The sequence below is a fragment of the Myotis nattereri genome (assembly GCF_964212035.1).
Source record: "Myotis nattereri genome assembly, chromosome: 2".
Taxonomy (NCBI): domain Eukaryota; kingdom Metazoa; phylum Chordata; class Mammalia; order Chiroptera; family Vespertilionidae; genus Myotis; species Myotis nattereri.
Window position 1 is genome coordinate 28,211,079 of NC_138076.1, and position 60,948 is coordinate 28,272,026.

Genomic DNA, 60,948 nt, shown 5'->3' on the forward strand with positions numbered 1-60,948 from the left:
CTTTGGATGCATGGGACAAAGCCCAAACAACTGAGCCACACCAGCCAGGGTGGAGCAGAAGTCTGATACAACACTGTAGACCAACTGGACCTAAAGTTACATATTCCACCCAAAAGCAGCAGGATGCACACTCCTCTCCAGCACACACAGAGCATACTCCAGGATGAATCACATGTTGGGCCACAAAACAACTCTTAACAAATTTTCCAAGCATATTTTCTTACCACAACTGTATAAAACTAGAAATCGATAACAGGAGAAAAGCTGGAAAATGCACAAGTATGTGAAAGTTAAACAACATATTCCTGAACAACCAATGGGTCAGAAAAGGAAGCAAAAAATATCGTTACAAAAAGAAAGTGGAAACACTACTAACCAATACTTCAAAAGCAGTTCTAAGATGAAAGTTTACAGCTATAAAGGCCCGCATGAAGAAAAACGAGAGGCATCATGGAGGCATAAATCCTTCCTCTATTCTCTCCTTTTAGTTTTAAAACAAGTAATGAGATATGAATAACCAACCAGAAGTGCTGGCCACACCTTACTGCAAGGGACCTGGGAGGGGTGTGGTGCACCTGTGCATCAGAACATAAACAAGCCCAGCGAGGGCTGAGGATCCACCCCGCTTGCTGTGATGGGGAAACCTGGGGAGTGCGGACCTGAGCAGATACGCAGGGCGAGCGAGAATGTGTGGAAGTCCAGCTTGCCTGCGGGGAGACCCCAGCCTGCCATCGGAGTGGGAGAGAGAAGTGTGGAAACAGGAGAGAGGAAAACTTGCCAGCGCTGCACCCACCCCAGGGAAACACTGCAGGGGCTAAGCTGTTCGGTGGCAGCGACATCTCCCCGGAGGAGGTGAAAGTGGTGAGAGACACCCCGCTTCCAGCTGCTCGGGTTACAAGTGGAGAAACCCATGCTTCTCCAGCAGCACCTGGATTTCTGAGGCGGGACCTGCATGACTAGCGGCAGAGAGGAAAGAAGGAAGGAGGCAGGTAAGAATGTCAAAGATTAAAGAATGTGGTTACTTAAAAAAAAAAAAAATGTGGTTACTGATATTTGCTTCAAAACTTCCTCTGGGAGTACCCATTTAGCCCGGGAACCCCTAAAACCCCAAGTGCTAAGCCCGCCCCCTGCCCCAGTCTGCCGCTGACTACTTGTGCGTGGGCGCCACTCTACTGCATAAGTGAGAGCGAGCTCCAGGAGAAGAGTGTGCTAGGAAAACAGTCCACGGGCAGTGGGCGAAGGAAAAACCGCACACTGGAGCTATAGTGCCACCTGTTGGAATATAACAGAAAGTTTTAATAGTCAGCCTGGTAAATGGTGAGAGCCAAAGACATAAAAAAGCTTAGTTAAGCCCTAACCATTTTTGGCTCAGGGGATAGAGCGTCAGCCAGCGGACTCAAGGGTCCCAGGTTTGATTCCGGTCAAGGGCATGTACCTTGGTTCAGGCACATACCCAGTAGGGAGAGTGTAGGAGGCATCAATGATCCCTTCCTCTCTGTAAAAAATCAATAAAATATTTTTTTTTTAAAAAAAAAAGCTTAGTTAAGGCGGTGTATGCTACTTAATGTGAAAGCAGAAGCACTTAGCTACAAACACTATTTTAAAAAATCAAGAAGATATGATTTTTTAAAAATGATAGTTCTTCGACAGCCAAGCTCAAAGGAAGAAATATTGCGATCTAAAAGACAAGGAATTCAAAATAGCTATATGAACAAACTTAATGAGCTATAAGAAAATTCAGAATGAAAAATTATGAACTCAATAAATTTAATAAAGTTGATGAACAGAAGTTATTTATCAAAGAGAATAAAATTATTTAAAAGAATGAAACAGATATTCTGGAGCTGAAGAATTCAATAAACGAGATGGAGAGTGCAATAGAGAGCATCTGTAGCAGGGAAGACCAGATGGAAGAAAGAATACGTGTTTTGGAGGATAGGAAAATATAAATAATATGCTTACAAGAAGAGAAGGAACTAAGATTTTAAAAGAGTGAAGAAAGCTTATGAGAGCTCTTGGATTTGAACAGAAAGACAAACATTAGAATCAATTGGGGTTCTGGAAGGGAAAGAGGGCGGGGAAAAAACTTCACTATGCATTACAAGGTGGGTATCACGTCCATTCACTGAAGTAACACTAAACACATCTTATAAGTAGCTAATTAAAACTTCTTTGCAAAAGTGTTTGTAAACACTTCACTGCATGCATTACAGAGTGAAATTACTTTCACTCACTGAACTAACATGTGCTGAATGAATCTTGCAAGTAGCTTTTAAAAACATCTTTTAAAAGAAGTGTTCTTAAACACTTCACTACATGCATTAAAGCATGGGTACCACTTCCGTTCACTGAAATACAGTTTTGAATGCATCTTGCAAGTTGCTTGTTAGAAAACACCTTAATTAAATGTTTTAAACACTTTAATACATGCATTATAGAGTGGGTATCACTCATGTACATGGACTTTACACTGTGCTGAGTTCATTTTCAAGTACCTTGGTAGGTACATTTTTATAAGTGTTCTTAAAACGTTACTACATGCACTACAGAAAGCTTGTCTCCATGCAGTGAAAGAACACTGCTGAGTGCATCTTGCAAGCAGTTTGTTAAAAAGCAACTTTATTAAATGTGTTTTTCAACACTTCACTACATGCATTAGAAAGCTCCATTCTCTGAAATAACTCTCTATTGAATATTCACCTCTATCAAGTAGCTTATTAGAAACATCTTTTTAAAATGTGTTGTTAAACACTTCACTACCAGTATTACAAAGTGGGTATCACTTCCATTCCCTGAAATAACACTGTGAATGCATCTTGCAAGTAACTTGTTAAACACCCTTATTAAACGTGAGCTTAAACACCTCATTAGATGCATTACTTGGTGTCTATTACTTGGATTCAATGAATTAGCACAGGGCTGACGGCCTCTGAAAGTAGCTTTTTAGAAAAACCTTTATTAAATATGTTCTTATAAACTTTGTGGCATGCATTAAAGAAGGGTATCATTTCTGTTCACTGAAATAACACTTGCTGATTACATCTTATAAGTTGCTTGTTAGAAACAACTTTATAGAAACACTTTATATCATACCTATTAGCCATCGAAATAAAAGCATGCTGAATGCATCTTTAAGTAATTTGTTAGACACATCTTTGTAACAAGTGTATTAAAAACTTGAGAACATGCACTACAGATTGGGTGCCACTTTCATTCTCTAAATAACACTAAATGCAATTGCAAGTCCATTGTTAGAAACATCTTTATAAATGTTTTCTTAAACATATCACTACACGCATTACAGAATAAGTGTAACTTTCAGTCGAAGAAGTAACACTGTGCTTAATGCATATCTTTCAATTAGCTTGTTATAACATCTTTATTAAATAAGTTTTTAAAACACTTCACTACATGTATTAGAGCGGGTATCACTTTCACATACTAAAATAATACTGTAGTGAATGCACCTTGTAAGTAGTTTGCTAGAAACACCATTATAAGATGTATTTTAAACACGTCACTGTATGCATAAAGGGTATCACTTCCATTCACTGAAAATTTCTCTACTGAATACATGCTGCAAGCACACGGTTAAAAATATTTTTATAAAGTGTCCTTCAACACTTCACGACATGCATTACAGAAAGTCTATGACATCAGTTCACTGAAATAACTGTGTTGAATGCATTGTGAAGTGGATTGTTAGAAACATGTTAGATGGTCTTTTAAAACTCACTAAATGCGGGGGGAGGACAAAATGGCAGCAGAATAGATGGGCAAGTCCCGAGCCTTGTCCTGGAGCAGATAGAATGAGCAGCTGAAATGAATAACATCCACCCCAAATTGGCGAAGGAGACTCAGCTGCCCAGGACACTGCGACCACGCCAGCAGCAGACATGTGAACAGCCCGCTACTGTCCTGTCCAAGGAGTGGCAGCCCTGTGAGCAGCGTGCCCCAGGCCACAGAATGGCAGCTCACGTGGCCTGCCCCTGTCCAAGGAGCAGCAGTTGTGTGAGTGGCCTGCCCGCCCCCAGCGTCTGAGGAGCAACAACCACACAAGCAGCCCACCCCCATCCAAAGAGCAGCAGCCGCACGAACAGCCCACCCACAACTGAGGGGCGGCAGCCCTGCACAATCCGCCCCTGGCCAAGGAGCAGCAGCTGCATGCAGCCCGCACCCTGCACCCATCCGAGGAGCAACCCACCCCTGTCCAAGGAGCAGCAGCCACCCGAGCAGCCCACCCTAGTCAGAGGAGCAGCAGCTGCACGAGCAGACTGCCCATGTTCGAGGAGCAGCAGCCTGCACCCACTCGACGAGCAGCAGCTGGGTGAGCGGCCTGCCCCTGACTGAGGAGCAGCAGCCGTGCAAGCAGCCCATTCCCCATATGAGAAGCAGCAGCCATGCAAACAGCCTGCCCCCATCCAAGGAGCAGCAGCCGCATGAGCAGCCCACCCATGACTGAGGAGTGGCAGCCCCGTGCAGCCCGCCCCAGTCTGAGGAGCAGCAGCCACACGAGCAGACCATCCACATCCAAGGAGCAGCAGCTCTGAGCAACCTGCCCCAGTCTGAGGAGCAGCAGCCACACACAGCCCACACCCATCCAACAAGCAGCAGCTGGGTGAGGGGCCCATCCCCAACCAAGGAGCAGCAGCTGCACATGCAGCTCACTCATGTCTGAGGAGGAGCAGCCACACAAGCAGCCTGTCCCCCATCCAACGAGCAGCAGCCACATGAGCAGCCTGCCCATGACTGAGGAGTGGCAGCCCTATGCAACCCACCCCAGTCTGAGGAGCAGCAGCCACACACCGCCCACACCCATCCAACGAGCAGCAGCTGGGTGAGTGGCCCACCCCCATCTGAGGAGTAGCAGCCACACAAGCAGCCTGTCCCCCGTCCAAGGAGCAGCAGCTGCACAAGCAGCCTGCCCCTGTATGAGGAGCAGCTACCCTGAGACCAACCTGCCCCTGTCCAAGGAGCAGCAGCCTCACGAGCAGCCTACCCCATCCAAGGAGCAGCAGCTATGTGAGCAGTCCTCCCCCATCTGAGGAGCAGCAACCACGTGAGCAGCCCAGCCCCATCTGAGGAGCAGCAGCCTCATGAGCAGCCCACCCCCATCCGAGGAGCAGCAGCTGTGCAAGCAGCCTCGCCCCATCAGCCAGAGGAGCCACCACTGCTGCAAACAGCACCCACCAGAGGAGCTGCTGCCAACTGAGGAGCAGCTGCTGCCATGACCACCCGAGGAGCAACCGCAGCCCAAGGAGCCATTGCCACCCAAGGAGCAGCCCCTGCATGACTCGACGTCTAGATGCCTTGGTGAGAACAAAAATGGGTAGACAAAGAAACCCCCAAAGGAAAGAAAATGAGAAATTGCCAGAAAGGCAGCCAAGTGAAACAGAGGCATGCAATATGTCAGAAAAAGAATTCAGAATAAGGGTCATACAGTTCATAAACCGGATGGCTGAAAAAAATCAACAACTTATATAAGAATCAAGAAGAAATGAAGAGTGATATAGCTGCAATAGAAAACACCATGGAAAGTTTCAACAGTAGACTAGGAGGAGCGGAGGACCAAATTAGCAAATTAGAAGACAGGGAAGCAAAACACATCCAAACTGAACTGAATTGGAGAAAAAAATTAAAAGACAGGAGGAGAGTCTAAGGGAGCTATGGGACAACATAAAACAAAGCAATATACGAATAATAGGGGTACCAGAACAACAGAAAGAGGAACAAGGGTTAGAAAACCTATTTGAAGAAATAATATCAGAAAACTTCCCTGAGGTGGGGAAGAAAAAAGTCACACAAACACAGAGAGTCCCAAACAAGATGAACCCGAAAAGACCCACACCAAGACACATCATAATTACGATGGCAAATGTTCAGGACAAAGAGAGAATCTTAAAGGTTGCAAGAGGGAGACAGAAAGTTACATACAAGGGATCTCCCATTAGATTATCAAATGATTTTTCAACAGAAAAACATCAGGCCAGAAAAGAATGGAAAGAAATTTACAAAGTGATGCAAAGCAAGGGACTGAATCCAAGAATACTCTATCCAGCAAGGCTATTATTCAAAATTGAAAGGGAAATAAAGAGCTTCACAGACAAAAGAAAGACTAAGGGAGTTTATCACTACCAAGCCAGCAATGCAAGAAATGCTAAAGGCACTGGTGTAAAAATAAGAAATAAAAAGGTAAGAAGGAGCACAGGCACAAAAAATAAAAATGGCTACAAACAAGTACCTATCAAAAATAACTTTAAACGGCCCTAGCCGGTTTGACTCAGTGGATGGAGCATCGGCCTGCAGACTGAAGGGTTCCAGGTTCAATTCCAGTCAGGGGCATGTACCTTGGTTGCAAGCACATCCCCAGTGGGGGGCTGTGCAGGAGGCAGCTGATCAATGTTTCTTTCTCATCGATGTTTCTAACTCTCTGTCCCTCTCCCTTCCTCTCTGTAAAAAATCAATAAAATATATTTTTTTAAAGTGAAAAGTTTAGAAAAATAACTTAAAACATAAATAGACTAAATACTCCAATCAAAAGACATCGAGTGGCTGAATGGATTTAAAAAACATGACCCATATATATTCTTTCTACAAGAGACCCACCTCAGAACTAGGGACTCACACAGACTGAAAGTGAAGGGATAAAAAAAATATCTTTCAGGCAAATGGAAATGAAAAAAAAGCTGGGGTGGTAATACTTATATTGGACAAAATAGACCTCAAAGTGAAGGCCATAACAAGAGATAAGGAAGGCCACTTCATAACATTAAAGGGATCGATACAACAAGAGGATATAACCCTGATAAACATATATGCACCCAATGCAGGAGCACCCAAATACATAAAAAAAAAAAACTCCTGAAGATATCAAGGGAGAGATTGACAACAATACAATCATAGTAGGGGACTTTAATACACCACTGACATCACTGGATAAATCTTCTAGACAAAAAATCAGCAAAGAAATAGCAATTCTAAATGACTCACTAGATCAGATGGACTTAATTGACATCTTCAGAACATTTCACCCCAAAGCCACGAAATTTACATTCTTCTCAAGTGCACATGGAACATTTTCAAAAATAGGCCCCATATTGAGTCACAAGCAAAGTCTCCCCAAATTCAAGAAGATTAAAATCACATCAAGCATCTTCTCAGACCACAATGGCATAATATTAGAAATAAACTACAATAAAAACAATCCAAAAAATTTAAACACTTGGAAGCTGAATAGCATGCTATTAAACAATGATTGGGTTACCAAAGAGATCAAAGAAGAAATTAAAAACATCCTGGAAACTAATGACAATAAAAACACAACAATCCAAAACCTATGGGATACAATGAAAGCAGTCCTGAGAGGGAAGTTTATAGCTCTAAAGGCCTACCTCAAAAAAAAAAAAAAAAAAAAAAAAAAACAAGAAAAAATGTTAGTAAATCATCTAACTCTACAACTCAAAGAATTAGAAAGAGAGCAACAAGAAAAGCCCAGAGTGAACAGAAGGAAGGAGATAATAAAGATCAGAGCAGAAATAAATGACATAGAGACAAAAAATAAAAAACAATACAAAAGATCAATGAAACCAAGCACTGGTTCTTTGAAAGGATAAACAAGATTGATGAACCTCTAGCCAGGCTCACCAAGAAGCAAAGAGAGAGGACTCAAATAAACAAAATCAGAAATGAAAGAGGAGAAATAACAATAGACCCCACAGAAATACAAAGGATTGTTAAAAAAATATTATGAACAACTCTATTACAACAAACTAGACAAGCTAGAGGAAATGGACACACTCCTAGAAAAATACAACCTTCCAAAACTGAATCAGGAAGAATCTAAAAATCTCAATAGGCCAATAACTATGGAAGAAATTGAAGCAGTCATCAAAAAGCTTCCAGCAAACAAAAGCCCGAGGCCAGACGGCTTCACAGGGGAGTTTTACCAAACATTCAAGGAAGAACTAAAAGCTATCCTTCTCAGACTATTCCAAAAAATTCAAGAGGAAGGAAAACTTCCAAGCTCATTCTATGAAGCCAGCATTACCCTAATACCAAAACCAGATAAAGACAACACAATGAAAGAGAATTACAGGACAATATCCCTCATAAACATAGATGCCAAAATCGTCACAAAATTCTAGCAAATCGGATCCAGAAGTGCACCCAAAAGATCACACACCATGACCAAGTAGGATTTATCCCGGGGATGCAAGGATGGTACAATATCCACAAATCAATAAACATGATACATCACATAAACAAATTGAGAGATAAAAATTACATAGTCATATCAATTGATGCAGAAAAGGCATCTGACAAAATCCAGCACCCTTTCTTGATAAAAACTCTCAGCAAAGTGGTAATAGAAGGATCATACCTCAACATAATAAAAGTCATATATGACAAACCCACAGCCAACATCATACTCAATGGGCAAAAACACCATTTCCCCTAAGAACAGGAACAAGACAAGGATGCCCATTCTCATCACTCCTGTTCGACATAGTACTGGAAGTATTAGCCATTGTGATCAGACAAGAAGAAGAAAAAATAAAAGGCATTCAAATAGGAAAAGAAGAAGTAAAACTGTCCTTATTCGCAGATGACATGATATTGTACATAAAAAAAACCCTAAAGACTACATCAAAAAACTACTAGACTTAATAAATGAATTCGGCAATGTAGCAGAATACAAAATTAATGCCAAGAAATCTATGGCATTTCTTTACACCGATAGTGAACTAAAAAAAAGAGAGACTAAAAAAGCAAGCCCATTTATCATCGCACCAAAAAAAATATCTAGGAATAAACTTAACTAAGTAGGTAAAAGACCGGAAACTATAGGACACTGAAAAAAGAGATAGAGGAAGTCATAAATAGATGGAAGAACATACCGTGTTCATGGATTGGTAGAATCAACATCATTAAAATGTCCATACCACCCAAAGCAATCTATAGATTCAATGCAATTCCCATTAAAATACCAATGGCATATTTCACAGACCTAGAACGAACTCTCCAAAAATTCATCTGGAATAAAAAAAAAAAAAAAAGACCCTGAATAGCTGCAGCAATCCTGAAAAAGAAGAACAAAGTAGGTGGGATCTCAATACCAGATATCAAGCTGTATTACAAAGCCACTGTTCTCAAAACAGCCTGGTACTGGCACAACAACAGACATACAGATCAATGGAATGGAATAAACAACCCAGAAATTGACCCAAACCACTATGCTAAATTAATATTTGACAAAGGAGGCAAAAACATACAATGGAGTCAAGACAGTCTCTTCAATAAATGGTGTTGAGAAAATTGGACAGATACATGCAAAAAAATGAAACTAGACCACCAATTCACACCATACACAAAAATAAACTCAAAATGGATAAAGGACTTAAACATAAGATGGGAAACCATAAAAATATTAGAGGAATTCACAGGCAGCAAAATCTCAGACATATGCCAAAGCAATTTCTTCACTGATACTGCTCTGGGCAATGGAAACTAAAGAGAAAATAAACAAATGGGACTACATCAAAATAAAAAGCTTTTGCACAGTAAAAGAAACCTTCAACAAAACAACAAGAAAGCCTACTGCATGGGAGAACATATTTGCCAATGTTATCACTGTTAAGGGTTTAATCTCCAACATTTACAGGGAACGCATACAACTTAACAAAAGGAAGATAAACAGTCCAATCAAAAAATGGGCAATGGACCCAAATAGATACTTTTCAAAAGAAGACATAAGGAAGGCCAAGAGACATATAAAAACATGCTCAAAGTCACTAGTCATCTGAGAGATACAAATCAAAACAACAATGTGGTACCATCTCACACCTGTCAGAATGACTATCATCAACAAATCAGCAAATGGCAAGTGCTGGCGAGGGTGCGGAGAAAAAGGAACCCTTATGCACTGCTTGTGGGGATGCAGACTGGTGCAGCCACTGTGGAGAACAGTATGGAGTTTCCTCAAAAAACTAAAATGGAACTCCCATTTGACCCAGTGATACCGCTTCTAGGAATATATCCCAAGAAATGAGAAATACCAATCAGAAAGGATATATGCACCCTTATGTTCATAGCAGCACAATTCACCATAGCTAAGATTTAGAAACAGCCTAAGTGCCCATCAGCAGATGAGTGGATTAAAAAACTGTGGTACATCTACACAATTGAATACTACACTGCGGTAAAAAAGAAGGAATTCTTACCATTTGTAACAGCATGGATGGAACTGGAGAGCATTATGCTAAGTGAAATAAGCCAGTCAGAGAAAGATAAATATCACATGATCCCACTCATTTATGGAATATAATGAACAACATAAACTGATGAACAAAAACAGATCCAGTGACAGAGAAGCATCGATCAAACCATCAAACCTCAGAGGGAAGGTAGGGGAGGGTAGGGATAAGGGGGGGATCAACTAAAGGACTTGTATGCATGCATATAAACCTAACCAATGGACTCAGACAACAGGGGGATGAGAGCATGAGTGTGTGTGTGGGGGGGAGCAATGGGGGGATTAATACCTTAATCAATAAAGAAAAAATAAATAAATAAATAAATGTGAGTGGCTATCACTTCCATTCACTGAAACAACACTGTTCTGAATACATCTTGCAAATAGATTTTTTAAAATATCTTTATAAAATATATGCTTAAAACATTATGACATGTATTGGAGTAATCATTTCCATTCATTAAAATAGCACTGTTGCAAGTAGCTTTTGAGAAACATTTAATTAAATGTGTTCTTAAACTGGTCCTCTGGAGCTTCCTCCTTTGCCGCTTTCTGTGATGTCACTCTTATGTCCTAAAACTATAGCTAGATCTTTTGCTATTACTGTGATAAATGTTTGAGGTTCACATAAAATTGCCTATAGTACTTAGCAAAACTAAACATTCGAAGGTCATAATAGTACTTAAGCTAGCAAACTCAACTAACTAGAAAGTGTATCTTATGACACTTTAAAAAGCCAAAAGAAGTTAACAGATTTTGGTACATTTGTTCTATTCCCTATATAAAAGCCATGTACCGATTTGTGATGTCTGTCAATCCCTCGATTTTCCTTAAATGCAGTTGCTATTCTCTGTTGAAACTCCCAGATTTCCTTGGACAAGAATAAATAGCTGTAAAGTTTATGAAGCACGTGTACGTAACTCTCAGCAATGTGTAGCCAAAGGGCCCAACGGCTCTTCGCGCGGGAAACAAGATTCAGCCCTGCTGGAGCCAAAGGTCCTCTGGTCCTGATTTTCCTGATGACCCCTGACCTGCCAAGGCAGCGGCCTTCGACCCCTCGTCCACCCCCAAAGCCTCCAAGACCGGGCGCAGGATAATGCGGGCACTTTCCACATGTCAACCACCCTGACCACAGAACAGTGGGCTGGTCGGAGGTGCAGGTCCACCGCCCACCCTGGGTGGCCAGGCCTCCGGACTCCTAGCCCTGGCCCCGCAAGCCCTCTGACCTCGCGTGTCTCCGGCAGTGAAAAGGGGGGGCGGAATGAGAAGTCGCGGGACCGGGGCGGGGGGGGGGGGGGGAGAAGGGGTGCGCAGGTGTGGGAGCAACGTGGACGAGGGGCTGAACCAAGGGGGACGGGCGAGCATCATGCGGGTGAGGGCAGGAGTGGGGGCGACGGGGGCCTAGGGCTCGCGAAGTTTAGGCCCGGGAAGGAGCCAGCGGCGTACCCACGGCGGGTGTGGGGTGTAGACGTTCAGCTCTGCCGGGGGTGGACGCGGGGAGAGCACCTGGCACCTCCGACCTCGTTATCTGACTGTGGGCATAGTGCAGGCAAAGCCCGAGAGAGGAAGCGGAGATCCTGAGCTGGGTAGGGCGGGGCGGGCAGAGCCGAGCTTGCAAACCTAGATAGAGGAGGGTCCTCAGCAAGGTGGGGCGTGGCGAGGGCGTGGCGTGGCGTGGCGTGGCAGGGCAGTGAAAACTCTGGAGAAATAGCCCGCCCTGAATTAGGCGGGGGCGGGGCGAAGAAAGAGGCGGAGCTGACAGTGGTGGGATCCCTTGTGGGGGTCAGGGGCGGAGCAAAGGAGGCGACCGCTTCAGCACCGCGGACAGCAGCCGGGCAGCGGTGCCCGAGCTTCCAGTTCTTTCTTGGTTTGGGGAGAAAGAAAATTCTTTTCAGCCTGTGGAGGTGGAGAGGGGTGTCCTGTTGGGGCTGGGACGCTGGACTCACCAGCTAGGGCAGCAGCTGTCCTCACTGCCGACGACGGGGCCCTGAGGAGGCATGAGGGGGTAGCTGCTCCCTGAGGGTCCCGTGAGGTCCAGGGAAGCCTGCAAGCTAGAGAGTCTGGAAAGCCTGCAGGTGGACCCGAGGTGTGACGCTGTGGACTGGAGGCGAAATGTGTCCACCGCAGGCAGAGTTCCTCTTGGCAGTAAAAACAGACGCAGACCTTTATTCCTGCAAGTTCTTTCTAAGTAGGCAGATCAATAAATGCCTCTAAAACAGATTTCAAATATGCCTCTATTAGCATCACCATAGTCTAAAAAGAAAACCAGGCCACCAAACAGCATATGACCACTTTATGGTTCTCTCTATTTGTACTACTTTTCCTTCTTGAATGGCAACTTAATCTGTTTTTTAAGTCATAAGTTAAAAAAAATGTTGCATTGCCCATTTTGTGCATTATTTATCAGTAAAATAAAAATATTTTAAGCCAAAACCGGTTTGGCTCAGTGGATAGAGCGTCGGCTTGCGGACTGAAGGGTCCCAGGTTCGATTCCGGTCAGGGGCATGTACCTGGGTTGCGGGCACATCTCCAGTGGGAGATGTGCAGGAGGCAGCTGATCGATGCTTCTCTCTCATCGATGTTTCTAGCTCTCTATCTCTCTCCCTTCCTCTCTGTAAAAAAATCAATAAAATATATTAAAAAGAATATTTTAAGGCCTTACCTTTTGGAATTTTTGCAGGTTTTTTTATAGCTTCCCAATGTCATCCAAGTTAAGAACGGAGAAAATCTGTAGGATTTTGTTGTCAGGCATGTGAACTAACAAATCAAATTTTCCCCGACACAGATTCAAAGAATAATTCAGTACTTCTGCGCCAAACGCTTTCTGCATCTGCCCTAAATATCAAAGAGAGTGAGAGAGGTTATGACAGGCCAATTCAATCCCACCCACTCTCAAAAAAAAGCCACTTGGTTTAAAAAGCACCTATGCTTCTTCATGAAGGATATACCTATTGTTATAATAAAGCAGTTTTTCTGCTGAAAAGATGGTCATCATTAAGAAATCCTAGCTTGCTTAAGTGAAATAGAATCTCACATTTATGAAATTCTTTACAATTTGCCTGACAGTAGCTCTTTGAAAAGACAGTTTTTTATCATCTGTGAACATTCATTCATTCATTCATCAAATTTTCACCAAATTTTGTGTGGCTAGTACTACTCTAGGCCTCAAGCATACAGTTTGAGCAAAGCAGACCCATCCCTGGCTTCACAGGGCTCAAGCCCTTCCTCTCATACAAAAGGAATGAGAACCCCTAAAAGGTCATGATCTTCTTCAAACCCTCCAAGTCACAAATGGCAGAACCAGATCCTCTCCATCAGGAATTCTTCACCTGAAATCCACGTTAGGGGCTGTGGTGACATTGTTGTTCTGATCCTCCATGGGTTCCCTAAATTAGTATCACCATATTGTCAATAGGTATATCATACATTTTCTCTGGAACAATCTATATTAACTTTTATCAGATTCTCAAAAGAATAATTTTAAAAGTTAAAATGTTTATACATTAACCTGTCAGTAATCCCACTCTGAAATAAGGTGTGGACAGAAAATGCAGGTATTTTTATTTTATCAATCACCTTCTCACCAAGTACACTGATCTGTTTAGAAGGAATAAAATTTGGGAATAAACATTTGGGGTCCCTTGCCCCTGACAACAGAAGGCCAAAGCTCAACCAATGAGGAGTGCCTGATGCCCCTGATGCAGAGGTGATGTGGTGGGTGATTGATTCAGGGCTATTTTCCACAGCAGCAAGCAGTGAGGGCGATAATGGCACCCAACAGAGTGACAACAGTGACTCCATGGGGGCCTTGTGTGTGCTTTCTGCATTGTGTCTCTCTCCTTTGGTTCTGAATCTCATCTCATTCTCCAATTGATTCCCTGAGCTACTTGAGATCCTTTCAATAACCTTCCTTTTCTGCTAAGTCAGCTAGGATTGGTTTCTGTTGCTTAAAACCAAGAACTCCAAAGGAAAACTGATAAACAGGGAGGGGGTTAGAGGCAACAATAACCAAAAGAAACTTGGGAAATAAGTTATACTGCCCTGAATAGAAATCCCATTAATAGCCAGGAATGAGAATCTGGCAGCCATAGTCTATGGGAAAATGGCTGGTTACCTATGGTCAACTGAAATAAACTGTTCATTATGAGTCAGGTTTGGGGAACTGCATTGCCACATGTCTGATAATCCACTAACCCTTTATAGCTGGGACTACACTTCCGACTTCTGCCTTCAAAACTCCAGGCCAGACATGTAAATAGGTTCCCTGTTCAGAACTTGGAAAAGGTGAAAGAGCTTTTTACTCTTTTTTTAAAAAATATATTTTATTGAATTTTTTACAGAGAGGAAGGGAGAGGGATAGAGAGTCAGAAACATCGATGAGAGAGAAGCATCAATCAGCTGCCTCCTGCATAACCCCTACTGGGGATGTGCCCGCAACCAAGGTACATGCCCTTGACCAGAATCGAACCCGGGACCCTTGAGTCCCCAGGCTGACACCCTATCCACTGAGCCAAACTGGTCAGGGCTCAAAATTCTTTTTAAAAAATATATATTTATTAATTTCAGAGAGGAAGGGAGAGGGAGAGAGAGATAGAATCATCAATGATGAGAGAGAATCATTGATTGGCTGTCTCCTGCATGTCCCACATTGGGGACCCAGCCTGCAACCTGGGCATGTGCCCTGACCAGGAATTGATCTGTGACCCTCTGGTTCATAGCCATGCCAGCCAGGCTAATGTCAAAATTCCTAAAACCCAAGACTTGGGACTTGCTATGCAGTTGCTAATATAATTTGTCTTATAGAAACAGAATTGAAATAGCCACAAAATATTTGGGTGAAGGTTGGTTCAATAATCCAGAAAGAATGGGACTCTAAAAAAAAGAGAATGGGACTCTATGCATCAGAATGAAGACATTTAGGAGGCTTCAGACTCAGAATCTCCAGACTTATAAATACTCAAATTCAACTGATCATCCCATGCCATTCCCTCCCCAAGGAAACTGATTTGCTCTTGCTCCCCGAATCCCACCACTGTTTATAGACCTGAGGTAGCCAATAGCACTGATACTGGGAGGAGGTGGCCTCCACAACAAAAGAACACAACACTTTACTAAGTCATGTCAGCAAAAATGAGGAGAACAAATGTAGGAGTCTATAAGAAGAAAGAAAATAATACTAGGTTGGGCTGAATGTATGGATAGTGTGTTGTTTTAAACATCAGAGAGCCCTGGCCTGTGTGGCTCAGTTGGTTGAGCATCATCCTGTACATCAAAAGATTGCAGGTTCAATAACTGGCGAGGGCACATGCTTATGTTACAGGTTCAATCTCCTCTGGTCCAGGCAAGTATGGTAGGCAACCTATTAATGTTTCTCTCTCACATCAATGTCTATTTCTTGCTGGAGGCAAAGACCAACAAGCAGTTAGCATAATAAATGTGAGAGGTCAGTCAGAAGGCTGATGGACTTTGGGCTTTAGCAAGGGATAAAAGCTATGCACCATTGTTCTGTCAACACAATGGTGGCTCAGGGCAATCCCCTAACCTGATATTCTTCTACTGCTTATCAAACCTTACCTTTGATATGCATGTTTGCTTTGCTAAAGGGCAAATGTGTATTCTAGTAAATAAAAAGCTATGGGTCCAGAGATTTGGAGAGCCACTCACCTAGAAAAGGGCCTCCGCCTGGTTCCCCAAATGACTTCCAAAGTTATATTTCTTACCTAGTATAGCCATTTGCACGTGGCCCCTTCTCCAGATTCTGAATCCTTGCTGCAAAAGGTTGCAGCAATTTCTCTCTTCCCCTCTCTCTAAAAATCAATAAGCATATCCTCCGGTGAGGATTAAAAATTAATAATAATAAAAAGTTGAACATCAGAAAGGTAAACAGTTGTTTACTCAACTGGTTAAGAGCAGCCTAAACTCAGTGATGGTCCAGTGAAGTTGAGATGCCAAAAATTCCCATCAGAATTCAGAGATTTCTGGGGATAGTGATGCTGGAATAAACTGAGTATGTGCTACCTACCCTCTTCCTCCTATTTATGGCCCCCAAGGGTCCAATTATACTTTATTCTCCAAACCATTGAAAATACTCCAGTGAGAAAACACCATTATCTCTGAAAACATATAAGTGGCTACAATTAGAGTAGGCTTTGCAGTAGACTGGAAAATGGCCCCCAAAAGACATCCACATCCTCATCTCTGGAACTTGTGAAAGTTATTTTAGATGGAAGGGGAAAAGGGACCTTTACAAATGTGATTAGGGATCTAGGGGTGAGAAAACTCTCCTGAAGTGTCCTGGTGAGCCCTAAATTCAGTCCTGTGTCCTTCCAAAAGAGAAACAGGGAAAGATGAGAGAGAGAGAGAGAGAGAGAGAGAGAGAGAGAGAGAGAGAGAGAGAGAGATTAAGAAAGAGAGAGAGACATGAAGATGGAGCACAAGAGTGGTTGGAAGATGTGGACTTAAAGATCAGGGAGATGCTGATACAAGCCAAGGATGCCAGCAGCCACCAGAAGCCAGAAGCTGTGGGAGGCGGGGAACAGATTCTCCCCCAGAGCCTCCAGAGGGAGTGTGGCCCACAGGCAGATTTCAGACTTCTGACCTCCAGAACTGTAAGAGAGTAAATTTCTGGTTTTTAAAAACTATTTTTATTGATTTTTGGAGAGGGAAACATTGATGTGAGAGCTGATCACTAGGGCCAACTGATTATGGAGTGCCCCAGCTGAAATGGATGAACTACCCACTAGATTCCTGCTTGGTTTGCATAGCAAAAACCTATTTCAGATCATGTGAATGTGGGTTTCACTTGAGCTACCATGAAGAAAGACATGACCCTTCAACCAATTTCTAGACAAGAATAAGTTCGCAGACCCAGAGATCCTCAGCTATTGAGAAAGATAGCTACACTTGAAACGTTGTAAGAACTTACAACTTTGTTCTGTGACTTTTCTTCCTGTAAGTATCTATGTCAGGTTAGCAAAAATCCACAAGTTTGACACTATGCTATATTGGCAAGGGTGTGCCTCTGTCAGAGAGATGCAGAGGCAAGTATGCTGGCCAGGACCTCAGGTCAGACATCTTGTGAACAACTGTGAAGTGGACTGTCTCAAATAGAGGACATGAGGGACAGCATGGGAGTCACCAGGAGGGGCCAATTTAGGGATGGCACTGCTGTGAACCTGGACTCTGAGATGACCTGTGCTTTGGGAACATCTGACATTTCTTTGGTGCTCCATCCCCTCCCTTTCTGTGCCCAATACTTGGATGCCGCCTCCATTGTCACCGCTACCTCTTTGAGCCTTTGTCTTCCATTGATCTAGCCAACCTCGGCTACAGAGAAACCCCTCCCTTGCCTCCTCACACGGGAGCTGATTCAAGGTGCAGCATCTTGTGCCCCATCCAGATCTCCTGACCCCGTCAGGCTCCCCAGCCTCACCGGCACCTGAGAGCGTGAGCAGGAGGCTCTGGACCACAGACTTCCCACTGCCCTGAGTACCTGGGCCTCCTGGGAAACTCATTCTTCATTCTAGACTCAGTTCAGTGTCCCAGCACCCCTCATACAACAGGTACTGTTCCCCTTTGTCTCTGAGTACCACAGAAGGCTGCTTCATTTGTTTCATATCCTAGAGCCTAAAGCCGTTCCTGACATAGTAGGTACTTAAATGCCTACTGAGTAAACAAATCAATGTACCCTTCATCGGTTCCACTCATGTGACACTCCCTGGATAGAACAAGAAGAGCAGCTGGCCATGTGGCCCGTGGAGGACCCCCAACAGCCACCAGACAGGAGGCTCCATGGGCTGCACTATGGATGTTGGAGATCAGCCAAGCTGGGGCAGTGCCTGGGCTCCCTCACGGGTCCCAGCCAGGCCTCTAGTGCCAGGAACAAAAGGCTCTTTAAAGAGGGAAGAAGGAACAGTCACAGGTGCCTATGACAACTTAAAACTGCCAGGCCCATCACAAAGCCCTCTCTGTTGCAGCCAGATACTTGCCGTGCAGCTGCTTGTTCAGCAGGAAATCTTTGTGGAGTTTTCTCACTTCTCTTGGGAGGATTGTTTCTTGTTCCAGACGGGGAGAAACCATCCATGACTTCCAGATAACCTACCCAAAGAAGCAAACACACGGACACACAGGCTGGCATAGGTGCTGTTCACCAGGGAGGCCATAGAGAACCAGCTCTCAAAACAAGTCCAGAAATGGGTGAGAGAAGAAAGGCATTCACATATTCACATAACACACACACACACACACACACACACACACACACACACACACGCACACACGAGCTGGGGGGCAGGTCTCAATGGTTGAGTGTTGACCTATGAACCAGGAGGTCATAGTTCAATTTCCAGTTGTGGTACATGCCCAGGTTGCAGGCTCAATCCCCAGTGTTGGGTGTGCGGGAGGCAGCCAATCAAAGATGCTCTCTCATCATTGATGTTTCTATCTCTCTCTCTCCCTCTCCCTTACCCTCTGAAATCAATAAAAATATATTAAAACAAAAAAAAAACCCAAAACTCAGTAGTTAATATAAATATTATTTCAGTGCAATACTTTAAAAAAATCTAAATTAGTGCCCCCCAAAATCCATGATGAACAAAATATAAAGATTTTAAATAAAGACAGGATCTGGCCAACTCCTTTGGCCAGTCCATGGGTGTTGACTCGAGGCTCCAGCCTGGGAAGCGCTTGTCCCAGGTGGATCAGCCATCTGCTCTGGCATCCTTTCATCAGGATTTGCCAATAAGTAAAGCTGCTGAGCCCTTCCCTAGGCCCACTGAATCACAGCCTGAAGTTATCAGATACCAAAGTAATGTCAGACTTTCTCATGGACCAGAGAAAGCACAAAACCAGGCTGAGGAATTGGGGACAACTTGTCCCTGTTTGAAACTGGTAAAGGTTTACACTTAGCCAACTGCTGTTTCCTTAACAAGTGGTCCTCAAAACTTTTGCTCCTGTATGTCCTAAAATAATTTTCACATTTCAATTTCACATTATTTCATCCTACTGAGGATAAAATTCCTTGCAATAAAAATATGCACATGAATTAAAGGTTTGGATTTCCCATCATAAGGTCATAGGTATTAAAAATATCTATTTCAATAGTGTATAATTAATCAAAGCAAATATTAAAATAGTTTATATATAAACTGCTAATAGTCTTTTTCTTTTTACCTGATATTAAGCTATATAATATAATGTGTAGCTAAAACTGCGAGTTATTGATGGAACAAAAGATGCAACAGTGGGAGTTCATTTCTTTAATAAATACAAATATATGAGTATATCAAACTCTAGCATTTTGGGAATGATTAAGATTTATTTTAAAACTTATAAACAAATCCTTTAATTTTGTTTTATATCACTATCATTTTACATGTTTGATAGTGATATAAATCAGTAAGATAGCCCAGCCGGTTGGGCTCAGTGGTTGAGCATCGACCTGTGAACCTGGAGGTCATGATTCCCGATAAGGGCACATGCCCAGGTTGTGGGCTCCATCCCCAGTTTGGAGTGTGCAGGAGACAGTTGATCAATGATTCTCTCTCATCATTGATGTTTCTTTCTCTCTCACCCTTCCTCTCTGAAATCAATAAAAATATAGTATTTATAAATAAATACATAAAACAGTAAGATATATGCACTGCTAATAAACTATTCTGTCTGGCAACTAGCATATAAGTATTTTTTAATTAGTGGAAGGTAGAAATAATAAAATATTTAATTGGATGAAGAATGATTATAATTGGGAAATATACTTTACAAAAATAGGATTTAACTATTTTAAAGATTATTGCACTTTATCAGGAAGAAATAACATTTTACCTATATGTTTTATAGAATGAATTTTGGAAATACAGTTATGCTCTGCTTAACTACGGGGATATATTCTGAGAAACGCATTATTAGGTGATTTCATTTTTGTGAGAACATCATAGCGTGCACTTGCAAAACACCAAATGGTGTAGCCTACTATACACTTGGACTAGATGGTATAGCCTATTGCTCTAAGACTACAGACCTCTTCTGCATGTTACTGCACTGAATACTATAGGCAATTGTAACACAATGGTAAGTATTTGTGTATCTAAACATAGCTGAATATAGAAAAGGTACAGTAAAAGTATGGTGCAGATGATTTTTTAAATGGTACACCTGTTATAGGGCACTTATAGAGTGCCCTATACTTATAGGGCATGACTAGAGCTTGTGGGATTGAAAAGTGCTCTGGGGGAGTCAGTGAGTGAGGGGTGAGTGAATTTAAAGGCCTAGGACATTACTGTACACTACTGTAGACTTTATAAACACTGTACACTTAGGCTACACTAAATTTAAAAAAATAACATGAGACTAAATCAAGCACAAGAGAAATTGTGCAATCAAGAGACACAGGAAACACAAGAGGTGGATGTAGGAGGCTGCTGCTGTGTAACATGACATACTGTTTCACAGCAAACTTATTTTTCCTATAAGTAGAAACAGTATATTCTAAAATAAAGATAAAAAGCATAGGATAATAAATACAGAAACCAGTAACATGGCTCCTTATTACCATTATCAAGCATTATGTACTGTACACAATTGTACTGCTATACTGTTATAGACCAGTAGTGCAGTGGGCTTGTTGACACCAGCATCATGACTAACACGTGAATTATGTGTTGTTCTATGTCATGACAGCTATGATGTAACAGGTGATGGAAATTTTTTAGCTCCATTTTAAACTTATGGGACCACCAGTGTATATGTGGTCCATTGTTGACTAAAATGTTGTGATGCGGTGCATGACTATAGTCCCATTAACCAGTTTTCTGTAACTTAGCAAAGTTATTTCAGGCTGCCTTTGCCAACTATATAGTAAACTGCTGTTCACCAAATTTTTCTTTGAAATAACGCATTTCCCCATTCTGCACTTGCAAGCTGATTAACTCTGAAAGGTATTCATTGTTTTTGGCTTTGTAGAAATCATACTTTGATCTCAAGTCCTCACCCCTATTTTTCATCTCTAGTCTTATTCCTATTATGCCCTCCAATTCAATTTATGAAGCAGGTACTATCATCTCAGGTGTGTTAGAGACAAACCATTTAATGTGCCAAAGGCCAACAGACCTGTAACTGAATGAGGTCTTACTCAAGTCTTGTTTCAAATCACTGGTTCTTTCTGCCATCTGTTCACTTACCCACAAGCCTTAAATGCCATCCTTACTCCAGCTTACTACTTAAAGCAATAATATATGGCAGTTTAGACTCCTTAAAAACAAAAATTTGTAATTCATCATTTGGATAGCTACATAGTCTCATGGTTCCTTCTGCTTGCTTTGAATTCTATCTCGTGTGAATTCCACTGCTCACTGTTTGGAGTGGAAGAGGATGGGTGAGGAGAGTGGAGGCTGTCATCTTTCCACTAAGCTGGGAGCCCAGAGCAGGCCAGTTCCCACCTCTGTGTTTCTCTTTCACCAAAGGAACACATCTTCACAAGTAACAGGAAGCTCCATAGTGAAATGTGGGCAGAATTTTCCACTGGTAATAAACATGATTTTTTGATCAAGCAACCGCCAATTAACTCCCAAAGACACCGCTTAGAGTCAGGCCTCTACTTTGCAAAGCAGAGTTGGATGAAGATGAGGACTGGCTATATTAGAGATGCGTCAAGATGGTAAAAATTCTATTCACCAGGCTCCTCTCAGAGAGAGAATTCCATGTGATAGGACTATTTGATAGGAATGCTTGGTGGGGGTAAGGTTCCCCCGGGGCAAGACCAGTGGTTGATGACTAAACAATCTCTGCCTTCTGAGAGTTGTTCTGAGACTAAAGCTGAATTGCTTAGGACAGCAGAGGGCATCTGTGTCCTCCTCCAACTGGCACTGAACCTCTTCTGAATGAATGTTGAGCAAATATTTAAAGACTATCAGCTTGAAGGGGAATAAACCTATTAACTGCATTTGGCACCCACATGACTCAGTCTGGCTTCATTTCAACCCTCTTCCCGCCCCAAGTGTAGAGAGATCATGATTTAAAACTGAACTCATTTGGCCTCTTTTCTGTTCATTTAAATATTGAGTTTTATAACTAAAAATGCGGTATAACAGGATGTTCCTGCTTCAGTTACAAATGTGACTCAATGTGGTTACAATGTGCACAAACACGTTTTACCACTTTTTTAAAATAACAGCTCCATGAATTAGATGTCATATTACCTTTTTAAAGACCAAAAAAACTTAAGTGAAGAGTTAAGGTGCCCCCTTACTTAAAAGCAGGTCTCCTTCCCACACGGGGAGTTTCTCTTACCACAGCAGAGGTGAGCTGTGGCCGAGACTGAGCACCTAACAATATGGTCTATAACAGGGGTGGGCAAACTTTTTGACTCGAGGGCCACAATGGGTTCTTAAACTGGACCGGAGGGCCAGAACAAAAGCATGGATGGAGTGTTTGTGTGAACTAATATAAATTCAAAGTAAACATCATTACATAAAAGGGTCCGTTTTTTGTTTTTTTTTTTAGTTTTATTCATTTCAAACGGGCCGGATCCGGCCCGCGGGCCGTAGTTTGCCCACGGCTGGTCTATAACCATGGTTCTCATCCTTGGCTGTGTTTGGAAGCATGTGAGACTCTAGAAAACACCTGGGTCTGTGCCTGGTACCTAAAAAGATTTCACTGATCTGGGGTGGGGCCCAAGAACCAGTTTTTAAACTCTCCAGGTGATTCCAAGGTAGCGCCAGGTTTGAAAACTACTGCTCAGTAACATTGAGACCATGGGGAAATTCTGGGTAGCAAAGAATGTGCCATCCTCTCCTCATTCAGCAAATATTTGAGAGACTCCTATATTCCAGGATTAAGGCATGCAGGTTTCTTCATTCAGAGAAAGGGAGGCACTCCATTAAAAGTGAGTAACACAGTGCTAGGTGTCTGAGTGCCTTGCCCAGACTAGACGGCAGCAAGTGTGGATGAGGAAGTGGTGCCTCAGCTGTTTTAACCAGGACCTGTGGTCTTCTTCCTGTGGTGACAGCAGGAAGGGTGCAAATGGAAAATTAGAAATGACTTTTTGCTCTCTGGAGCTCCAACCCCAGGGCAGAGTCCACCATGGATATTTCAAATTGGCTATTCATAACCCAGATGTTTGTTGGTATGAAATTCCCAAAGACCCTAACTCACTGCCAAGAAGAGATAAGCCATAAAACCCTGAACTTTCAATATGGACTTATTTTCCCTGCTAGAGGTCAAAGTTCTTGCAACAGCATCTAACATTTACTAAGCACATTCCATGTATCAAGTACTTTACTAAGTGCTCCGAGTGCTTTATGCTGTCGTAGGCTCTAGGTCCTACAAGTCTACCCCATTTTGCAGAGGAGGAGAACAGCACGCCCAAGTTCAACTTCACAACCCCCTCCCCCCGCCATCCCCACTAAGCAACCGAGGCAGGTATGTCTGACTCCACAAACCAAGCTCTTAACCACTGTGCGTGTTATTCCCAGCACAAGAGGAAGTGTGTGCTTATCAAGCATAAAGCTATAACGTCCAAGAAAGCATGTACTTACCTTTGTCAGTGCCTTACCTCAGTTTTGGTAATGACCAGGTGGGGGAAGTCCTTGCTTGGAGAGGGAGCCTGGCTTCCAATCTCATACAGATCGCTGGGCACGAGAGAAGTCATGGGCTCCTCCTGCAGTTCCAGTATCCAACAACCACAAATAGTATCCAAGACCTGTCCGGTTTCTATGCTCAATGCCCTGCTTTTTTTCACCTGCAAGAGCAGGTGACCTTCACTCTTAGGGCAGCCTGCCTGAAGCACAGAGCCCTCTTTCCCCTCTCCCCTTTTCACAGGAACAAACAAAACTGTTTGGAAGAGGTTTGGCTTTGCACTGTCACTATACATTGGCCATGCATCAAGGAATTCATCTGGCCAGTGTCAAGTTCCTGGCTGCCTTTCACTTGCATGTGTGTGAAAAGCCCATACACTCACGTACTCAACTAGTATTTATTGAGTGCCTACACTGTACCAGGCACTGGGGAGTCAGTAGAGCCTGTCACTTCCCACCTGCCTCACCCTGGCCAGCTGGTCAACCTTCAGTGGTCATTCATCAGAGCCAGTTCTGCCTGGCAGAAAAGAAAGAGCCCCACTCTCTCTAGAAAAGGCCCTGCTCCCTCCTATAAGGTGGGCTCATGAATGGCCCTCAGGCCATGGTTGGGCATCCAGTTTTCTTGATGAAGTAGAAAGCCTCCGCCTCATTCACTAAATGAGACATTGTGTTGTTTTCTATATGCCTTATCCTATATAATAAAGGGTAATATGCAAATTGACTCTAACAGTGGAACGACCAGTGCTATGATGCACACTGACCACCAAGAGGCAGATGCTCAATGCAGGAGCTGCCCCCTGGTGGTCAGTGCGCTTCCACAATGGGAGTGATGCTCAGCCAGAAGCCAGCTCATGGCTGGCCAGCGCAACGGTGGTGGTGGGAACCTCTCCTGCCTCTGCAGCAGCACTAAGGATGTCTGACTAAAGGCTTAGGCCTGCTCCCCAGGGAGCGGGCCTAAGCTGGCAAGTGGACATCCCCCGAGGGCTCCCAGGCTGCCAGAGGGATGTCTGCCAGCTTAGGCTCAATACCCCCAGGGAGCAGGCCCAAGCCATCCGTCAGACATCCCCTGAGGGGTCCTGGACTGCAAGAAGTCGCAGGCTGGGCTGAACCCCCCACCCCCAAGTGCACAAATTTTCATGCACCGGGCCCCTAGTACCATATAAAGCATATAGCATGTTTATCTTTTTGTTCACATTTCTTGTATTTTTTCTTTGGTGTTTAGTTGATTTTGTAGTGAAATGTTTAAATTCCTAAACCTCCTTTTGAGTACACTATATAGCAATTTTCTTTGTGGTTACCATAAAGATTAACATCCTAAAGTTATAATATTCAAATTTGCATTTATAGCAATTTAACTTCAATAACATACAAAATTTCTGCTTTTACAGCTGTTCCAACCCCTTTAGATTTTTTTTTTAAAATATATTTTATTGATTTTTTACAGAGAGGAAGGGAGAGAGATAGAGTGTTAGAAACATCGATGAGAGAGAAACATCGATCAGCTGCCTCCTGCACATCCCCCACTGGGGAAGTGCCCACAACCCAGGTACATGCCCTTGACCGGAATCGAACCCGGAACCTTTCAGTCCACAGGCCGACGCTCTATCCACTGAGCCAAACCGGTTTCGGCCCCTTTAGATTTTTGATGTCACAAAATTACATCTTTATACATTGTGTGCCCCAAAACACAAACTAAAAATTTTTTAAATGTATTAGTTTCCTAAATTATATAGAAAACAAGATTTGGAGTTACAGTAATGCTAGTTTTACACAATAATTTTCTTTAAATGTATTTATGAATCTATGCACATACTATGGTTGGTTTGAGACTGCAGCCTTCAGAAGGGTTTCTGGGTACTGAAGACCCTTTGTTTTTCCATTCATCATTTTAATCAAATCAGTATAACAAAAACGACAACTGTATATGAAAGATATCTTATCTGTCCAACTTGTTGGCATTATCCCTAGAAGGAAACTTCAGAACTAGAAACTTGTTCTTAAGGTGTTCAGTGTAAATTGACAACTACTCAGTGGTTTCCCTGCCTAACTATGCTCACCAAAGTGATAAATCTGAAGCCTTGAAGACCTTCCCAGTATTATCTAACACTGTCTTCCCAATTGGCATGTTAATTTGGATGCCATTAAACAAAAAACACTCCTGTTCAAAAATGTCCAGAAATGGCTCAACTAAAGCTAGTATTTCAATCTGGCTATACATCAGAATCCTAACAGCGTGAAATGTTTCACATTGTTTAAATGAAGCAGCCAGGATAAACACTGAAATTTGAACAACCTTTAATAAATTATGTGCACTGATGAGATTCTCCACAAGGAACACCTCGTATAGTGATTCCCTAACTTACCTGACCACGGAACTTTGAGAAAACAGAGCTGAGAAAATGCTGCTCCAGATATGAAAAAATTAGTATGCTGAGAACAAGTGGAAACAGGAAAGAGTAACAGAAATTGGACATCATACAATGAAAAAGAAAACACACACATGAAGATGTTGGCAACATAAAGCCTTTGTTTTTAATTCAGTTGATACACATTTGAACAAAATATTTTAGAATAGAATAATCCATGAACAGGCTCAAGGTATTTACAGTAACAACTTTAAAAACAAAAATGGATACATTCTAAAACAGAAATGTCTTTATAAAATTTTCTGTGGTGACTCCGGAAGACTTTCAATTCCTACTCATTACCCTGATGTGAAGCTCCAACAGGTGGCACATAAGGCCCAGGAGTAGGAGGTACATCTCTAACACATTTGGCAATTAAGGATTATCTATTGGTGTGAGCTCACAGGGAAGTGAAGGGCCAGATCTCGGGATAAGATACAGAATGGAAGACTCCAACGCAAACAACTAAGGACAAGACCTAAAATCATACTCACCTTTCTCAGTTTCCTGTAGGAGAAGGCTGCAAATAGTTTTTTATACTTACTCAATTTTCTCCCTTTTAGCAGAAAATCAGCAACCCTGAGACTCCAATTTTCCAAGACATAAAAGTTAATAAACATCTAGAAACTCTCTGTTCAAGATTTATAAAAATGATCAAATAGAAACTTCAAAATAACTTTTATGATCGAAAATACTTTTAAGGAAAAAGAACAAAATCCCTCAAAAATGTCTTGCCTAATTCTTAAACATTCCAACTAGTAATTTCCATGGTATGAAATGAGTTTCACAAAAAAGATACACTTTTTAACTAGATTATTTTAAATTGAGTACAACTGGCTCTTGCTTGTTAAATGAATGCCTATATCTTCATATTATTCAAATATACTTAAAAGAGATTAGATATGTTATCCATCTAGAATATACAGTCTGAATTGATAGCAACATAAACAGAGACCATGAAAAAGATAACAAATGTCTATTCTGTGAACACTATTGAGACAAACACTATACACCATACATAGCAACATCTACTGACCCAACTAGGCTATTCAACTACACTTTCAACAAACAACTTTGTAGAGCATGTAGCCACTGTTTTCAAAAGTCAAATCTGCTGCTCTTCCAGTGGTGGTTCAAGAGCTTCCATTAGCTTTTTGTTTGCCTCTTCATTGTGCCGACTTTGACAATGAGTTAAATGTTTCTTAAAGCCTCTTGGGAAATTTGATTCAAAATTACATCGTGGACATTTAAGTAAACTTTGCCCATGGGCTGCTACATGATTTTTAAGGAGAGATTCCAAAAGAAAAGCCTTTCCACAAATTGTGCATTTGTAAGGGCTATGGACATTATGCTTATTAACCAAATGATGCAAAACAGCACCTTTTTTCATAGCACGACAACAACAAATTTTGCAATAATACTTTCCTTTTCCACGCTTCATATATTTGGCAATCTCTTCTTCAGAGATAAAAGCCTCCTTTTCTTCAGTAAACTGTAGTACATTTTTGGACTGCTCTGGACTAGTCATGTCCATTTTGTTCTCTTTACTAAAATCAAGAGATTCCACATCAACTTGCTCTTGATCACTGCTTGATTCTTGGCCCTTACTTTCTATTGCTTCCAAATCTGTTTTTATATATTCACTACTACTCAGCTCAGCATCAGAGTTCTCTTGGTTGTCTTTCTTGAGCTTCTTTGAGGAGGGAAATAAAGTGTCTTCTAAGAGTTTCTTAGGTGTAGCTAGTTCTTCCTGAACCAAAATATCACACTTTTGATCATCTATGGCATCTGTCTGCAGTTCATCTCCCAATTCAACTGCCTTTTGAGATTCTGGGAACATAGCAGATTTGGAAAGTTCAGGGAAAAGGGTATGTTTCCGGGGCTCTGGAAAAAGAGCGCGTTTTCGTGGTTCAGGAGAAGCAGGAGGGGCTGTTTTGGTAGGCTCAGAAAACAGGGCGAGTTTTCTAGGCTCAGTATCAATAGAAAGAACGGGCTTCCAAATATCGGAGGCTGCTTTAGGGGACTCAGATGGCCCAGAAGGTTTCCGGGTCTCAGGGAAGACAGGTTTCTGAGGTTCAATAAAAAAGGAAGACTTCCAGAGATCAGGGGAACCACTACGGGAACTTTTCTGGAACTCAGGAAAATCAAGTGAAGCAGGAGGAGTCTTCCGCTGATCAGGAGAAAGCTTCCAAAACTCTGGCGATCCTGAGGGTTTTCTGAGCTCTGGAGATCCTGCTGGACTTCGAATATCAGGGGACAATGGTGGGCCTGGTTTGCGAAGCTCAGGAGACAAGGGGGGTCCTGCTTTACGGAGCTCAGGAGACACTGGGGGAACCGTCTTCCAAAGTTCAGGTGACAAGGTGGGAGCTGTCTTTCTCAGTTCTGGTGGGCCAGACTTCCACGACTCAGGAGATGCGGGGGGTGATTTCCAGGAACCAGGTGAGACTGACGAAGACTTCCAGGAAGCAGGGGACATAGAAGGAGTTGGTTTCCAAGGTCCAGGTGATATAGAAGGAATTGGTTTCCAAGGTCCAGGAGACACAGACGGAGCAGGTTTAGCTGGCTTCCAGGGTCCTGATGCTGAAGGACTGGATTTCCAAGACCTGGGGGACCCAGGAGGCCCTGGCTTCCAAGAACCCGGTGACACAGCTGGGGCTGGTCTCCTAGGCTCTGGAGAGACAGCAGGGAATGGCTTCCAAGGTTCAGGAGACTCTGACGGAGATGGCTTCCTAGGCTCAGGGGAGACTGTCCGGGCTGGCTTCCGAGACTCTGGAGATGCAGTTGGGGACGGCCCCCAAGGTTCAGGAGAAGCAGCAAGAACTGGTGACTCTGGAGAGGAGGCTGAAGGCAGCCCCAATGTTTCTGGGAAATGGGAGTGTTTCTGAGGTTTGGGATTAATAAGAGCAGCCTTTACTGGCTCAGGAGATACAGGAGCAAGTTTCTGTGGTTCTGGAGAAGGAACTGGGACTGGTTTCTGAGATTCAGAAACAATAGGGATTGATTTTGAAAGTTCAGGAGAAGAAACAGGGGTAGTTTTTGGTGGCTCAGGAGAAGGAAGAGAAGGTGTCTGTGGCTCAGGAGAAACATGGCCAGGCTTCTGATGCTCCAAGGAAGTAAGAGGAGTAGGTCTGGGTGATTCTGGAGACAAAACTGGGTCAAGTTTCTCTGTTTCTATGGAAAGGGCAGGTACAGATTTCTGGAGTTCTGAATTAGGGGGCATTTTCTGGTGTTCAGGAGGAGGAGGGCTTTTCACAGAATCTGTTTCTTTGTTTAACTGATTTTTTGGTTTCTCATTCCATTTCTCTGGGGCTGCATGTTTGGATGTGATGTGATAGTATACATTAGAGTACATCTTGCTGGTGAAGAAGCATTTATGGCAATGAAATAGCTTTGCACTTTTCTGGTAAAATATCATTTTACCTAACCCACCAGCATCCATTTCATCACAAAATTCTGGATGGATGGTGCCCATGTGGATTTGTACATTTTCATAATCCGTGCCTCTGAAATTACAGTGGTCACACTCCAAACGTACTGATGGTTTACGAAGTTCCTGAAATACTTCCATTTTTCTTTCTGTTACAACACACACAGTTATACTCTTTAAAAACTTTCAATAGTGCTGAAATAAAGTAGAAATAAATTATTTTCAGGGAACATAATCTTGAATGAACTGCTATTCTAGCCCATTCTAAAATTGCATAATTTTAAGCATAGGATGGCGCACATATGCATTTATTCAATAATATATCTATAAAAGATGTTTAAAAAAAATGCAACTAATTTTTAACTGAGTTGCAGGAACTCTGCTAGGTTTACATACATCATCCTATTTAATCTTCTTAATAATCTGACTCAAGTATTATTTTGTTCATTTAGAGATGAAAAACCTGAGGTTCAGATTAGTGACTTAACCAGGTTAAGAAGCTATTAGTGACCCAAGCCTTTCCCCAGAATTATGTACTTCATGTGCTATATACCCTGACTCTAAAACCCCAAATATCAACAAGCTATCTGTGTACAAAGCTAAGTAAATATCAAAATACCAGTTAGGCTATTTAAGGCTGAGCAAGAAACTTTAAATCTATTTCAAAAATCACTTGTTAAATTAAGTGTAACTATGAAAACTCCATAAATTTTTTAAAAATTTATGTATGTATTGATTTTTTTGAGAGAGAAAGACTTGATCCACTTATTTATGCATTCATTGGTTGATTTTTGTATGTGCCCAGACCAGAGATCGAACCCACAACCTGTTGTATCAAGATGATACTCTAATCAACTGAGCTACCCAACCAGGGCTCATAAATCTTAAAAAAAAAAAAACAAAAAAAAAAAAACAAAACAGCATATTTTATATTTTATCTATCTTAATATAAAGTATTTGATTCATTTATTTAATAAATACATTATTTTGTGTCCCATGCTTTTCTAAGCACTCAGGGGTAAAGGGGTGTTTTGCAATATGGTGCTTTCATTGGTAGGGATGTGAGAGTGTAGAGGGCAACATGAAGAAAGCTGTCAAGGAGACATTAAAGCAGAGATTTTGAATAACATGCCATCCTAGGCTTAAAATTATTACTTGAGCAGAGATGCTGCCCTTACCAAGCAAAGGGCAATTTAGATTGAGGACAGCCTGGAGGCAGGAACTTGCTTGCCAGAAAATAGAACTTTTTAAAATTTTAAGTGAGACTTTTTAGGTGATAAAAGTAACAAAAGCTCAGTTGAAACATACTCATTCATACAGTATATAATACTCACACAGTATCACTCCCCAGGTAGCCCCGTATTTACATGTGATTGAAGAAATGTTATATGTATGCTATACACAAATGCATAAACACATTCTATACAAATGGGATATTAAACATATTGTTCTGCAATCTGCTTTCATTTAAGGAAAAGAAGGTGTCCCTCTGGCTCAAGAGAAATTACAGGGCCAGGTTTCTGAAGCTCCAAAGCAAGAAGAGTAGGTTTTGTGATTCTAGAAACAAAATTGGGCCAAGTTTCTGGCAGGTAGAGGTTTCAGGAGCTCTGCTGAATTAGAGGGCATTTTCTAGGACATTTTTACATACAGAGATAAGCACTGAATTTCTTTGTACATATCTTTGAATGTAAGGGTACTTCTGAAGGGAGAATTCCTAGAAATGGATTACCATGTTCAAAGGCTAGTTACATTAAAATTGACATATTATACCAAACTCTCAAAAAGTCACAGCACTATTGCATACCAATTAATAGTGTACATATGTGGGACAATTCCCCAAATTCCTCATCAACACTGAGTGTATCATTACATTTCTAATCTTTACTATTTCTTAGGTGAAAACCAGTATCTCACTACTGTTTTAACGTGCTTTTCTTTAATGAGAAATGGACATTTTTCCTTGCTGATTAGCCATGTATATTTCTTTTCTAGGATATGCTTTATCCATTTTTCTTAATTACTTATAAATTGTCCTTGTATATAAAAGAAATCAAACTTTTAACTATAGGAACTTTTCTTAACTTCTCAAGCAGTAATTCATATACAGTTTGGAGAAAGTACTTTTATTTTTTCATTTCAAAGCGGCACTTACTTAGCTTCATCTCTCCTCTTTGCATAAAGTATAGTCCCATTAACAAAACAATTTTCTTCCTTTCCCGTATGCTGCCCATCAACTTTTACCAATAGTAACTCATATAATCTATTAATCATCAAAAAGTCCAGTAATTGTATAATACAGAGCTTTGATTATAAACCTTAAGGGAAAAGCACTTTTTCTTCTATTCCCATAGAAATGCCTGAGCACACTGTTTTATAGTCAGGAAAATTTTTTTAAATGCTTCTGGCAAACTTCTCAAATAAAAAACAAAATAAAACAAAACCACATCTCATAAATGGACGTCTCTAACACAGTACAACAGTAGAGAGTTGGCCTCCTTTTGGGCACATACTCCTTCCCGACTGTTACCCCAGTCGCGTGGTCCCTTTCAGAAGGCAAAGCTCTACCACCTCTTCTCCTTATTTCTGCTTTCCATTGACTCAGTTTCTCCCTTTTTTGCCTTTTTGGAAAGTTTATACTAACCCTACATTTTACAGCTACTCCTGCAATTTAGTTCCTGTTTTTAATACCATTTAGCCTAATTCCAGCTGCTCTTGCCTCAAACATCCTCCAGCCACCTCAGTTTCTTGGACTACTTTTGTCCTCAACTGCTGCCTGCCAAATCTGTCCATTCACCAGCTCTCCACCCTTCACGTATGGCCACTCAGTAAATACATCATCCATTCTCATTCCCTTTCAGTCTGTATTAAATCCTGATGGCTCCTCAGACTTCCAAATCATTCATTTCCTATCTTTCCCAAATGGCCCTCCCTCTTTCTCTTGCTACCAAAACTCTTCTGGCCAATCTCAAAGTTTCTATTACTCACACCTGCCTATTATTTAAGCCTCATTATCAAACTTGTAAAAAAAGAAGGGAGGAAGGGGGGGGGGGAGGTAATCAACCAATGACCTTGTATGCATATATGCATAACCCATGGACACAGACAACAGTGTGCTGAAGGCCTGGGGGTGGTCGAAGGGGGAAAGTGGGGCAGGGAGGGGAGGGGCATGAGGGGACCAATGGGGGTAAAAGGCGGACATATATAATACTTTGAACAATGATGAACAAAAACAGATCCAGAGACTTAGAAGCATGGAACAGACCAGACTGTCAAACCTCAGAGGGAAGGCAGGGGAGGGTGGGGGTGGGACTAAGTGATCAACCAAAAGACTTGTATCCATGCATATGAGCATGACCAATGGACACAGACAATAGGGGGATGGGAGCAGGTGGGGAGAGGTCAATGGGGTAAAAGGAGACATATGTAAAACTTTCACTATAAAGAATTTAAAAAAATTTAAAATTAAAAAAAGTGTATGTAAAACACATCTTTTAAATGTTACAGAATTTACCTCTCAAACTCCAAAGTTAGCACATGTTCATACATCATTTTATATATATGACTGTGTACGCTTTTATAGAGGTTTTCCTTAAGAACTCTAAGAACCTTTCAAAAATATTCTCATCATAAAATATTCTCCTAAACATTAAAAACCAAGAAATGTTAAAAGCAAAAAAAACAAAAAAAGGAAAAGAAATATTGGTAGAATAACACTTTATAAATCCAAGACAAGTACTTTTACAGCGAGAAAGAAATAAAGACCAACATGCTTCTCCCTAGTAGACTTACCAGCTGTCTTACTAGAAGTCTTTAAAAAAGTCTTCAAAGGACAGCAATTTACATGGCTTTTTTACTAAATGGCAGAAAACAGCTGGAGTACATGAAGAAGGACAAAGATGAGAAGTTGAACCTAAAAATAAAAACATAAAGGGCAGTCAAAATCCCATCTCTATAATATCTTGTGCCCCCTATAATAGAATTCTGCCTATTTCTCTCACCATTGTGCCCCCCACCCCCAACAGTGAAGAATCCAATCCAATCAGCCTGGTACTTATTTTAATGAAATGACACCAAATACTATCCACATCATCATCCCTGTCTAATTCCACTTTAATAATCCACCATGTATATAACCAAACCCTTCTCCATCCTTCCCTCTATTCCCTAAAACTTGTCAACTACTTTAATTCTGACACCTTATCTCCCTGCCACTAGTCTTACTTCCTTCCAATCCATTCATCATACTGCTACCAGTCATCTTCCAAACATAAAAACATAATGTGAACTAACTCAGGAGAGAACCAAGATGGCGGCATAGGTTAACGCTGGAGTTTGCTGCTTTGAACAACTACGTCAAAAGTGAAACCAAAAAAACGGAAGGGACATCCCCCAGAACCACAGGAACGCTGGCTGAGTGGAAGTCCTACAACTAGGAGGAAAGAGAAACGCATACGGACACTCAGAGGAGGCGCAGTGCTGAAGTCAAATTCTGAGGTGCAGAGTGCGCGCGCGGAGCGGGCTGGCGGCGGAGGGCGCGGTTGGCGTTTTCAATCGGGAGGGAGTCGCAGACTCTGAGCTCCAGATACAGGCGAGTCTTTAGGGACCCAGACGCAAACGGGAGAAGGGGGACTGTCTGGCTTCGGTCAGACAGAGTGCAGCTTTCTCTCCGAGGTTTGCAGCCATTGCTGGGACTCAGAGAGGCAGAGCCCCTGGGGACAGGACTGAGAGCCGCCATAACTGCTCTCTCCGGCCCACCCTGTTGATCCTGTGCGACCCGCCCCGCCCAAGCCCTGCACACAGGCATTTGCCGGATAGCCTCAGGCAAAGGCTAGATTAGCACCTCCCTAGAGGACAGAAGTTCTCTCACTGCAGACACAGCTGATTCTCATAGCCACTTGGCCTGGAGGTCAAACCCTCCCTGGAATTAGCTACAACAATCAAGATTTAACTATAAGACTGCGAACAAAGATCACTAGGGGGTGCACCAAGGAAGCATAACAAATTGCGGAGACAAAGAAACAGGACAAAATTATCAATGGAAGATATAGAGTTCAGAACCACACTTTTAAGGTTTCTTAAGAACTCTCTAGAAGCCGCCGATAAATGTAGTGAGATCCTCAAGAAAACTAATGAGACCCTCGATGTTATGATAAAGAACCAACTAGAAATTAAGCATACACGGACTGAAATAACGAATATTATACAGACTCCCGACAGCAGACCAGAGGAGCGCAAGAATCAAGTCAATGATTTGAAATGCGAGGAAGCAAAAAACACCCAACCGGAAAAGCAAAATGAAAAAAGAATCCAAAAATGCGAGGATAGTGTAAGGAGCCTCTGGGACAGCTTCAAGCGTACCAACATCAGAATTATAGGGGTGCCAGAAGATGAGAGAGAGCAAGATATTGAAAACCTATTTGAAGAAATAATGACAGAAAACTTCCCCCACCTGGTGAAAGAAATGGACTTACAGGTCCAAGAAGCTCGGAGAACCCCAAACAAAAGGAATCCAAAGAGGACCACACCAAGACACATCATCATTAAAATGCCAAGAGCAAAAGATAAAGAGAGAATCTTAAAAACAGCAAGAGAAAGAAACTCAGTTACCTACAAGGGAATACCCATACGACTGTCAGCTGATTTCTCAACAGAAACTTTGCAGGCCAGAAGGGAGTGGCAAGAAATATTCAAAGTGATGAATACCAAGAACCTACAACCAAGATTACTTTATCCAGCAAAGCTATCATTCAGAATTGAAGGTCAGATAAAGAGCTTCACAGATAAGGAAAAGCTAAAGGAGTTCATCACCACCAAACCAGGATTATATGAAATGCTGAAAGGTATCCTTTAAGAAGAGGAAGAGGAAGAAAAAGGTAAAGATACAAATTAAGAACAACAAATATGCATCTATCAACAAGTGAATCTAAGAATCAAGTGAATAAATAATCTGATGAACAGAATGAACTGTTGATTATAATAGAATCAGGGACATAGAAAGGGAATGGACTGACTATTCTTGGGGGGGAAAGGGGTGTGGGAGATGCGGGAAGAGACTGGACAACAATCATGCACCTATGGATGAGGACAGTGGGTGGGGAGTGAGGGCGGAGGGTGGGGCGGGAACTGGGAGGAGGAGAGTTATGGGGTGGGAAAAAAAGAGGAACAAATGTAATAATCTGAACAATAAAGATTTAATTAAAAAAAAAAAACTAACTAAAAAAAAAAAAAAACCTAATGTGACTTGCCTGCTCACAATTTCTCAAGGTAATTCTAACACCTATGGCACAAAATTTGAACAGTGTATATAAAGCTTTTCACAATCTAGCTCCTGACTACACTGCCTTCTTCTCACCTGTAATTCCCTGACAATTCAAGCTTCTGGGCCTCTATACAGGTATTTCCTCTCCTTCACATCCACATATTGCCACCCAGTAATCAGGCAAGTTCCTCCATCCTTTAGGAGGGATTGTTTCTTAAATACTGGAAATATCTCCACCCTCTTCAATCTTCCTTGGCCCCCCTGCTGTATACACATCTCTACAGAATGGTCATCTCATACCAGGCTGTGGGCTCTTGGAGAGCAGGGACTAACCATTCCCCTCTTGTAACCCTTGCATTTCCCTGGCATATGATATATGCTCAGAAAGTATCTGTTCGATCTCACACACTCTGTCATAAAGACTGGAGCCCTGATCTTACATTCACAGAATTTTAAAACTAGAAAAGACGCAAGCTATGATCTAGTCTTAGAGCCATTGGATTTTAGAACAAGAGGAGACCTCAAGGACCATCTACTCTAACACTTCAATTTATACTTGAAGAAACTCAAACTTAGACATTAATTTGCTCAAGGTAAGGCAAATAATGAGCATGTGGTGATCAGAATAAACTTCTGCTATCTATCCAAGTTCTATTTTATCTTGACCAACTTAATACAGTGGAATTTCATAAGACCTTGAAAAGCCAATACAATGAGTCAAAATCAACAAAACAAAACTTATCAAACATTTAGAACCCAAATATCAATTGCAGAACATAGCACTATAGAGAACTGCATTCCATATTCTGCATTTGGCAAAATATCCCAGTGGATCACTGTCTCCAGCTCTGGGCAGGAAGGGCACTTAAGAGAGTCCCTAACACTAGGAAACTTGTAAATGAAAGCAAGCAGGATGGTGGGCATGAAAACCTGTCATTTGTGAGTACAGGCACTTAACTTCAAAAGTGGGAGAATTATGGATAATATGTAAGCTGCCCTAGAAGCAACAAGTGGAGCCAGTAGGAAAACCGATGTCAGTTCAACATATCAAAATTTATGAACTACTCAATCACAGACAAATAAGTTGCTTTGTGGGGGAGGTGCCCTCCATAACAGGAAGCCAATGATCAGGACAGGACTGGAAGGATCCTCAAAGCACTTGAGTCCAACATCTTCACTTTATAAGTGAGAAAACTGATGCTCAGTGAGAGAAGTGACTTGTGAAAGATCACACAAATTAGGCCCAAAGAAGCAACAGAAGACCCTGGCTTCCTGATTCTGGATCTATTTGTAATGCAATGCTGCCTTTCCCACAGGGGTGTTTCAGAATGAGTCCAGAATTCAGCTGCTGGGTAGAGACTAGGCACTGAAATTCCTATTATTTCTCCTATTAGTAACATCCTGTATTAGTGTGGTACATGTTCCAAATGACAAATACCAATATTAACTAAAGTCCACAGTTCACATTAAGGGGTCACTTTACACGTTTTACAGTTCTACTAGAGGCCCAGTGCATGAAATTTGTGCACGGGTGGGGACGGGGGGGGGGGCGGGGGGTGTCCCCCAGCCTGGCCTGTGTCCTCTCGCAGTCTGGGACCCCTCACTCCTTACCGCCTGCCACTGCTGCTGCGCTCACCAGCTGTGAGCCTGGCTTCTGGCCGGTGAAGTGGCACTCCCCTGTGGCAACACATTGATCACTAGGGGGCAGCTCCTGCATTGAGCGTCTGCCCCCTGGTGGCCAGTGAGTGTCATAGTGACTGATCATTCCACCACTTGGACAATTTGCATATTAGCCTTTTATTATATAGGATGGAATTCCTAAATATCAACTATCCACCATTACAGATTTCACAGAATACTTTCACTGCCATAACAATTCCCTGTGCTCTGAAACACCACTGATTTTTTAAAAATATATATTTTATTGATTTTTTACAGAGAGGAAGGGAGAGGGGACAGAGAGTTAGAAACATCGATGAGAGAGAAACATCGACCAGCTGCCTCCTGCACACCCCCTACTGGGGATGCGCTCGCAACCAAGGTACATGCCCTTGACCAGAATCAAACCTGGGACCCTTCAGTCCGCAGGTTATCCTTCTATCCACTGAGCCAAACTGGTTAGGGCCACTGATATTTTTTTCTTACTGTCTCTGTAGTTTTGCCTTTTCCTATACACTCTTTAAAACAGTGGTAAAAGATAACACAATTTTCCATTCTAACCATTTTTAAAAGCACAACTTAGTGGCACTAAGTACATTCACAATATTGGAAAACCATCACCATCATCCATTTCCAGAATTGTTTTATCACCACATACAGAAACTCTGCACCCACTGAACAGTAACTTCCTTCCTCCCCTCACCCCTACCAGCCCCTGGTAATCTCTACCCCATTTTCTGCCTCTATGAGTGGAATCGTACATGTGTCCTCTTGTGCCTGGTTTATTTCACTTAGCACATCTACACTACAGCATGTCACCGAATTTTAGTCCTTTTCAAGGGTGAAAAACATTGTGTCTCCCACTCATGCCTTGACAGACATTTGGGTTGTTTCCTCCTTTTGGCTACTTTAAGTTAGGCTGCTCTGCACGCCTGTGCGCAACGTCCATTTGAGTCCCTGCTTTCAATTCTTTGGAGTTTACACCTGGGCGTGAAATCGCTGGATCATATAATAACTCTCTGTCTAAATTTCCGAGGAACCACTACTCGGCGGTGGGCCACGGCTCCTGGCTGCACCACGTTACATGCCCACCAGCAACTGCCCAGTGCTCCCATTTCTCCACACCCTCGCCATCAATAGTGATTTTCCCCCGAATAGTCATGCGAATGGGTGTGAGATGGTCTTCATTCTGGTTTTCATTTTCATCACTGATGGCGAAGGCGCATCCTTTGATGTGCTCACCGGCCATTTGTGTATCTTTTTTTGGAGAAATACCTACAGTCCTGACCCCAGTTTTGAACTGGATTGCTTTCTGTTGTTGAGTTTAGGTTCTTTACATGTTCTGGACACGAATCCCTTACCTGATTCATGACTACATTTCTCCCATTCTGAGGACTGCCCAGCTGTCTTTCAAACAATGACAAAAGCCCACGCCGTCTAGGGGCGGAGAACCCTGCATCCGGGGCCGAAACGAGAAGAACGCACGCCCCGAGAGCCAGAGCCGAATTCCCTGCAGGGTTTAAATAAAACATTACCTACTTCCCCCGCCCCCCTCCCCTCCAGTCCCGCGGCGTCCTCTCCGCCCGCGGCCTCTGGGGAGCGGGTCCTTCCGCCAGCCGGGCGGGAGCTAACGGGGTGCAGGCCCCTCCTCGGTGGGCGCCCAAGGCTTCCCGGAGACGCGGGCGGGGAGTGCGGGCCCGGACGACGCCCCTGCCTGCTCACCCCGATCCTCACCGCGGGACCGCGGATGTCGGCGGGGGGCCGGGCTCACCGTACCGGGCAGCGCCGCGAGGCCCTGCAGAGCGGCGGCCTTCCGAATGGCGGCGGAGCGCAGGCGCGGGCTCCGGGCGCGCGAGCATGCGCGTGGCGTCAGGACCCGAGGGCCGGGGCTGACGGGAAGAGAGTTTGGCCACGCGCGCCCTTCCGTATCGGCCAATCTGATCGCCGATCGGGGGGCACCTCCTCCCCGCCTCCCCCCTACCCCCATCCCCACCCCCCGCCAAGTGCGCCGGCGCGTGGAGCGGCCCGCCCGGCCCCCGGAAGTGACGTGTCCCCGCTCAGCTCCTGGACGTTCTCGCGCGCCGGCGGGGTCCGGGGCCTCCTCGCCATCCTCGCCCCCCTGACCGAGCGGGAGCCTGCCCGCCGCTGCTCCTGCCAGGCCCCGGCGTGGGACCCCGGCCTGGTCGCGCCCAACCGAGAAGGTCCTGCGCGAGGAGGAGGCTTGCGTTTCAGATTCGCTGGCGGAAAGCGGGGGTAGATTGGAACCCTTTGGGGCAGTGGTTCTCAGCCTTGGCTGCACGTTAGAATCACCTGGGAATCTTTTTAAAATCCTGATTTCTGGGCCGCATCCTCCGGAAATTCTGTTTCTTTGTTGTGGGGTGGGGCCGCAACATTAGTAACAAAGAAACAATTTCCGGAGGATGCGGCCCAAAAATCAGGATTTTAAAAAGATTCCCAGGTGATTCTAACGTGCAGCCAAGGTTGAGAACCACTGCTTTAGGGTACAAACTGGTCCTCACCTGGCGTTTCCGCCCAGCAGGTCTCAGCAGGTTCACCAACGTAAGCGAACGGCATCCCATCCCGCCAGGTGCACTTGTGTGAGCAAAGCCATCCCGCCAGGTGCACTTGTGTGAGCAAAGCCATCCCGCCAGGTTCACCTGAGCTCCCTCCAGAGATGTGCTGGCAGCTTGGTTTGACCATTGGAGTGAGCTGGCGGGAGAAGGTGGGGACAGGGCCCACCAGCTGCCCCCAGCTCCAGGGAGGATTGCATCAGTACTTGGATGTGTGCTAATGAGAAGCCGGGCAGCAGTTTGTACTCCCAGCTCTTCCAGGAAAATTCTGGGAGAGGGACATGTTTGTCTGCTCCCCTGTGCTGTGCCCTGGGTGACAGCAACCGCAAGTACCCATGCACTCATTGAGAACTGCTGCTTTGTTTCCTACAGTCCTGTGGGTCTCATGGATGCAAGCCCCACTGACTTGCAGAGCTAGGTGTTTTGGGGGCCCATCCCTCAGGTGAGGGCCTTAAAAGTAGATGCAAGATATGGGGACCCTAGGTTCTCCTCAAGGACAAGCTGGTAATTGGGGGTTTCCTTCTGGTTGTATGGTGTCTTGCCAGGATTGGGGTTTATGGTGAGAGGGTGTCTCAGACTTACCTACTTGGTTCTCCCGTGGTGTAACAACTTTTTAATTTTATTTTTATTTTTACTGATTTCAGAGAGGAAGGGAGAGAGATAGAAACATCAATAATGAGAATCATTGATCTGCTGCCTCCTGTACGCCTCCTGCTGGGGATTGAGCCCTGACCAGGAATGGAACCATGACCTCCTGGTTCATAGGTTGGCGCTCAAACACAGAGCCACACTGGCTGGGCTTGGTATAACTACTTTTATATTAAGACTAAGGTATTATTCTCCTTTTCACTCTGATCCTCTCCTCAGTGTACAGTGGCGTTTTCCAGAGGCTACATAATATGCGGTGATGTTATTACTAGGGTAGTAAATGGAACATGTGTTTATGTATTCTTGTGCTTTAATATTTCTGTTTTAATTCTGAATACGGTAAACATCAGTAGATGTAATCTAGTTGATAAACAAAAGTTATGGGGCTGCCAATAATTTTGAAAAATGTAAATAGTTCCTAAGACCCAAATGTATGAGAACTATTGTTTTAAAACAAATTTTGAAAATGAGCTCTAAAGATCTCCATGTCTTTGATCACGAAAATACAAACAAGCCAGTAAGCCAATAGAACCAAGATGGGGGCCTTAGCAATAAGATTTACTATGTCCTGATCTCTCAGGTCTGGAAATCTCCAGATCAAAGCCAAAATGAGCAGCAAGGACCGCAGCTGCTCACTGTTCAGGAGATCCAGTCTAATGCATCCTCTAAGCAGGGGTCAGCAAACGATGGTCCACGGGTTAAATATGGCCTGCTACCTGTTTTTATAAATAAAGTTTTATTGGATTCATTTATGTATTGGCTGCTTTCTCACCACAACAGCAGTTTAGTAGGTGTAAAAGAGACCATATAGCCTGCAAATTGTAAAATGTTACTATCTAGCCTTTTCAGCCAGGGTTGGCTCCTCTGATCACTTGGACCTGGCTGAATCCACAGCAAGCCCTTCTCTCACCTCCCCACTAAGTTCTTGGAGCTCACAGGTAAAGAACAAGAACATAGCAATGCCATAAAACTGTGTCCAACAACTGGATGTTTTTAATGACGAGTCGTTCTTAGTTTTTTGACAAACATTTCCTATTTAATAAGGAATATAACAACAAAATATTCATATAATTAAAGTACATTTTAAAAAGCAAAATTATATTGTGTAAAATTCTATGTAGGAAAAGTACAATAACTGGACTTCAAATCTATAGCTACTAAAATTTTTATTTAGGTTCAAAACACAGCGCCAAAAATACCCAGACGTTTTAAAACTTCACTAAAAGGAAAAAATATTATAGAATGCATACTTGCAGAAGCTACATAAAGTCACTTTAAAATTACCTCAGGCTGCAAAAAGAAAAAACCTAAATGCTGTACCTAAATTATCCATGTCCCAAAATAACGCCATTTATGTTAGCAATTCTTAAACTATAATGGTTATAAACCACAAACACATCCATCAACAGAATGTCAAACTATTTTGATCAAGTCAGTGGCCAGATTGTTAAAAGGGCCACAATGAAAGCTGTGGGGCTTCACAGTGTTAGGTTCCTATCCACGGGGCTACAGTACAACAGACTTCCTGGAATCTTAGGACAGAAGGCGCATACGTGGCTGAATTACCAGGATTATAATGGAATGAGAGCTGCTCACTTCCCAGAAACAAGGGCTCATAAGAAGCACAATGAGATATAAATCCCAACAGATTATTTGCTTACAAATGTATAAAATACAAAGTGTAAGTTATTCCTACAACATGTTTAAAGTGCTTCAGAATTCATGCTGTTTTGGTCATACTCTTCTACTTTCCCAAAGAGATTGTTTTCTCTGTTGTGGCTAAATGATACACAGAAGTTCTTACTAGAAATGGTAAAATCAAAGAAAACTCTGTTCAATTTTTTAAAAGATTGTTTCTATGCCACCAGTTTCTAGATTCTTCGTAAGGAGTAGATTCACCTTGCAGGTTATATTCCAGACCCTTGTATACATTTCTAATCCATGCAATTTGGAATACGAGCTCACCCTTGTCACAACCGTGGCATGCCTGCTGACTCATTCTGCCTCTTTGCTCTTCTTGGAGCCAGCCCCTGCTGAATCTTCTGCCTCAGCCCTCCTCCCATCTCGGCCCTCCTCCGAGAATCTTCCACCACATTCGCGTGCTCTCATGCGAGCTCCTGGCTGGTACAGTGGCAAGGCCGGCCGGTCCTGCTAGGATAAAAGGGTGGGTTACTCTTCCAAGGGCTGGCAATGCAGGAGGGAACAACATCACTATTTCTAGGGACTGAAGATATTAAATATCTAAAGATTATCAGTCTTACAGCTAAAAATCAGCCTTTTTTCACAGCACTCTCTCAGAAACCAAGCATTTCAAGGCAATAAAATGCCGGGAGCCGGTCCATGCTTGCTGTTTCAAGGGACCTGGCATATATGGCATACTGTTCTTAAAATGTTTGCTCACCTTCTTGGCACTATGTGTTTTAACCAAGGTCTCCTCTCTGAGAAAGGTTGCTTCCCCAGGTAGGGATTTTCCCCTGAAGTTAGGGAGGGAATAAAACCCCTCAACTAAGTGCCAGGCAGGTAATTAATCACTTTAACTACGAACAATCATGCTTAAGCTACATAATCTTTACTCCCTGGAATGGAGATAAGAAACGCCCTAACCTTTGTAATAGAGATTGATAGGATTGAATCAACTGGTATAAATACAGATGTAACAAGACAGCAGCAGACAGAACTAAGAAGATAGAACCAAGAAAACAGAACCTACACACAGAATTTAGAAGACAGAACCTACACAGAACCTACAGACAGAAGAACTTCGCTGGAGAGAACATGGCAAAAGATCCTGGACTGAACCTGACTACAGAAATTGGCAAGAGAACCTGACTAGAACCTGGTGACTGAACCTGGCTGGAGAACCTGGACAGAACCTGGCTGGAGAACCTAGCGAGGGAACCTGGCTGCAGAACCTGGCTGGAGAACCTGGAGAACCTAGCAAGAGAACATGGACACAGAACCTGGCTGGAGATCCTAACCAGAACTTCGCTGGAGATCCTGACCAGAACTTGGCTAGAGATCCTGGCTAGGCTGCTGATCAACTGAACGCTGTCTCCATGTCATTCCTTCTTTGCTGACTCTGTCCACACCTTTGGGGACCCCTGGACCCGCTGGGGTTGGACCCCAGCAATAAAAAGCCATGAAAATACAGTTACTATGTTACTGCTCAAACCTACAACACTCTGTGGAAACAGTACACCATGGCCCTCTCCTGCCAGTCTGAGAGATGACAAGTCAACACACACATCTCAGTCCCACATAGTCGCCAAGCAGCGGACCTAAGTCTGAAACAAAATGAGTCACGGCCCCTCGGAGGGCTCTTAGAGTGCTTAACGAAACAGTTATTAACATTCATGTGGATTATTTCTGACCTGTCCCCTTAACAGAAAATAACCATCATCTTATTAAACTCTTAGAGGTGGTGGAATAAAAACAGAGACTGAATAAAGTACACAAAATGCACTTAAATAGCTTCCAGGCACGAGGACAGTGAAATGAGGGAAGGACAGTGTGATTATGAAGGCTGGGACCTACACTTCCAGTGGGAACTACTGCTCCTCAGGAAAGCCAGCGCTCCAAGAGAGGGAGACAGCGACCCCATCCCAGCTCGGTGCTCCTTCCCTGCCTGCGCATATGACAGAGCACCAGCAGCCCTCGCCTTTCTAGGCCACCTGGAGTGCAAGGACAGTGCGACTCGCTCGGGTGGGCATGTCCCACTGGTTTTACCTTTACCCACTCCAAGGCTGTGTGTGGAGGCCACACAGTCACCACCTGGATTTATCATAATATTCTTAATATAAGCCTGGCCAATGAGAAGAGTGGGAAAGGGTTCAATAGGACCCCTGTGTAGGCCAAGATGCAGGCTTGACAACCCACCATCTCCCGTGCCAACAAGGTGGCTCTGTTCTTCACCAAGGTAACGTGTACAGAGTTTGAAACTGACCCTAAAAGCACATCATAACCTGCCAGGTCTGGTACGAAAGGAGCTATTACCCACAAAGCACTTTATCACTACTACCACACTGCAAACTTAATTGACAGGAGTCATCGCAAGTTCCCACACCTACAGCTGTACAAATACCCAAATCGCTCCGTTGGAAAACGAGTGCTCACAGGCACAGCCCCCATCAGTGAGACTCATGGCTGTCCTTGGTGTACCCAAGGTCAAGACAGCTACAGGAACCCTTTGGGATACAAACTTGACCAGTCAAGGGTGAAGCTAGAAGGTGCTGGCTTTTCTGAAGATCTCCCGTGGCTTTACTGGAAATACTTAGAAAATCAACATCGCTGAAACTTGGATGGATCTGACGGGGATCATGCTGAGTGAAAAAGCCAATCTCTGTTTCCGTTTATGTAGTGCTCCTGAAATCACAAAGTCACAGACAGAGAACAGAGTGGCTGCCAAGGGTCAAGAACGGCAGGAGGTGGGTGTGACCCGCAGCCTCAGACCCAGCTGCTCACCTGGAGGGCAGGCTTTGGGGGACTGACAGCATCATGGGGCCTGGCCCGGGAAGGGAGATGAACGCATTTATAGCGCTTCTCCCTGACAATGAGATCTGAATACAAATTAACCTCAAATTTCTGAAAGAAAACCTGTTTGTTGGGCTAAGTGGGCATTCTCAATCTGATTGTGCGGGTCTAACTTCTGGGTGTTAATGAGCCATCTGATTGTCCATTAATCATCAGATGCTGTTAATAATGGAAAAGAAAGCTTCATGAAATGTTACTATTTTCCTTACTGTCTTAGTGGTAAATCTGATAATATACCATTATTTCTTCTCAAGCAAATAGTATGAAAGTGCTAGTTTTATAATAAAAGCTTATTTTTTTCCTGGTGAAAAGATGGCTGGTTCTATTTTTTTGTCTGCCACTCAGCACTTGGTGCCCACTAAGTGGACAAGAATAACTGCTCTAGCAAATACAGGCTCAGGGCGGTGCACCCTCTAAGATAATGCAGGATCCAAAGTAGAGATCCCGCACCTCAGGCACCTGTGTAGATTTTCCTTTTTTTAGGTGAAATTAAAGAATTTCTGTTTGGAAGAGCAGTCATAAGCCTGCAGATGTACAGCTCATACTTTTAGCGCAGACAGACGAATGAGGGATTATCCCAAATGAAGAAAAGAACCTTGTTTCGCACTCTCTCCTTTCTGGGGGCCGGGCTGTCCTCACTCTTCTGTTCTCTCCCCGGTCTCTCTGCTGCTTCCACCGGGACTCCACGGTCCTGGCTCCCCGTCTTCCCTCTGTCTGGGGTGAATCCTTTCCCCGGTTTCATCTCTTCTTCATTTCTTCTTGAAAACTTGTCAAACTCGTAGTGAGCTCTAAGCTTTCTGCTATCATCCGAGTGGTATCTTTGTGTTTCAAGTTCTTTTTCTCGAAATTTTCTCTCCATATCCTTTTGCTCTTTATCACTGTCATTTTGTGACCTGTGATTTAATACAAATGATCAGTAACCTTTCATAAACTGCTTGTTGATGACCTATCTTCCCTTCCAGACTCCAAGTTCCAGAAAAGGCAAGGAACATGTAAGTCTGCCCATCACTTAATGCCAAATTTGCATGCACAGGCATTAAATAAAAACTATGAATCAATTGTATTAACTATTTCCTGTTATACTTGAGTAACACATATGTATTAAGTGATATGCTAAGGCACCAATTACACATATTTTTAAAATTCTCAGTAAACCTCCAAAATAAATATATTTCCCCCTCATTGCAGATAAAGTAAATGAGACTACACGTGGTCAGGTGACTCCCAGTATCCCAAATGCACATCCATCATGAGGCAGAGCTGACAGTGACAGCTTAGTTGCTGCTTCAACCATAGTTAAAACTACCTGAAATTTAATAACATTTGTGTATATGTCAAACTATTAAATGAACAGTAAGTAAACAAGTGGCTGGTTAGCTCATTTGGATCTTAAAGTCTTTCCCTCCACCAACCGCTGGCAAATGTCCTTACATACCACCTGTGGACCCCTCACGTACAGAAGCGGCAGGACTGGTGGGGACAAAAAGATCTATAAGCAAAGCGTGAACTGGTGCCAGAAACATGACAAAAGGCAGTGCTGTGTCCTAAGCCAGCGGTCGCCAACCTTTTGGACCTCACGGACCACCAGTGATCTGCAGACCACCGGTTGACAGCTTCTTAAGAAACTGCGTTATGTCTGTAACATAAACCATAATTCTAAGAGATCAGACTTGATCTCATGTATAAATTAATTTTATATACAAACCAATAAACTAGAACCCACCAAAAAGAGGGAGAGAAAACTTTACATAACTCTATATGCAAGGAAGGCAGTCATAAATCATTCAGATTACTGTGCTCCTGGGCAAATAGTAGCTTAATCTCATGACTTTGCCCACTGCACCTGAATCCACTTCCAGCCACTCTTGTGAGCGGAACAGCCCTTGCCTCCAGGAGGCTCTGCAGGTGTCCAAATGCAAGGCATGGGCAGGAACCCTGGGTCAGGGGGACAAGAAGCCCAGGCATGTGGCCCTACTGACTGGGACATGACCAAACCTAGGGTCAGGGGCAGGACGAAGGGCCTACCTCTGGACAAGTGAATGGCTGGTCTTTCTCTGGACCCTGCACAGACTGCTATGTCTGTCTGAGGCTCTGCAGGTGTCCAAATGCAAGGCATGGGCAGGAACCCTGGGTCAGGGGGACAAGAAGCCCAGGCATGTGGCCCTACTGACTGGGACATGACCAAACCTAGGGTCAGGGGCAGGACGAAGGGCCTACCTCTGGACAAGTGAATGGCTGGTCTTTCTCTGGACCCTGCACAGACTGCTATGTCTGTCTTGTTCCCAGAGAAGCCCAGGTCCTTTTATGAGCTCATATCATGAGCAGGTAAAGACCTATGGGTCACAACACCAGGATCTACAGCTGTGTGTCAAAGTCCATGGGGCCAGAGGGCCGACAACTCCCACAAAGGAACTACAGCACTTAGAATTCTACCTTTTTAGGACAGGAAGACTTTCAGCACCTGAAAGACCAAGTTCTCAAATTCATAATTCCATAGAGAACTGAAGGTCTGGAAGACCAAATGGGCACGGTATCTCAGAAGACACAGGAAAATTACAAACTGATAAAAATCACAAGGAAAGGAGACGGGAAGAAGATCCAGAAGTGCAACAAGAGAAACCCAAAGGAAATACAGAAGATATTTCTCTGCTTCAAAGATAGACTTGAGGCTACAGACTAAACGAGTTTACCAAGTTCCTAGCATGACCAAAACGAAACAAAAATGTGGACAAGCATTCAAGAATTCCAAGAATACTATGAAATATGAGCACTCGTGCTGACAAAGGATATATGACCATGATGGATGACCATCCTGTGATGCTGAACGTGGCCAAAGAAACAGAAGCGCGGGGCTCACTTTTCCCTGCGCTCCTCCAGCAGGCTCTCCCAGGGCTTGGCCTTCCCCACGGCACAGCCAGGACCGGCTTCCCACTGTCCCTCTCCACTTTCAATGTCCTCTCCAGGTTCTTTTGGTTTCTCAGTGGCTGCTTCCTCTCCCTTTTCTGGTTTCTTAAGAAGCTGAGAAATTATAATGTTAGTAAAATGTCACTTTACGAGTATATTAATAAATAATTTAAACTATTTACCAATATTGAGCCCAAATGTCTGAATACAAACAAAGATAAAGGTCCAATGAACAGGTTTGGGGTTAAACACCTAGGGCAACGTTCAGTCAATAAAGCATTTTGTGGTTGTTAAAAAATGATGTAGGATAGTTAATGTGCGTCTCAATGCTGGTATTAACGAATAAAGGAATGTCACAAAAGAATGATCTGATTTCTATTTCTACGTTGATACACATGAGTAGGAAAATGTCCAGAAAGCTTGCAACACTGTGTTCATAGTGATTATTTTTAGGTGACAGAACTGAAATGAATTTCTTTCCTTTCACCTACAGGTTCTAGTTTTTAAAAAATAAACGAGTATTGCCCTTGCTGGTGTGGCTCAGTTGGTTGAACATTGTCCTGTGCACTGAGAGGTCACCGGTTAGACTCCCAATCAGGGCAAATGTCTGGGTTGCACGCTCAACCCCCAGTAGGGGGCATGCGGGAGGCAGCTGATCAATGGTTGTCTCTCTCAGATGTTTCTCTCCCTATTCCCTGTTCTCCCTCTCTAAAATCAATACAAAATCTTTTGTAATAAGAAAAAAAAAATTTAAAAAAGGCTGCTTTATCTTAATGGCTTTTAGAACAGTTTTAGAGTTTTCAAAACTTATTTATTCCCTTTCTTCAAACAGACCTAGAAGGTTGCTATGATGTGTTTAATTCAGTATGCCTTTTATGTGCGCCTCCCATCCAGTTAGTTCCCCAGCTCTTTGAAATAAAAGTCAGTTTGTAGAACATAAATGAAAGATCTACTTCTGCAAATTTTGTTCTATTTTTAGGCTATTAATACTAATTCTGTTGGCATTTCTTCACAGACTTTGTTTTTCAGAGTTTTGTTTTTTTAATTTAAATTCTCCAAATCATTCATAAGTCAGAGCTGCCCAAATTGAGCAAAGATGCTTGTTAAAGGCTTACTGGGTCAGATATGAACTATTAGGTTAGAACACCAGACACTCCTCAGAACAGGAGCTGTGGGCTACTCACGTCATTGGGTCCAACCTGCCACCAGGATTTTGTTCTACAGATTTGGACTGTATAACTTTCTCTTGCTGTGTTTAAGTCTTCCATTTTTTCTTTATGAAGGATCCTATATTTACTTTACTGACTTAAATTTGTTTTCGTATCTTTGGTTTATTCTGGATTTTAATCCCATTCTCCAAAGGAGTAAGTACATGCTGTACTCCCAATACTTGTAGTCTTACTTAAAACTATACATAGTTGAGCCCTAGCCGGTTTGGCTCACTGGATAGAGCGTTGGCCTGGGGACCGAAGGGTCCCGGGTTTGATTCTGGTCAAGGGCATGTACCTTGGTTGCAGGCACGTCCCCAGTGGGGGTGTGCAGGAGGCAGCTGATCGATGCTTCTCTCTCATCGATGTTTCTAACTCTCTATCCCTCTCCCTTCCTCTCTGTAAAAAATCAATAAAATATATTTAAAAAAATAACTATAAAACTATACATAGTTGAAATTACAGGCTACAAGTTTCAGTGATTCTTCCGGAAAACTCTCAGATGTTGACAAAAGTGTTTCTGAGAATGTGAAGCATTAGGCACTGAGGGAGCAACAACTCTTTGTTCAGAAAGTAAAATGAAAAAGTTAGTGTTCGCATACCTGTGACCATTAAATTTGCATTAAATATATACCTACTTTGTCCCTGGTCATGACAGAGCTGAACTTCTACACTGACAAAGACCTTTCCTGTAATATTAAGGTTTCATTTTATTTGTTACTTGAGATTAGGTGGGATCACGTGGCTTGCTTTTTGGCCAGTGAAATGTGGGCACCGGGATGTGTCCATTCCACATGGAAGATTTAAGTACTAGTGTGCAATCTGCCAAATACACATTTTCTTCCCTTGTCATAAAGACTGTAGGAGCAAATGCCAAGATGTATCCTCCATCAGCCTGGGTCACTGGATGGCTACAATGAGTAATACACAATGGACAAGTGACATGAACAAGAAGAGAACTTGAGTTTTATGAAACCAATGAAATTTTTGAAACTATTTGTTACTGCAGCATAACCTAAGCAGTCCTGACTGATACAAATGCTGATGTGTTTTTGTAGAAATATTATTAAGAAATCATTCCCTCCATCGCTAGGACACCCCATATGGGAGAAACTGTTTTAGAAGCAAAGGCCTAGAAAAAGCTTTGCTTCCCTTGAAGAACTGGCATGTTTTCTCCTCACGGATAATGAAAACAATGTTTCTGATCAACTTTGATCAGAAACTAATCTATGGCACAATGATGGGAGACTGTGATCTCTTCCCCATCCTTTCCCTGTCTACTCTCTATCTTCCTGCAAGCACTGACCTTTGATTATTTTTCTATAACACAAATTTAATGAAGTCCTATAAGGCACCTTATCCCCTTCATGAAGTGAGTTAAGAAGCACGTTAGGTTGAAACCTAAGCACATCTGAGCAGAACACTATCAAGGAAGGGCTGACTCTAATTTGGGGCAACATATTTTACATAGCAAAAAGTTCCCTCTGTACACGAAACCACCCTCCTAAATGAATGCCTCAGGCAAAGGAAAAATTGGGCAAGAGATGCAGAAACCATTTCCGTGAGAAACCCAGTTCTACGAGTCAGCCTTCATAAGGCAGGGCTAGTATACATTGAGCCAATGGTTTTCAAATGTGTATTTTTTAGTCAGGAAATATTTTCATTAAAATAAAACGTAAGCAGGAGCCCAATCTATGGTACTTAAATGCAGGGCTCCTCTGAGTGAAGTGCTCTGTTCACACTCAGGAGGCTGGTCCTCCTCCACCCTCCCACCCACTCAGTCCTTCCAAACACAGCATGCCCAAGGAACCCCAAGGGCTCAGGGAACACAGTTTGAGAACTACTATTAAAGAATAGAGAAAAGGAACTATAGTAAAAAAAGACTAGACAAATTAAAAATGTTCCTTTATTTCCAGTGAGCTAAAATACTGAAAAGGCACAATTAGGACAGCAGAACTATTTTTGGAAAAAAAGTATGAAAGGTCTCCAAATTACCTTAATCCTTACTTCTTTCTCAGCAGCTTTCTTTTGCTTATCTGTTTCTTTTCTCTTACATTTTTCTTCTTCTCTTTTCTTTCGTTTTTCTTCTTCGCGTATGCGTTTCTTTTCCAATTCCCTTCGCCTTCGCTCTTCTCGCTTCTCTTCGCGAATCCTCTAAGGAGGTGGAAACGTCTGTGCATAAATTGTCTGCGTGAATGTGGCAGAAACATAAAGCATATGCACAAAAGGCCAGACATACCTGCTTTTCTAATTTTCTGTTTTTAATGTATTCCAAAAGAGGTGTGGTTCTTCTAGCTAAAACAAAAAAATTGTAATAAAGTATTTAACTAAAAAATAAGATCTCTTTCCTTTGTTTTAAATACTTGTTTTCAATGTAATCTTTAAAATTTTTAAAAAATAAGGAAACTTAATTAGAAAAAGGTGTCTCATGTCTACTCTTGAGTTTCTGGAGACTGCTACTAGGAGATAACCACTTATTTCTAAGACACACCACTTGCAGGTGTAGGGCTGAAGGCCTGATTCAAACTGGATTCTGGATTCTGAATGGGTTTATCCACTTGTTTGCTTGGCTTGCTCAGGAGGCCTGGTATGTTTTTGAACAACAGCAAGATGATCTCACATTTAAGCCACACATTTCATTTCAGTGGCTGGTCTTTGAAAAGATACTGACTCCAACCTTGAGATATAACGCTCCTTACCGAATACAGCCAGGCACAGAGCACTCAAATGTCTTTTCTACTGTTCAAACGTCACAACTCTGAAACAAGATGAGTATAATGTAACTGAAAGCTCAAGCTATCCCATCCACAGATACTCAGAATATTTTCCCAAGCTGCTGTCTTGCAATGCTTTTGTCAAAAGTAGGAAATATTGCCCTAACCGGTTTGGCTCAGTGGATAGAGTGACGGCCTGCGGACTGAAGGGTTCCAGGTTCGGTTCCAGTCAAGGGCATGTACCTTGGTTGCAGGCACATCCACAGTGGGGAGTGTGCAGGAGGCAGCTGGTGGATGCTTCTCTCTCATTGATGTTTCTAACTCTCTATCCCTCTCCCTTCCCCTCTGTAAAAAGTCAATAAAATATATATTTTTTTAAAAAAGTAGGAAATATTCTACATTTCTGTCAAAGGTGTCAATTTTTTATGAAAGTCATAAAAAAGAAGAAATACGTATATACTCTATAAATACATATCTTAATACAGTAAAGAGGTGAAATGAGCAAAACAGACCAATAAGTTCTCTTGTCTTTGCCTCTATGTCTCCCAGAAGAGTTTCGGGATTGGCACTAGTTTTTTCTTCCTCCACACAGTAAGTTTCTAAAAACTTCTTATATTCTGGATCTGTACATTTAAAGAGAAAAAATAAATAAATACACTCCTCCCCATATAAAGGAGATAAACTGCATTTGGTCATTGTATTTAATTTGGTAGGTTCATAATCCAGCCTTTGAAAAAGGACTCACCATCGTCAATGCTTCCGGTTTTGGCATCTTTTTTCTTCAGCTTCTTTTTGGCTATCTTCTGGAATGGAGCAAACTCTACCACTGCAGGGTATTCTAGCCCTTTAACAACAACAACAACAAATTTCAAAAATCATTCTGAAATTCTACTATATTCATTTTGTAGAAGAATGATCTAGCTTTCTTAAGGATTGAACATAACAATGAAAATGTTAGTGGTTAAACTATAATTTAATTATACTTTTAAGCAAGTGCAACCTTAACATGTCAGACTCCACACTTAAGTAAAGGAGAACAATTGTTTATTAAATAAAACGATTCCTCACATTGTAGTGGTGATTACATGACTGAATACATTTAAAATTCATCACATTATATACCTTAAAATGACGAATTCTGCCATATGTTACTTATACCTCCCTAAACCTACCTCTCCTCACTAAAGAGTGTAATATCTTTAAATCAGTTTCTTAGTCACATTTAAATCTTTTTAATTTTAAAAGGTTAATTCAATTATTAACCTGCCATATGAATTCAAGAAAATTATTTTGCTTTTGAATAGACATGTGGCTAAAAGAGGGGCCTTCAAAGTGTATACATAATATTCAAGTAAGATTTGCTTCAAATAAAAAAGTTCAGATTGAAAGTCACTACAAATTCATTCTGTTGTGATATGGGCGGAGGGGCATGCACATAGAAATGATCACTGGGAGAACCTGCTATGTGCTTAATAAAAATAGCACATTCTACCTCCATACTGAACCCACTGAGTAATCACTCTGGACTTGTCAGGAATGACCAGGTGACTATGATACTGTAATTCTCTCATTTGTCTGGAAGACACACACTACAACATTAGTGAACCACAAAAAAATTATGCTAAGTGTAACAAACCAGTCAGAAAAAGACAAATACTGTATGATTTCACTTCTATGAGGTATCTAGAGTATTTAAATTCATAGAAACAGAAATTAGAAGGGTTGTTGTCAGGGCTGGGGCAGGGGGAGAAATGGGGAAAGTTGATATTTAATGAGTACAGAGTTTTAGCTTTGTAAGCTAAAAAGAGTTCTGGAGATTGGTTGCACAACAATGAGAATATACTTAACACTACTGACCTACACACTTAAAAAAATAAGATGGTAAATTTATGTTATGTGTATTTTACCACAATTTTTTAAAAAGAAAGATAAAAGGCACTTGAATGAGTTACCGAATAAATGAGCATTCAATAGAAATGTCAAATAGTTCAAACACTAAACTTGCTTTTACTCACAGCAAAAATGTCTGGGTTTCAATCTAGTCACTCTTTAACCACCTCCACGCCGCCCCCAGCCCCCCACAGTGGAAGGGAAGAAAACTCTTGTCAGTAGTTGGGGGTGGGGTGAAATGGAAAGAGGTTGGTTGGTGATGGGTGTATAGAAAACAACATGCTCTTAAAAGTGTATACACATGATAGCAGTGAACACAATGGCTGACAGTCTGACAGGAAAGGAGGAAATAGAAAAAAATGTCATAAGTAGAGTCTAAAAAGTACAGAGAATTGGAACCATTTAACGTAGAGGTATATTACATTGTCTCAGCAGACAACCCTGTTAAACAGGGTCAAAAACTGATGCTCAGTATTACAATCCCTTCCCTCATGGCTTCATCCAGAAATGGCATAATTATGAAGAATATTCTGTTTAGGAAGATGCTGATATAAATATATAATATAGTTTAGAAAATTTTATCAAACATGGGTAAAGTAATTTAGTTTGGAGACATAAAAAGCAAAGTTCACTTATCCAGAAAGCGCATTTATATGGAAAAACTTCAATCTCCAATGATAATACATAAATAGGTTATCACTATTACACAACTGTTAGAACCCTTTCCATTTATGTATCATTTTAATTTTTAACAAGCATACAATCACAATAACATGATGCATATTTCTGCTTTACTTTAGATTAGTATCTGATAGCTTTTTTATTAACACTCACAAATATTCCAGCATAATGTAATTAATGTACTTAAAGATTGTAACAAAGGGTTTAAAAAGCCAATGACCCAACCTTTGTTGTCAATGAAGATATAGCCATCAAACCGATCTCTGAAAAGAAGAATGTCATCAGGATTTCTAAAATTAATGTATGCTCTTGAGTAGAGATGAGGATAAAGACTGAAATGAGAAATAACAGTGAGAATGGTTAGTAAAAAATAGGACTTCTTTAATTTTGCCTTTGTTTCCCTTGTCTAATACAATAAAACTACTTCAGATAAAACTTTGTCAAAAGATTCATCTCTCAGTAAATGACAACAATCTGGATATTCTTTAGCAAAAAACAACCACACACAAACAAACAAAACATTAACTGATATCTTTTTAATGACTTGGGAAAGACTCTAGGTTAGTTTCTCTAATACATGGAGCCAGGGCGAAAATACTGGTTCTCAGGAGTTGAAAAGCAAAGTCACGCCTCATCCTGCATCATGGATGCAATACAATCTAGTTATAATTTCTTCACAGAATAAAATGTTATATTGTGAAAAAGACTGTTTACTGATTTAGAGATCATTTTTAGGTGTTAGAGTATTTACTGTAGCACAGTGAACAGGGTCTACAGAACCAAGCCTTTCTCTGCTATCTCACAACCACCAATTTCCTTCAGGTACTTTCAGAAGGAGCCATTAGTTAAAAGGTGGGCCTGGGATTCCAATCCGATCCGGTCGGGGTCCAGTGTCAGCCCTCCTTTAACTGTATGTTTTCCTAAATTTTAGTCATTTGAATATCATCTTTATGTTTTTTTAAACCATATTTATATTTATCTATTAGAGGTATTTTTTGTTGAATAGACTGACATTATTTATTTTAATGTATTTATTCAAAAGGAAAGTTTTATGGCTACCATAAATAAGAACTCATGATATTGAAGATAAAAAGGATAACAAAGATAATAATAAAAACATAGTGAAAATCACTAAATCACAGCTGAACTGTCACCTGTTGAGGGTCTAACCTGAGCTCAGCACTCTCTTTGTTAACAAAAGCGAGATTTGAAAATAAAAAGTGTTGTCAGAGTCATCCATCTCCCAAGTTGTAAAAGGGAATTGAAAAAGATATAAACTGAGAGGAGTGGAGTGGAGTCTGGGTGCTAGTGATGGAAGGGAGCAGAGTGGGACTTCTGGGATCTGGGATTTCTGTTTCTTTATCTGGTGTTAATTACATGGGCATGTTCTCTTGTGAAAATTCATCAGGTTATACATCTGTATATTCAATTTACTTTGTTATATCTTAATACATTTTACTTTAAAAAGCTACATGAAATATGGTTTGTTGATATTCAAAAACAAAAATTAAGTAATATGTTGTTACTTGGTCTGGTTTTGTTTTTTTCTTAGACTGGTGGTGCCAATAGAGGCATATTTCAAATCTATTTTAGAGGCCTTTAATGATCTGCCTACTTAAAATAACTTGCAGAAATAAAGGACTGCTCTGATTTCTGGGAACATGTGGGAAATGGAGATGTCTTCTATTATCTACAACTAGAGGCCCAGTGCATGAATTCGTGCACAAAAGGGGGGGGGGATGGGGAGGGGCAGGTGGGGGGAGGAGTGTCCCTCAGCCTGGCCTGCACCCTCTTGCAATCCAGGACCCTTTTGGGGATGTCCAGATGCCAGTTTAGGCCCGATTCCTGCCTGGCCTGCGGGATTGGCCTAAACCAGCAGTCGGACATCCCCCAAGGGATGTAGCAGTGTGCCAAGTGGCAGGTAGCCAGTGAGAAGCCCAAGCCGGGGCTGGGCGCTATGCCACTCGCGCTCATCCCAGCCCACTGCGCACGCCTGCCACCACTGCTCGGAGTCAGGAGAGGCTCCTGCAAGTGCAGCAGCTGCGCTGACCAGCCATGAGCTCCGCTTCTGGTTGAGTGGCACTCCCCTTGTGGGAGCGCACTGACCAACAGGAGGCACCTCCTGCATTGAGTGTCTGCCCCCTGGTGGTCATAGCAGCTGGTCGACCAGTTGTTCAGTCATTACACTTTTATATATATAGATACTTTGCCACAAAGAGACAATGCCTCTAAGATTCTTAATGTTGGTAAACAGCTTCTCACCTGAGATCCCCAGTAAAGAATTCAAAGTAATCATGTGCAGGTAGTGGGTGTAGTTGCTCTTCCAGCTGCTCCTTGGTGAGGCTGGGTGGAAGGCGCCGGATGACTACCTGGGGAAAGGAAGCTGGTTGGGTTTTGTTTCACTCTTACAGTATTAAGCTTTAATTATTTCAATGCTTGGCGACCTGTATTCATGCTCAGAGGAAAATCTAATCCAGGAGTCTAGCAAAAACACTTATTTTAGGAAAAGTTAAGAAAAACATACATGAGAACTTGGCTGTCATAGGGTAATGAAGTGTGAATAATTGAAAAAGGATCCCTGAGGTCAGAAAAGGCTGTGCATAACAGTTCTTTTTCATATAATCATTTCATTACCACTGGACAACCTATTGGTATGTCTGTGCCCGAGGTGAAAAATAATAGCTTCTCCTACACTCTCTCTGCAGGGTTAAGCCACACTAGAAGGTAAGACCCATGCAGGGAATGTATCCATGCTGGAATGTTTGTTAGCAGCGGTAACAAATAAACGGTGTGTCTGTTCTTACTGCCAAGAGGAATGCCACTTGCATTGGACACCTTTCGTCTCCAGTCCAGAGTGTCCATACTGCGGGTCCTCTCCCACCGCCCACCAGGCTTTCCAGCCTCTCTTCCCAGCTTCCCAGGACCTGACAGGACCTTCCAAGAGCCGCACCCCTCCTTTCGTGCCCCTTCCGGCCCAGGACCTCGACAGTGTGGAGCTGCTGAGACCAGCGTCTCAGCCCCAATGGGACACGTCCACCTCCAGAGACTGAAAATACATTTCTTTCTCCCCAAACCGGAAAACTCTGGCTGCAGGAGGGGCTCAAGACTGGCTGCCCGGCCGCTGTCCGCGGTGCTGATACGCTAGCAGCTCCGCCCCGACCCTGTGCCCCCGCCCAGTTCCTCGGCCCCGCCCACCCGCCCAAGGAATGCACCTTAGCCCCGCCCCGAGCGCCTACCCGTTGGCCCCGCCCACTCTCCCATTCGCCCACCCAGCCCCGCCCTCGCCCTCGCCCCGCCTCCTCCTCGGTCAGGAAGGTCTTCCTCCCTCGCCCCGCCCCCGCCTCGCTCAGGACCAGTCTTCCCAGGGCGCTGACTCGCACCACCCCGTCCTCTCCCGCCCCATCTCGCTGAAACCCTCCGCCTCCGGTAGCGAGGGCGGCAGAGCCCAGCCCCGCTCCGCCCAGCCCCGCTCCGCCCAGCCGGCGTCCTTCCCTCGCCCTCCCGCCGGGCTCTGGACTCTCCCCCCGACTTTGCTCGCACCTCCACGCCGGCAGGACCCCCATCCTCTCCACCCCGCCCGGCTTCGGGTCGCGCCCACCTTGCTCAGGACCGTCTTCTTCTCCTCGCGAGGTCTGCCTGCGCTGCCGGCACCGCTGGAGGACAAGGCCGGCGGGGCCCCTGCCTCTCGCCGAGGCGACTCCCGGGGGACGTGAGCTTCCGCGGCGGACGTCCTCTCCCTTCCGCTCTGGCTCCGCGCAGCAACGGCCACGCCGGAGCCTCCGGCCCCCTCCTTCTCCGAGCGCATCCCGCCCCGGCCGCGGACCCACCGCCGCCTCCCGCCCGGGCCTAAACTTCGCGAGAACTGCGCCGCCGCCGCCTCCACGGCACCCCCGCCCCCTGGTTCCGACACCGCCCGCCCCCTCCCCCGTCCGTGTGGCTCTCAGGCCGGCTTCCCGGCTCCCGCGCAAGGCCTCTGAGCCGCGCCTCACACGGGGTTGCAGGCACCCCGGGGGTTAGTGGCCTTGCGGCGGGGCCGGGGCCGCAGCCCGCGCACCCACCCCTCCGTGCCCAGGTGCTCGCTCACCGGGAAGCAGCGGGAGGGGCGATGGCAGACCGCCCACGCTCTGCTGCTGCCCGGACCTCGGAGGGTCCGAGGGCGGAGCTCGGCTGCGGTCGCCGGGACGCTGAGGACCGGAGGGCGTTCGGCCCTGCAGGGCTGCGTCTGTTTCCCACGGAGAAGAGCAGGCCCTTTGGCTAACCGTTACACACACGTGCTAAATAAACTATTGACAGCTATTGTTTTTTTTTCTTTTCCAAGGAAATCTGAAAGTTTCACCAGAGACTAGCAATCCTATTTAAGAAAAGTGAATCGATTGACAAACAGCACAAATCTGTGGCTTTTCTATACGGAATAAAATAAATGCTTCAGAGGTGAGAGCATGAGTTGGCTGGCATAAAAAGTTCGTTTTAGCTGTCCGTACCTTAGGAGTTCAGGTGTCGACGTTGACCACTGTCTGGATGGATGGTGGTTCTGGCTGGATTAGAGTAACGAATAGCTCAGACCCACGACATTCACAAAACAAGACGTAACGTTTTCAAATGTAGTTTTTACTCAACTTTTGGAGGGCTCTCAAGTAATAGGACAGCAACTAGGCCAGGTTCACATTTGTATATTTTTTATTTTACATACAGGCATTAACATTTGGTTAGTATAATTTATACATGGAAGTTCTTCATTTTAAAATGAAACACTTTTTCATCGTTTTCTCATTTCTTTTTTTCTTTTTTTTTAAGTATATTTTATTGATTTTTTTACAGAGAGGAAGGGAGAGAGATAGAGAGTTAGAAATATCGATGAGAGAGAAACATCGATCAGCTGGCTCCTGCACATCTCCTACCGGGGATGTGCCCGCAACCCAGATACATGCCCTTGACCGGAATCGAACCTGGGACCTTTCAGTCCGCAGGCCGATGCTCTATCCACTGAGCCAAACCGGTTTTGGCCATTTCTTTTTTTTCTTTATACATGTTGGCTATACTTTAATTCATAGTACCTTTCTCCCAAGAATTTCAAGTACAAATAAAAAGGAAATTAGAGAATGGAGTAACTGAGGCATTGAGAGATCAAGAGAGCCATTGGCTGACCCTGGGAGTAAATCCAGGATTACTGCAAGCCGGTGCTCCTTGAACCACTAAACCCTGTGAACACACTGGAAATATATTAGCCGGCCAAAAGATTTAAAAAGCAGTCCCCAAACTGAGTTCTCTAAAACTCCACAACGGGGCCAGGAGCTGTTTTCAGTGTATTACAAAGTGTAAAGGTTTACTATTGAAAACACACCTATTGATAAAGTTGTACAAACGAGGCCCAGTTTTCTATATCAAAGTTGGTATAGAAAGGCTTTAAATACAGAGCATATAGCATATATTTGGACTATCTTTTTAAAAACTGCTATTTGCAGGCCTTCCCTCTCTAATTTCTAACTATAATTCAGATTAAATAATCATCTAACAGTATTTAATTTGAGCTCTGAAGTGAGATTTCTAGATAGGGGTAATAACAGAAAGGATCCTAAGTCTCACACCTCACATCTATTCTTTTTGAAGCACTCTTGCTCCAAGGGAATTCTTTTATTACTCTGCCAAATAACACCAAAATTATCAAATGGAGAAAAGACCTCTCGTCCTCAGCTTCTCAATAGGCACAATCATGAAGAAGCCTTATGTTTCTGGTGTCCCTGTTTTTTGCCTCCACCACTATGAAGCCGTGGCTTATGTTATTATGAAGTCCTCTCAGCCCAACCAAATGCCTTCCCAGCCACGGTCAATTCATATGAGATCCCCCCAAATCATTAACAGACCCTCCATTAACTAGTTACTACATTGTCCTCAATGCTTAGGGGACACTCCCTACAACCCAAAACTGTGCCTTTCCTTAAGCAGGAATTAATGTCTTTATTGAACTCTGCATGTCCACTTCAGGCCTGTATCTGGCACTTACAGGCACTCACATGTTCGTTGGATGTGTATTTCTTGACAATCCAGCCAGCAAAATGTCCAAATGTTTTCCCCCCAAGTAACATACACTACTCTAAATTTTAAAAGACCCCTCTAATTCTGTACTGCCTATTATCACAAAGTTCTGAGAAATAAATGAACAAAAATGAGATTTTTAGAATTCAGGTTTGTCTGCTGAAATGATTCTTTAAATAAAATCTTGTAATACAAAT

The 60,948-nt window shown here is 42.9% G+C and overlaps 2 protein-coding genes across 3 annotated transcripts; both read right to left on the reverse strand.

The window, feature by feature from the left end:
* Positions 1-26,330: 26,330 nt before the first annotated feature.
* On the reverse strand, positions 26,331-33,800 carry CHAMP1 (chromosome alignment maintaining phosphoprotein 1). Its single transcript, XM_081085045.1, has 2 exons — positions 33,445-33,800; positions 26,331-29,804 (listed from the first exon to the last, which is right to left on the reverse strand). The coding sequence occupies exon 2, from the start codon at positions 29,794-29,796 to the stop codon at positions 27,334-27,336; it is 2,463 nt and encodes an 820-aa protein (XP_080941171.1). The 5' UTR covers positions 29,797-29,804; positions 33,445-33,800; the 3' UTR covers positions 26,331-27,333.
* A 7,952-nt stretch (positions 33,801-41,752) lies between these two features.
* On the reverse strand, positions 41,753-58,629 carry UPF3A (UPF3A regulator of nonsense mediated mRNA decay). Of its 2 annotated transcripts, none has more exons than XM_081085051.1 (10): positions 58,317-58,627; positions 56,981-57,087; positions 54,944-55,050; positions 52,893-52,991; positions 52,660-52,770; positions 51,673-51,728; positions 51,429-51,587; positions 48,179-48,339; positions 45,917-46,214; positions 41,753-42,939 (listed from the first exon to the last, which is right to left on the reverse strand). In XM_081085051.1, the coding sequence occupies exons 1-10, from the start codon at positions 58,521-58,523 to the stop codon at positions 42,787-42,789; spliced, it is 1,458 nt and encodes a 485-aa protein (XP_080941177.1). In that variant the 5' UTR covers positions 58,524-58,627; the 3' UTR covers positions 41,753-42,786. The 2 variants fall into 2 exon arrangements, with proteins under 2 accessions (XP_080941177.1, XP_080941176.1); XM_081085050.1 differs by having other exon boundaries at positions 41,762-42,942; positions 58,317-58,629.
* Positions 58,630-60,948: the final 2,319 nt, after the last annotated feature.

Coding starts and splice junctions, on each gene's coding strand:
- CHAMP1 (XM_081085045.1), bottom strand. CDS start 29,796: ATGGAAGTATTTCAGGAACTTCGTAAACCATCAGTACGTTTGGAGTGT.
- UPF3A (XM_081085050.1), bottom strand. CDS start 58,523: ATGCGCTCGGAGAAGGAGGGGGCCGGAGGCTCCGGCGTGGCCGTTGCT. Junction 52,771..52,892: donor AACCGGAAGCATTGACGATG/GTGAGTCCTTTT, acceptor TTAAATGTACAG/ATCCAGAATATAAGAAGTTT. Junction 48,340..51,428: donor AGAAAGAAGTAAGGATTAAG/GTAATTTGGAGA, acceptor ATAATTTCTCAG/CTTCTTAAGAAACCAGAAAA.